Raw genomic sequence first — 70,302 nt, 5'->3', positions numbered from 1 at the left:
CTCGGGAGCAGGTTTAACCCGAAGCCCATCATCTCAACTGGCCCTTTGTTCTCTGGTATCATCTTCAGGGGCTTCCATCACGGGCGACTCCCCCTCCCCCTTTCTCTCAAGTTACTGCCATCTTCTTAGTCTTCTTTCCCTCCCTATCAGACTTCTGAAACACAATCTCCGGGGCAGCTGGTCTCTTGTTTCCCTCTATGTCCGTCCTCTGCTTCCTTCCTTGTGGTTGGGCCAGGTAACCAGTTCTGGCCGCGACTGTAAAGCAAGATTGAAGTGTACTGTTTCTGAGCCAAGCTTACGGCAAACGGTCAGTGCGCCTTCCACTTTCTGTCTCCTCTCACCTTACAAAGCCACCTGTTCTGTGTGGCGCAGCTGTAAGGGGGACAAAACGCCCAGCCGGCGTCAGACTTCCCTTGAACAACAAATAAACCTTTAGCGGTTGAAAACCCCAGAGTTCAAGGTTACCGCTTAAGTTACCTAATACTCATGACTCTGTTTTTCTTTGCTTTGTGGGCAGGGTCTCATGTAGTTCAGGCTGGCCTCAAACTTACTATGTAGCCCAGGACAGCCATGAACTCAAGATCCTCCTGCATTTGCCTCCTAAATGCCAGCCTCACCATTCCTGGCATTAAAACAAAACAAAACAAAGCAAAGCAAAGCAAAACAAAACAAAACAAAACAAAACAAAACAAAACAAAACAAAACTCTTTGAGACAGATTCCTCGAACTCACTGTATAGACCAAGCTGATCTCATACTTGCAGACTCAGCCTCCTGAGTGGTACGAATATAGGCATGTAGCACCTTGCCTGGCTACCCACTCTTCTATCCTAAGAAATGTGTAAGTGCCAGGCAGTGGTGGCACACGCCTTCAATCCCAGAACTTGGGAGGCAGAGGCAGGAGGATTTCTGAGTTTGAGGCCAGTCTGGTCCACAGAGTGAGTTCTAGGACAGCCAGGGCTACACAGAGAAACCAAAAAAAAAAAAAAAAAAAAAAAAAAAAAGAAAGAAAGAAAGAAATGCGTGAGTGTGCACTTATGCCCAAATGTATGAGTGTATATGTGTGTGAATGTGTGTATGTGTGTGAGAGTGCATGTGAGTGTGTGTGTATTGTGACTGTGTGAATATGTGAGTGTATGTGTGTGTGTGTGTGTGTGTGACTAGAGATGGAATCTAGATCCTCATACATTCTATAGAGATGAGCTCTACTCTAAGCAATATCTAAGCTCATTAAAATTATCAGAGCATCTTAGGGGACGAGCCAGCAGAATTCTATGTTTCCAAGCTATTAGATTTACAGAAAGTAGATGTCTTAGGGTTTCTACTGCTGTGATTAAACAAAACAAAACAAAAAAATCACCAGTGATCAAAAGCAATGTGGGTCAGGGAAGGAAGGTTTTTTATTTCAGTTTACATGCCCTGGTCATTCTTTGTCACAAAGAGAGTCAGGGTGGGAACTGACGCGGAGGCCATGGAAGGGTGCTGCTTACTGGCTTGCTCCTCATGGCTTGCTCGGCCTGCGTTCTTATAGCACCCAGGACCCCCTGCCCAAGAGTGGAATCATCCACAGTGAGCCAGCTCTCACTCATTCCTAAATTAAGACAAGGCCCTATAGAGTTACCTACAGGCCAATCCGATGGAGACATTGTCTCAGTTGAGAATTCCATAGCTTGTGTGAGCCTGAGACAAAACTAGCTAACCTGGCAGAGACAGGCAGGAAAGAAACAGCACCTTTAGATTTCGGGCTGAGAGAAAGTATGGAAGCAGCCATTCCTTTTTTTATTTCTTAATATTTATTTTTATGTGTGTATACGCTGCATGTGTCAGGGGAGGGCATTGGATCCCAAGGAGCTTGAGCTATAGGTGTCTGTGAGCCACTCGATGCGGATCTGAACTGTGACCCTCTCAACCCCGGAGTGACTTTCCATCCGCTACAGGCCGTTTTTTATTTGGGTGTTTGTGTTCTTGGTATTTAGCTTTTAGAGTTCATTGTACATTCTAGACACCAATACTCTGTCCGATGTACAGCGGCAGAGATATTCTTCCATTCTGCGGGCTGCCTCGTTAGTAGACTGACAGTCTTCTTTGCCACACAGAAGCTTCTTTACTTAGTGAGATCCCATCTATGGATCGTTGGTCTTCCTGCAATATGAGAATCCTATTCAGACTCCTGCACAGTCCATGTCTGTGCTTATAGGCTGAGGGTCACTCTCTACTAAGTGCTCTAGCAGTTGCAGAGTTTCAGGTCTTGTGTCGAGGTCCTCCTTGGACCATTAGGAGTTGAGTTCTATGAAAAGTAAGGGATAAGAGCCCAGGTTTATTTTATTAAGTGTTGAAATCCAGATTTCCCAGCACTATTTGTTGAAGATCCTGTCTTCTCTTCGATGTAGATGTGGGTAGCGAGTAGGACTCAGGTAGCTGTGTGTGTGCAGACTAGTATCAGAGCCGTCTCGTGCTCCCACGGAGTCCACGTTTGCTTTTGTACCAGCCCCATGGTGTTTTTAGTACAGTGATTCTGAAACCTGTTGGGGTGACTCCTCCGAAGCGTTCTTTTAGTCTAAGATTGCTTTGGCTGGCTGTGAGTTTTTGTGATCCATGGAAAAATTGAGATTGGTTTTTCCTATGTCTTCTTTTGTTTGTTTTTGGTTTTTTGAGACAGGGTTTCTCTGGGTAGCCCTGGCTGTCCTGGAACTCACTCTGTAGACCAGGCTGGCCTTGAACTCAGAGATCCACCTGCCTCTTTCCTATGTCTTCGAAGAATGGCCCCGAAATTGCTTCTGGGATTGCACTGAATCTGTAGATTGTTCTCGGTAGGATGGTAGGGTGCTTTCACAAGCTCAGTTCTTCCAGTCCACACACATGGAAGGTTGGGCTGTCTTCTGGGGGGGGGGGGTTCTGTAACTTATGTATTACCCTTCCTTCCTTTCCTTCCTTCCATCCATCCTTCCTTCCTTCTTTCCATCCTTCATTTCCTTCCATCCTTCCTTTCCTTCCATCCTTCCATCCTTCCTTTCCTTCTTTCTTTCTTTTTTCTTTTTCTTTTTTTGTATTTTCAAGACAGCATTTCACTGTGTAGCTCTGACTGTCCTGGAGCTCATTATGAAGACCAGCCTGGCCTTGAACTCTCAGAGACCTGACTGCTTCTGCCTCCTAAATGCTAGGACTAAAGGCCTACGGCATTTATGATTTACTTCTTTATTTTTTGAAGTCTTTGGCTACTATTAATAATCATGAATTACCAATTTTGTAATCTATATTTTTAGTGATTTGAAAAATTCTAATGAAAGGTTGCTGATCATTTATGATTTACAAAATATTTATTGCCCAGGATTTCTAGGTAAAAGCACAAAAAGAAAGCAATCTAGAGACGTAAATGTTCCCAGTGGGGGAAGGCGTGGAGCCCGCCCCCTTTAGCCCCTCCTTTTAACACTGGTGGGTTGAATTCACACACTCATGGAGCACTAAACCAAATCACCTTTTTCTTCAAGCATTTCCTCCCTTCCTTAAATCTGGGAGGAGAGGTCAAGGCAAAGTGGGCCAAAGGGAAGCGAATTAACAAACCAAACGGTCAGACGGTCAGATGCCAGAATGACCGCAGACATTCTGTAAACAAACAAACAAACAAAAAAACAAATATCCATCCCCCCCCCAAACCAAACCAAAGCTGAATGGCTGGAAACCAAAATGCTTTCAAGACAAACAAAGCATGCCTTATGCGTACTTTGGAAGATTACTCTCAAAAATGGTAACCAATAAATAGGATTTAAAACAAGAAGCTCAGACTAGACCACAGACTGTCAACGGAACAAGGGAAGTCTGAGAGAACGCTGGAAGAATCTACCCAAGGAGACAATGCTGTCAGGTTTGGACACAAAGGGCCTACGCTTGTACCTGCTCCAGTCCAGGCGATGGCTCCAGGGAGCAGTGGGTTCATTCCATAACAGCAGACACACAAACACAACTCTCACCTCACAGGGAATGAGAGACAGTTTATTCTGGAACCAAATAAGAGTGACCATGGTCCAGGAACATTGATGCGGGTTACCCACAATGCTACTCTCCAATGAGATATCAGTTTCCTGGGTCTTCCCAGTAACAGAAAAAACAAAGCCACACATGAAGGTATGTTTCAAAGATAGTAATGGGAACATCAGGTAGGTGGGTCACAGCTAAGAAGGGTGTCTTAGGGTTTTATTACTGTGATCAGACACCATGACCAAGGCAACTCTTTTTTTTTTTTTAAAGATTTATTTTCTTATTATATGTAAGTACACTGTAGCTGTCTTCAGACACACCAGAAGGCGGCATCGGATCCCATTACAGATGATTGTGAGCCACCATGTGGCTGCTGGGAATTGAACTCAGGATTTGTTTTTTGAGACAGGGTTTCTCTGTGTAGCCCTGGCTGTCCTGGAACTCACTCTGTAGACCAGGCTGGCCTCGAACTCAGAAATCCGCCTGCCTCTGCCTCCCAGAGTGCTGGGATTACAGGTGTGCGCCACCACCGCCCGGCTGACATGGTTCTTTCTAGAAGCTTTTACACACACACACACACACACACACACACACACACACACACACACGCAGGCATGCACGCACATACACATGTGTTATATGTATAATTTGTTTGTTTGTTTTGTGTTTTTGAGACAGGATATTCTCTGTGTATCCCTGACTGTCCTGGAACTCGCTCTGTAGACCAGGCTGGCCTTGAACTAACAAAAATCTATCTAAATGCTGGGATGAAAGGTGTGTGTCACCTCCTACTGGCTCGTATTTATATTTTAAGGATTTGTTTGTTTTTATTTCATGTGTACGAATAACCTGTAAGCATGTCTGTCCATCAGGTGAATGCCTAGTGCCCATTGCGGTCAGAAGAGGGCATTGGATTCCATGGGGGTTGCCATGTGAGTGCTGAACTTGGGGGGTGCTCTGGAAGAACAACCAGTGCTCTTAACCCGTGATCCACCTCCTCAGTCCCTGTACTGTAATTTGAGACAGCATCTCATGTAGCCTACTCTGGCCTCAAACTCACTGATGACCTTGAAGTCCTGATCCCTCTGACTCTACCTTTCCCAAGTTTTCTGGGATTATAGGCATGTGGCAAGGATATACACTCCCATCACTGGAAAGAGGGTGGGTAGACAACAAGTACATAATATTTAACATATATATCATATATGTATCTGTAAGGAGGAATAGTCAAGGTGACTTATTGTGATGGTTAGGTTTAATTGTCTGCTCGGTACAATCTTGTATTACTGGGAAAGAGGTCTCAAAGAGGACTTATCTAGATTAGGGTGGTCTGTGGCCATGCGTTCTAGTTTTGTTTCCGTCACTGTAAGCAAATACCCTGACAAAAAAGCAATCTAGGGGAGTGTGGCTAGTTTTATGGCAACCTGACACAAGCTAGAGACCTTGGCGAGGAGGAAGCTTAAATGAGAAAATGTCTCCAGAAGATCTGGCTATAGGCAACACTGGAGGACATTTTCTTAATTAGTGTTTGATGGGGGAGGGCTCAGTCATTGTGGGTGGGGCCATCCCTGGGCTAGGTGTCCTGGGTTCTAGAAGAAATCAGGCTGAGCAAACCATGGGGAGCAAGCCAGTCAACAGCACCCCTCCATGGCCCCTGCATCAGCTCCTGCCTCCAGGTTCCTGCCTCCTTTGAGTTCCTGCCTTGGCTTCCTTCCATGGACAGTGTTCAGAACATGTAAGCCAAATAAACCCTTTCTTTCTCAGGTTGCCTTTGGTCAAGGTGCTTTACCTTGGAAATAGAAGTCCTAGTTTTTTTCCCTAACTAAGACAGGAAGAAAGAATTTATTTTAGCTCATAATCCCGGTCTGTAGTCATTGCAGATGGAGCAGGTCCGCAATGTCCGACTCGCTCACCGAGGGACACAGTTTGCCCCAGGTTTCATTCAACTGCTGGAGTACTTGCAGCTCCCCTCAGCATGAAGCACAGAACTCCTAGAGAGCCTACAGCATGGACGTGGCTTCCCTTTCATGTTTCTCTTGCTGTTAACCTATACTCTCAATATCCATGTCTGCTGCTGATGCTTCGATTTCTGTTTGTATAAGTTAGACAACGAGCAGCCCCCTCCCTTTAGTTTTGATAACGGAGTCAGAGGAGTCACACCGTGTTGTGTGTTGTCTGTACTGGTTCCAACTCCTGGAGTCAAGCTGCTCCGCCTCCTGGGTTTCTGGGATTTCAGGACTTTTGGAGTATGTGACATCTCCTCTTTGGTTATATCTTGGGCTTTGCCTTTTAGGACCGCTGGGACTAGAGTTATATAGATTTAGACACAGAGAGAAGCGGTGCAGCAAGTCGGAGGCGTCAGTTATTGCTTCGTCCAGCAATGACTTCTGCGAGGTTGGTGACATTTCCTTAAGCAACATGGGGGTCCTGAGTGGGGCTATGTCAGAAACAGACAGATGTGTCTGTGTCTTTGGGTGATGTCACAGTATATTGGTTAACACTAAAGTCACAAGCTACTTGGGTTTGGTTGACTGCCATTTGCCAAGTAGTCCCAGTTTCCCTCGATAGATAGCGACTAAAAAACACACGTGCGCCTTTATTCCTATCTTAAGACTGAGCATGGCGTCCCACACCTTAAATTCCAGCACTCAGGAGGCAGAGGCAGGTGGAGCTCTGTGAGTTCGGGGCCAGTCTGGTCTACACAGTGAGCTTCGGGCCAGCCAGGGCTGTATAGTGAAATCCTGTCTCGAACAACAACAAACCTGAATCAATCTTAATTACTAACATTAACTTTATGATCACACAGTACATACCTGGTGGTCATTGCAGGTGTATATGTATATATGTAAGTTATGGAATGGCTCCAAAACGTGGGTACAGGAGTATAGTTCAGATGGTACGGTGTCTGATGGGCATCTGGGAAGCCTTGGGCCTGATTTCCCTGTGTATGCCTGTAATCCCAGCATTTGGAAGGTAGAGGCTAGGATTAGAAGTTCGATATCATCTGCTGCTGATTAGTGAGCTCTCAGGATATACAGGACCCCATAAAGGAAGGAAGGAAGGAGGGAGGGAGGAAAGGAGGGAAGGAAGAAGGGAAAGAGGGATGGAAGGAGGGAGGGAAGGAATATGAGATTCATTGGGGCAGATAATGCCATCACAATGTAGGGGGACCTTTTCTTTATGGGATGCAGATGAAGGTGTGACACTAATTAGGTATAGTATGCTTGATCAAGTCTTTGGCCAGGTTTTCCTGATATTATTTTAATATGCCATATGGTTCCAATTTACTTTGATAAAGATACAAATATGCTAAAGAGGGCTGGGGAGACGGTTCAGTCAGCAGAATGCACTCTGCACAGACAAGCAGACCCGAGTTTGGATCTCCAGCACCCATGGGAAAAATAGGGGGGGTGCACATTTTTTTTTAAATTATGACTTACTTATTTATGATATGTAAGTACACTATTGCTGTCTTCAGACACACCAGAAGAGGGCATCAGATCTCATTAGAGATGGTTATGAGCCACCATGTTGTTGCTGGGATTTGAACTCTGGACCTTTGGAAGAGCAGTCAGTGCTCTTATCTGCTGAGCCATCTCTCCAGCCCCTTTTGTTTGTTTGTTTGTTTTTTTTTGTTTGTTTGTTTTTTGAGACAGAGTTTCTCTGTATAACCCTGGCTGTCCTGTAAATAGCTCTGTGGATCAGGCTGGCCTTGAACCCACAAAGATCCTCTGGCTTCTGCCTCCAGAGTGCTGGGATTAAAGGCTGTGCCACTATGTCCAGCTGTGGGGTACCTCTTTAATCTTAGTACTGGTGAGATGAAGACGGGAAGGTCCTGGGAGTTTGCTGGACAGCCAATCTGGCCAAGTTACTAAACTCTAGGCTCAGTGGGAGACCCTGCCTCAAAAGCAAACTGTGGCCACCACCACTACCACTATCACCACCACCACCACCACCACCACCACCACCACCACCACCACCACCACCTCTGTCATTATCACCACCACCAAAATCACCACTACCACAAAAAACTGAAACTCAACCAACCAACCAACCAACCAACAAATAATAAATAAATAAATAAATAAATAAAAAGGTAGAAATAAATAGAGAAAAACATCTGACATTGACTTCTGGCTTTCATATGCATGTGCAAATGCATACCTTAGCACTTGCATGCTCTCCCCCCCCCCCCCCCATCTCACACACACACTCACACACATACTTATCCCTACCCTAGTAATATGACAAGAATTTCAGTGGTTGGCGATTAGATGACAAACCGTTGGGTGGCTAGAGAGTCAAGCTTGCGTCCTGCAGGTTTACTGCCAAGATGAGCATCAGGGTTGAGTCAGGCTGCAGAGACAAAGCACAGAACCGGTCCAGAAGGACAAACAACCAGGTAGACGGACAAGTGGATGGAAACTTGATTGGGTCGTGTCAGCGGTGGGCACAACTGAGCTGAAGCCAGCGGGATAGTCAGCTCTCTGCCTGTCGGTCCCCAGCTGGTCAGATGACAGGTCCTTTAGGGCCATTGCCCTGGAAAGGCCGGGCGTCCTTTTCTTTATGGGTGCCAGATGAGGGTGTGGCACTCCTTTTGGGTCTGGAGTGTTTGAACCATTCTCTAGCCTGTTTTTCTTGATAAAATATGTTCATACAGCCCCATTGACTTTGATAAGCTCAGAGAGCGGTGCCCTTTTAACTCCGAGGAATGAATTTATCAGCCCTTGCCTCATGGTGGTGCTGGGCAGGCTTTGACGGCTATATCCACAGCAGGTGCAGTTATCCTGCTTCTGCATTCGAACGCAGAATGGAGTTTGACACTGCTTGTACGATGTGTCCCCTGTCCCGAGAGACAACCTGGAAAGCCACTGTTTCATACAACTGGAATCACAGCCTAATCTCAACAGCAGGGTCATCCTTTAGGTGGGAGCAGGAAGGCTGGGGGTGGGGGTAGCCCTGGGCTTGGGCCAGGGCTCAGTAGATAAAGGTTCATGCTGCAAAGCCTCACCATTTGAATTCAGTCTTTGAGACCTTGTGGATGGTAGAAGGCGAGAGCTCACTCCTGAGAGTTGTCTTCTGACTTCCATAGTGTGCACACACACACACACACACACACACACACACACACACACACACACACACACACACAGGTCTGCACTGAAGATGAGGGCCTGTGGTGGTAGTACAAACAAGCGTTTAATCCCAGCACTCATCAGGCGGATCTCTGAGTTCGAGGCCAGCCTGGTCTACAGAGTGACTTCTTTCAGGACAGCCAGGGCTACATAGAGAGACCCATCTGGGAAAATGGACAAATAAAACGAAGGAGAGTTTCTAGCTCCCCCTGAAGATGGGCGTGCCCCGTTCACAGGTGAGACATTTCATCAGAATTTAAGGGCTTGGTGTCGCTGCTTCATCAAGGTCTCCTCACGTGGCCTCGTTATAAATAATAGAATCCTGTCACCTGGGAGTCAAGCTGTTCGGTTTAAGAACAGACATTAGGACAGTAAAGTTCAAGTGTGTTGTAACTCAGTCAAGCACAGGATGGAACCGGACGTAAGCAAGAGTGAGCCTGCAGCTACAGGACAGTGCCCTTCAGAACACTTGGAAACTTTTTGTTTGTTTGTTTGTTTTGTTTGTTTGTTTGTTTTTTGTGGCGATCAGGGCTGTGGTGCAGGATGGCCCTTTCCCACTTGGCTTTGGAATTCACAAAGAGTCTGCTGTATCTATACTGGTTGTGGGGATCAGAGCCCCAGCCGTATTCAAGGGAAGAGAGGACATAAACTCCGCGTCACCAAAGGTTAGGGCACATTTGAAAGCCACTCCAGGGCCAGCGAGGGAGGTGACTTAGCAGATAAAAGCTCTTGCTCTACAAGCCTGATGGCCTGACTTTGATACCTGGAACTCACTGTAGAAAGAGAGAACCGATTTCTGAAAGACCTCCACAGGAGTACCGTGTCAGAACACTCTCCTCCCCTCCCCCCCTTTTCCCTTTTCCCCACTTCCCCATCTCTCTTCTGTAGCCAGGCCTGGAAGCACAGACCTCTAATCCCAGCGACTTAGGAAGTTGAGGCAGGAGGATTATGAAATTGAGACCTACCCAGGAACCTTAGCATGACACTGTCTGGAAATAAAAACAGGTACAAAGAGGGCTGGAGGGAACCGAGATGGCTCTGAGGGGAAATCACTCCTTGTACAAGACTGAACCGGAGCCTAGCCTCCAGCTCCGGTGTAGACATGGAGGAGAACTCTGGTTGCACCAAGTTGTATTCAGACCTCTGCATACTCACCGCACAGGCTCGGCCTGACAATTAACACACCGTCATAATAAAATATGGACCAATACACTGGGAATGCAGGCTCAGTGAGACAGCACATGTCCAGAGTGTTCAAAACCAAAGGTTCAGCCCACAGCACAACAACAACAACAACAATAACAGTAAACTGAGTGTGATTTCGAGGCCATCTTGGGCTATGTAGTGTGACCTGGTCTCAAGAAAAAGAAATAAAGCAGGGCGGTGGTGGCGCACGCCTGTAATCCCAGCACTCTGGGAGGCAGAGGCGGATTTCTGAGTTCGAGGCCAGCCTGATCTACAGAGTGAGTTCCAGGACAGCCAGGACCACACAGAGAAACCCTGTCTCAAAAAAACCAAATTCGGGAAAAAAAAAAAAAAAAAACCAAAAACAAAAAAACAAAAAAACAAAAAAACAAAAAACAAAAAAAACAAACAAAAGAAAAAGAAATAAAGGCATGGTGGCACATGCCTTTAATCCCAGTACTCAGGAGGCAGGCAGACATAGACAGATCTCTGTGAGTTTGAGGCTAACCGGGTCTGTAGAGCAAGTTCCAGATCAGCTAGGGCTACACAGAGAAACCCCGTTTCAAACAAACAGACAACCCACAAAAGAAACAAAAGAAAAACAAACAAACAAAAAAGAACCCCACACAACCAAACCAAACCAAACAAACAAACAAAATAAAACAAAACAAAATGAGACAAACAAACAAAAACCCTGCTGTGTGTGGTGACATCTGTATGCCATTGTTCAAGAGGCTAATGGGAGAACTGCTGTGGAATTGGAGGTTAGCCTGGGCTACAGAATGGGATCTTGTCTCAAAACAATATCATCCAACAACAACAACAACAACAACAACAACAACAAACCCATTTAGCCAAAAATTAAAAAAAAAACATTTTTTTATTTATATGAGTGCACTGAAGCTATCTTCAGACACACTGGAAGGAGGTATCAGATCCTATTACAGATGGTTTGGCCCACTGTGGAAATGCTGGCAGTTCTAAGACCCCTTCTCAAGCTTCAGTTCTTTAGGGTATCGGGGAAAATCAAATTCCCGAGATAAGCAACTTATCATAAGGCAGGTTGATTTTGGCTCCTGGGCTCGTAGGTCTCAGTCCACAGTCACCTTTTCTTGTTGTTTTGGACCTGTGCCAACACAGCACATAATGGCTACAGTGTGTGGTGGCAGAGGCTGCTTGCCCCAGTTGGAGCAAAGAGCAGAAGACCGTGCACCCACGATCCAACTCTCTCTTACAAGATTCGGTGTCTAAAGGCTCTAAGGCAGCGGTCCTCAACCTGTGGGTCCCAACCCTCCTTAGCAAGCCTCTAGCTCCACAATGTTTACATTCAGTAACAAAATTACAGTTATGAAGTAACAATGGAAATAATTTTATAGCTTGGTGGGGAGGGGGTCACCATAACTTGGGGACCTGTATTAAAGGGTCGTGGTATTGGGAAAGTTGAGAACTTAATTCTTCAGTATTTCTCAGTCGTGCCATGGGCTGGTGACCAAGCCTGGAACGGATCTGGGTGTTTTTCTTACTGATAGTGTTTCATTATAGAACGTACCTCCTACAGGCATCACCTGAGCAACAGAGCAGCTTTTATTTGTGAGGGCAAGGCATAGGTATGGTGTGCTGGGTTGGCAAATTCCATCCTACACGCAGGATCACAGAAGAAACAGGAGAAGGTCTGACCTTGGATTCAAGTGACTCGTTGGTCTGCTTGAGGGTGGGAAATTCTCCAGCTTCCTGGATGCATTTCAAGGTTGAAGAGTCATTAGAGGTGAGTTTGCTGGTGTTGCAGGAAGCTTGAAGTCATGACAGTTGGCGACTGAAATTAAAAAGTAGAAGAGTCCAGTGTGGTGATACCTATAATCCCAGCACCCAGAGGAAGAGGAGGGGGCAGCTGCAGGAGACTCAGAATTTCGAGGATTTTCGAGCCTTTGCTGCATAGCGAGTTTGAATTTAGCCTGGAATACATGTGAACCTGTCTCAGAACAAAAAACAAAACGTACCTGTTTGGTGACTTTTTGTACCCAGCAAGCATGAGGTCAAAGAGAAAGCCTGTCCTAGGAGGAAAATGCTTTAAAGCGGTGATTTCATCAAAGTCAATGGTAGGAGTCATAAAAGAGATGCATATCTGGAAATACCTGGAAAGATTCGAAGAATGCCTGTCCAGGAGGCCGGAGAGATGGCTCCGATGTTAAGAGCAATGCTTCGCTTCCAGGGAACAGATTCAATTCCTGCATCCACAAGGAGGCTTACAACCAACCGGCTGTAACGCCAGTCCCAGGGCATCTACCGCCCCCTTCTGGCATTTTTGGGCACTGCATGTGCATGGTACATAGTAAAGCAAGACACTCAGACCTAAATAAAGGCTAAAATAAGTGAGCATTCTTTTGTAGAAGATGTTCCACGAGGTGGAGTTCACCAACCGGCTCAGTAAGAGGGTTCTCAAGCTTGGGCTCCAGGGAAAAATAGAAAATAAAAAGTTCAGCCCAAGAATGTCAGTGGAGGTGAGAATGACGTCACAGCCCCGCGAGGAACAGAATTTCAAGACAGCAGGAAGTTGAGATGGAGTTCTTTCAAAAAGTTTTTTGTTTTTTTCTTTTTAAAGCCGATTTTGGTGGTTAATCCCAGATTTGGGAGGCATAGTCAGGGAGGGTCTGTGAGTTTGGTCTAGTCTGGTGTGTGTGTGTGTGGATAAAGGGAAGGAGGGAGAGATAGAGAACACTTAGGGCTACACAGAGAACCCCTGTCTTGAAAAAACAAAAACAAAACAAAACCAACAAACAAATCCTGGTGGTGGCAGAAAAAGCCTTTAATTCCAGCACGTGGGAGGCAGATTCAGGCAGATCTCCTCCATGTTTGAGGTCAGCCTGGTCTACAGAGTGAGTTCCAAGGGTAGCCAGGGCTACACAGAGAAATCTTGTCTTGAAAAAAAAAAAACCCCAAACAACCGAACAAGAAACAAACGAACAAATAAAAACAGCAAAAAAAAAGTTTTTAAACGTATATTTTTAAGTACAAGAGTCAGTGAGGAAGAAAATAAGATGTACCGAGAGTGAGGGTGTGGGCTTCTCAAAGAGGAGACACTCTTGAGTGCCTGTGGAAGCTGTATGTACTGGTTTTGGTGGATGAGGACCCCAGATGAGGTCACAGAGCAGTTCCCAGCACTGGATAGGGTTAGGGCCAGTATGGGGAAATCCTAGGTTACAAGAGATGCAAGGGTAATTAAGGTGCTTTTAAAACTGTTTTTAAAGATTTGTTTATTTGCCGGGCGGTGGTGGCGCACGCCTGTAATCCCAGCACTCTGGGAGGCAGAGGCAGGCGGATTTCTGAGTTTGAGGCCAGCCTGGTCTACAAGTGAGTTCCAGGACAGCCAGGGCTACACAGAGGAACCCTGTCTCGGAAAAAAAAAAAAAGATTTGTTTATTTATATGTGTACACTGTAGCTGTCTTCAGACACACCAGAAGAAGGCATCAGATCTCATTACAGATGGTTGTGAGCCACCATGTGGTTGCTGGGATTTGAACTCAGGACCTTCGGAAGAGCAGTTAGTGTTCTTAACCGATGAGCCATCTTCTCTCCACCCCTAAACATTTTTTAAAAAGCCATATTTTTAATTTTCAACACTAGATGGCTGCCTCGTTCCAGCTTGGGGGTGGGGTGGAGACGGGGGCGGGGGCAGCGAGGATTCCACTCCATTGCATTTGTGATGGGAAAATGAAAGTGCAAGCCGTGGCTCTCCCCCAGAGACTGGACAGGGAAACCGGCCTCCCTGTTCTCCCAGCTCTCAGAGAGAGGGCACAGTGGGTGGTGGCAGCAGTGGTGGGTGACAGAAGGGCCCACCTGTGGAGCTCAGAGGCTTAGGAAGGCCTCACAGTTGAAACAGTCATTGCTGTCCCTGTGATCTGCCAGAGAGTCTCCACTTCTAACATGCCATCTCCCCCAGGGTGGTCCTCACCACGGGAGCTCTCATCTGCAGCTTGGTCCCCGTTCTTGGCCATCGATGGCCTGGCACGCAGGCAGGACATCCCTGCTCTTCACTCTTGGGCTTTCCCAGGCCCATGAGCCCTGACCTGTCCCACACTGGGAGCTGGCTGGAGTGGGCCCTACTGCAGGCCTGCGGCAGGTTTAGAGATACAGACACATCCTTGTTTCTGCACAGGGATACCTTTCTTTTAAGGAATATGTCCGGTAGCCAAAGGACAGTGTGCTAATGGGGGGAAGATAACCCCATTTCTGGATGGAACTAAAGTATTCTCTCTCCTCTCCTCTCCTCTCCTCTCCTCTCCTCTCCTCTCCTCTCCTCTCCTCTCCTCCCCTCCCCTCCCCTCCCCTCCCCTCCCCTCCCCTCCCCCCCTCTCTGTGTGTGTGTGTGTTGAGACAGGGTTTCTCTGTTTAGCCTTGGCTGTCTTAGAACTCACTCTGTAGATCAGGCTGGCCTCAAATTCAGAGAGATCCACCTGTCTCTGCTTCCTAAGCACTGGGATCAAAGGCATGAGCCACCGCTGCCCAAACCTTCTGCTTTTAATCCAGACTGGCCCCAGACTCCTAGAGAGAGGTCTGCCTGCCTCTCAAGTGGTGGGAGTCAACATGTGCTTAAACTATTCTTTATAAAGCTGCTTAATTTACTTATTAGTGTTATGTGTGTCCATGTGTGAGTTTATGTGTACCATGTGTATGAGGGAGCCCTTGGAGACCAGAGGAAGGCGTTAGATCCCCTGAACTGGGAGTTAACAGGAGGTTGTAAAACTGTTTGTGCTGGGATCTGAACTCGGGTCCTCAGGAAGAACAGTCATTGGTCGTAACCACTGAGCAATCTCTCCAGCCCTAGGGGTATTATTCCTGTAAACAAAAGTTTGGTGTTGCTTTTGAGGTTCCCAGAGATACACCTGGGGGAGGAATGAGGCCGTGTTTAAGGTCATATAGGCTTAGACCTTAAAAGCATGTTCTGTAGCCTGGTGTGGTGGCACACAGCACTTGGGAGGCAGAGACAGGCATTCTCTGTGAGTTCAAGGTTACTCTGGACTACACAGAAAGTTCCAGGTCAGCCAGGGGTACACAGTGAGAGCCACTTGCAAGGAAGAAGAATAAGAGAGGGAGGAGGAAGAAGAGGAGGAGCACGGTTCATTGCTATTCAAAAACTTCCTTTTAGATCTACTTACTTCATTTTATGTGTATGAACGTGTTGCCTGCATATATGTATTCACACCACATGCGTGCCTGGTGGCCATAGAGGTCAGGTCCTCTAGAGTAAGAATTACACTGAAGGTTGTGAGCTACCGTGTGGGTGCTGGGAATTGAACCTGGGTCCTCTGGAAGAACAGCCCGTTCTCTTAACCTTGGAGCCATCTTTTCATATCCGTGTGTGTGTGTGTGTGTGTGTGTGTGTGTGTTTTAAGATTTATTTATTTGTTTCATGTAAGTACACTGTAGCTATCTTCAGACACACCAGAAGAGGACATCAGATTCCATTACAGATGGCTGTGAACCACCATGTGGTTGCTGAGAACTGAACTCAGGACTGCTGGAAGAGCAGTCAGTGCTCTTACCACTGAGCCATCTCTCCAGCCTTCTCATATCCTTGTTAATAAATAAGTTAGAAATGGACTTAGAATGATGCTTGAGGGCAAATTTATTAGAAATGGAGAAACAAAGTTAGGCAAGCCTTTTTGAATCTCGGGTAGCCCAGGCTGACCTCCAACTGACTGTATAAGGAAAGACAGGCCTTGAACTTCTGTAGTTCCTGGCTTTACTTCCTAAGTACTGAGATCACATCTGTGATCAAATTAAACAAGAAACAAATATATTATACAGAACTAGCTGACCTGATGCTCTCTAGGTAGCCCAGGCTAAACTCTTCTTCTGGAATTACGGGTATTGGCCATCTTGCCCAGCCTTGAGATGGGACTTTTGGGACGAAGAGAACACGAGAGCACGTGACCTCTGCAGTCTAGGTGTAAGTTGTCGCCCAACCACTAAATTTGTGGTTTAATGCACAGGCATTCAAAGGCAGAATGAGTTGCATTTATTCTTTAATTAAGGAAAAGAATTGCATTTACATTGTCGCAGAAGACAGCTTGCAAGAGCTGATGTTTCTCCTATGATGCGGATCCAGTCTCTCTGCCTGGAGGTAGGAACCGTTCTGAGTTGAGCCATCTTGCCTCCTATAGCCTTCAGACAACGACTCTCTCCCACTTATTTGTGACTCACACAGATAGAGGGTTGGACTTTCTGAGTTTAGTTTTCCCCCATTAACCCCTCCCTCCTTTAAAAATAAGCCACCTGACTTCCCCGAAAGCTCTGAAACACACCCTTTGGCTCAAAGAGAGAATTAGGCAATCTCAAAATTCCCCCATTCCCCTCTTTTCTCGGGATCTCTCCGCCCAGCGAAGCTGATGCAGTTCTCGTTTTAAGAGCAGAGGGCGCTCTAAGATCAAGACCGATTGCCCTTAACTAGGTTGTGGTCTCCCAGCCCCCCTCTGTTTGCAACAGGGAATTTCGGACATGCACAACACACTCCGGCAGGGAATCTTTAGAGCAGACAGAACAGGGAGGTCGGGCGGAGGTTCCTGCAGAGGCTGACTCCCTCTGGAGCCGCAGGGGCTTCACAGCATGACCAGAGGCAGGAGAGGAGGCTGACCCACTTGTTCCCATCAGCTCCTGAAGGTAACAACTTTAAAGAGCATGCCTTAAAGAGCGAAACTTTGATGGAGGAACAGGGAAAGACAGGGAACCCTGTAGAGTAGGGTTTGGAGCAAAGATGGAGGGTTGGAAGGAGCTCAGAGCAAAGACAGAATATAGACACGGGTTCTAATATGCTGCACGCCCCCCCCCCCCCCAGCCCACCCCAGCCTCATCCTTTCACATAGCAACGTTTCAGGGGTAAAGGCAATTTGTGAAAGACTTTTCTGGGAACTATGGGAAGATACCTTGCTTTTTAAAGCAAAGGGCAAAACAAACCAACTCCAGAAAAGAAAAGGAAGGAATATCCGCGTGTCCTGACCTTTCTCAGTTAACTTTCCCTTTTTCCATCAGTCTGTGCATCCTGTCGCGGCAGGGGCAGGCTTTCTTTCTGATTAGCTTCTCCCAAGGTCCCTTCCTGTCCCTACTGAAGGAAACTCCTTCCTCCGTCAGCGGCCACTGTACCACCAGCAGAAGCACCTGCAATAGCGCGTCAAAGGGCTCGAATGGGAGGGGATGGGTCCGAAGGAGGCTGGCGTCAGTCTCAAGCGGGCGGCCAGGATGCTCGATGCTCGATGCTTGGGCCTGCGTGGGAACAAGTAGAGACCGATGCAAGGGACCAGGAGTGGGTGGGGGAGGGCACAAAAGACAGGGAGAAACTCCTCACTCGTTTGCAGAAAAACTGGAAGTTGGCTCGGGCCAGGGTAACTCAGGGCTGGGCTGGTAAGTTAGTTGAAATCTCACCGGGGGAGGAAGTGAGAGGCCAGGTATCATGTGATGACCATTCCTGAGAGGAATCTATCTCTGTGGTATTCTTGCAAAGGTGACACTGAGCCCCTCACTACCAAAGCAGGAGCCTGCATTTGTCACATAAAGACAGCCAGGCCGGTGGACCTTTGCCTCCAAAGTTAGAGAGCCAGAGAGCCATGGGCAAATCGCCAGAGATGTGGTAAGTGATCAGATATCTACAGAAACGTGCATGAACTCCAAAACTCCAACGCTACCTTCTCTCTCTCTTTCAGTTTTTTTTTTTAAATAGGGTTTATTTATTTATTTATTATATGTAAGTACACTGTAGCTGTCTTCAGAAACTCCAGAAGAGGGCGTCAGATTTTTGTGAGCCACCATGTGGATGCTGGGATTTGAACTCAGGACCTTTAGAAGAGCAGTCAGTGCTCTGAACCGCTGAGCCATCTCTCTAGCCTTCTCTTTCACAGTTTTGACACAGGGTCTCGCTAGGCAGCCCAAACTGTCGTGACGCTCACTCTCCTTCCTCTGTCTCCAGAGTGCTGGGCATAGACACAGGCCTGTTGTATGTGGGTTCTCATTTTCTCCAGGAAGAGCTCAGATCTGAACATTGATTTCTCATTTTTTTATATATTTATTCCAAGCTTTGTCTATTCCACGGCGTGTTAGCTGCCTAACAGAGCCCTGCATGAAGCCGTCGGTTCCTGGCTTCCCTGACTCTCTGTGATTTTCTTTTTCCTTCCAGGTGCTTTGTCTTGTTTTCTCTTTTGGCCTCACTTTCGGCCGAGCCCACCAAGTATGGGGAGATCCTGTCCCCTAATTATCCCCAGGCGTACCCCAATGAGGTCATGAAAACTTGGGACATAGAAGTCCCAGAGGGGTTTGGGATTCACCTTTACTTCACCCACCTGGACATAGAGCTGTCGGAGAACTGTGCGTACGACTCAGTGCAGGTATGTCCGCGCACAGGACGGAGAGATGGGAGGTGGGGAGGGATGGACGAATGAGTGCATTTGGGCCGGGGGCTGTGTGTTGTCAAGCTGTCCTAAGGGATGGAGGCGTGGCTCAGTGGCAGGATGCTTGCCAGGGAAGGACAAGTCCCTGAGTTTGATCCCCAGCACTGGGGGCCACATGAAGTGGGGATGGGGGAGACGGACAGGACAGACAGACAGACAGACGTGGAGATCGGGAGTAAAGGTTCTGTTCTCTTTGCCCATTCTTAGTTTTACATTTGCTTCTTCTCTTAGATAATCTCAGGAGGCATGGAGGAAGAGCGACTCTGTGGCCAGAGGACCAGCAAGAGCCCCAACTCCCCCATCATAGAAGAGTTTCAATTCCCATACAATAAACTCCAGGTGGTCTTTAAGTCGGACTTCTCCAACGAAGAACGGTTTACTGGCTTTGCAGCGTATTACACAGCCAGAGGTAAGGCTTCCCTCTGCACGTGACATCTGGGTCCAACTAAAAGACCAGAGGCAGGTAAAGTACCACACAATGAATCAGGTGAGGATTCGGTTCTCTCTCACTTTCAGTCGTGGTCTCGCTATGCAGCCCTGGATGGTCACTCCAAGTCTCCAGGTGTGTGCCACCACCCCCGGGGCTGCTTATGTCTTTAACAAATGTTGACTTGTCTTGGGTCTGCTTATGAATTGCCTTTGGGTGACTTTGTCACATGTTAGTGATAAAGCAGATAATGGGCATGAGAACCATGGAGAAATGATGCTCTACCAGAAGGCTTGCTTACGTGAATGCAACCTCTAGCTCAACCCTACACTGTGGGTACCATGGTCTTCCTATAAAGATAAGGATCTGGTCTTGGTGGTGCAGGCCTGTAATCTCACACACTCTGAAGACTGAGGCAGAAGAATTGTGAACTCAAGGTCAACACGGGCAACTTAGTAAGAACTTGTGTCCATATCAGAAGCAAAAGAGGGAGGTTGAGATGGTTCTGTCAGTGAAATGGTTGCTAGGCAACCACCCATTAGAGTTCAGGGTCCATGAGAAGGTAGAAGGAATAAGCTAGCTTGTCCTCTGACCTTCATGTGTGTGCCCTGGCATGCCTCCATCATGCCCACATACATACATGGACAGTAATAATAAATACACATTTAATCCCAGCACTTAGGAGGCAGAGGCAGGCATATCTCTGTGAGTTTGAGGATAGCCTGGTCTATAGAGTAAGTTCTGGGACAGTCAGGGGTATATAGGTAGAGATCCTGTCTCAAAAAGAAATTAAGGAGGGGAAAAAGAGGGCTAGAAGTGCTGGCATGGTGCACACACCTGTAATTCCAGTACTAAGGAAGCAGAGGCAGGAGAATCAAGACTTCAAGGGCAGCCTGGGTTACACAAGATTCTGTATTAAAAGATAATCGCTCCAGCTTAGTGATAGAATGCTTCCTTTGTGTCTGTAAGGCTCTTGAAACCCTCAGGACTAGAGGAAAAGTGGAAACTGAGAACGTTAATAATTTGCCTAGAATTGTATAAGAAGGACTACGTGGTACTAGGTCCTTCTATGTCCATCTCCAGGTTAAAATGAAGTTAGGACTGCTCATAAAGTCCAAATGCCATCCGGTTTTACAGAAAGACCAACATCCTATAAAGTACATCCTAACATTTCCCCCCAGGTGACATCATCACCATCTTTACTTTCAGTGGTGTCTCTGGCACAGATTATTTTCTTTTCTAGACAGAGTGTCTCTATGTAGCCCAGGCTGGCCTTGAACTCCTGATTCTCTTGCTTCAGTCTTCTGAATGCTGGAGTTACAGCATGTACCAGCTAGGCAGGGTGTTGTTGTGTATTTTGTATGCAAGAAAAGTCACAGGGCTTCTCATGGTGGCGCTCCCTTCCAGCACAGTGGCAGGACACAGCTCCGAATCGGAAAAGTAATTGAGAGAGAGACTGTCCTCGTTGTATTTGTAGATTTTAAAACATGGGTCTGGAGAGAGATGACCCAGCAGTTCAGGGAACCTGCTGTTCTCATGGAGGGCCAGGTTTGTTAGCATCCACATGGCATCTCACAACATTGTCACTCCAATTCAAGAGCATTTAATAACCTTTTCTGATCTCAAAGGGCACCAGGCATGCTCGTAGTATAAAATATCAATACAGTGAATAAATATTTAAAAATTAAAGTGTTTTAAGATTCATTTTTAAAAAATATTTTATTGGTTTCATGTGTATAGGTGTTTTGCTGGCTTGCATGTGTGTGCGTTACAAACGTGGAGTATCGGAAGGGTCCACAGACGGCATTGGATTCCCTGGAACTGGGCTGGAGTTATAGAGTTGTGAGCTGCCTTGTGGGTGCTGGGAATCGAACCTAGACCTCTGGAAGAGTAGCAAGCGCTCTTAGCCCCTGGGTTGTGTCTCTGCCCCTTCCAACTTCTTTTATTAAAATGCCTTAGCTATACATAATAATGGTTTCATTATGATATTTTCATACTCATACATGATGAATTTGTCCAAGCTTGTCCTCAGTTCCCTCCCCTGTCTCCTCCTAATTCTTCCTCTCTTCTGTCTTGTTTTTCTGTCTTTTTTTTTTTATGTTGACGAATTTCATTAGGATTGTGTAAGAGCTTGTCTAGGGGTTATTTATAGGCATGTGGGCACCTTACCTGTGAATGCACCACTGAAGGAGATGAATTTATTTCCCTACTCCAGAAATAAATTAGTTGCCTATAGATCCTCAGGGAGGGGTGGAGGCCTCCTGAGTCCTTCCCCACACCATGACAGGACACCGACAGGCACAGTCTTGTGCAGGCAATAACAGCTGTGGTGAGCTTAGGAGTACCATGGCCTGTCGTGCCTGGAAGATGGCGTCCTGGAACACCTCCGGCTCTTCCTCCAGCTCCAACATCCTTTCGTACCTGGCCCCCTCTTTCATGATGTTCTTGGGGCCTTAGAGTCTTCCTTCCTTCTTCCCTGACTCTTCCTCTTCCTCCCTCCCTTCCTCCTTCCCTTCTTCCTTCCCCCACCTCTGTCTCTCTGTCTTTGTCTGTCTTTCTTGTCTGTCTCTCTCTGTCTCTGAATCTGTCTCTCTCTCTTCCTTCCTATTTTTTTGAGAAAGGGTTTTGCATTGAAGCCCAGGCTGGTCTTGAACTCATGTCAGTTCTGCTCCATCCACCTGAATACTGGGATTACTGGCATGAGCCATTTATGCCTGGCTTTGAGAGTATTTAAGCACTCTCAAAAGCCTTTTCCGTCTTTTTTTTGTTGTTTGTTTTTTGTTTCTTTATGTTTTATCCTTATAGATTTGGCTTACACCATTCTTCCTTCTAGGTCTTTGTTCCTGACCTTGAATTTTCTCTGCTTTTTGCAGACATAAATGAGTGCACAGATTTTACAGATGTTCCTTGCAGCCACTTCTGCAATAACTTCATTGGTGGATACTTTTGCTCCTGTCCCCCAGAATACTTCCTCCACGACGACATGAGGAATTGTGGAGGTGAGTTTAGCATCAAGAGATCTCCATGTTCCCTAGGATTTAGGATGGACTGAGGACTTAGTCTATCTTTCCAATTTTGATTAGGCTTTCCCTTCAAAATGGCGCCTGCTTTTAGCTATTCACAAATGGAATGGGCGCCTCAGGAGGGGACAAAGATATAAGGTGCATTAGCTTTAGATTGCTGTGAAAGTTGACTTAAACAATTAAAAGGATAAAATGTTTATATTGGTTCATGGTTCTGCCAATTTCAGTGTCTGGTAGGTGGATCCATGGTTTTGGGGTCTGTGGTGAGGTGGAGCATAGGGAGTCAGGTGGTAGGGCAAAGCTAATCACCACAGGGCAATGGGGAGACAGAGAGGGAGGCCAGGGGTACCAATGTCCTTTTCAAGGTCATACTGCAATGACCTAGCCTCCACCTATTAGACTAGATGAAGATTTCATCATCCACCTAACAGTGTCACAGGCCAGTGACCAAGCACTTAGTATAAGTCACTTTGGGAGATGTTTAAGATCCAAACCACAACACGGGGCTTCAGGGTAAAGTTGGTTAGTTGGAAAAAAGGAATAGATGCCTCAGAAGAGACTGCCCGAGGCTGTTCACAACTATGGAAAGTTCCACATGGAAACTTTCATATATAACCATAGCAAACAGAGAGACTCCGCATAGACATTGGCTAGCTTACTCCATAGCATTGTGGGTAATTGTTTCACAGAGGCTTCATTTGGGAACAAATCATGGGCTAGTCTGAACGGAGGACTCTGAGGTTTTGACTCGAGGAACAGAGAGGGTGGGGCCTTCTTGTCTCTGTATCCGATTGGTACTTTCCCCTTTTCTCTCCTATCAGTCAACTGTAGTGGGAATGTATTCACTGCCCTGATTGGGGAGATCTCAAGTCCCAATTATCCCAATTCATACCCGGAGAACTCAAGGTGTGAATACCAGATTCGGCTGCAGGAGGGCTTCCGAGTGGTGCTGACTATCCGGAGAGAAGATTTTGATGTGGAACCCGCTGACTCGGAGGGGAACTGCCATGACAGTTTAATCGTGCGTCGTAGAGGATGAATTTGGTTTCGACCCCCAACTCATTTAGATTGCTGAGGTTTCTTGCAGCTGCCTTCTCTGTGGTTCTGGGCAAACACTCCACTGCATAGCTACATCTCAGAGACTAGTTTTCCCATTGGTTCCCTGCCTCCTGCATCCTTATCCTGCTCCTTCCTTAAGCCTGGGTTTTGCTATGTAGCCCAGGCTGGCCTCAAAACTCTCAAAACAAAACAAAACAAAACAAAACAAACAAACAAACAAAAAAAACCACAAAAAACCACCTTCCCATCCCAACCTCTTGAGTGCTAGAATTACAGATGTTAGCTTCCAGAGTCCTCCTTCCCCTTTTGATCTCTCTCTATCTCTATCTCCTCTCCCTCCCTCCAGGCCTTTATTTCTTCCTTCCTGCACTGGGAATTGAACCTTTGGCCCCATGCATGCTAGGCAAGTGCTCTACCACTGAGTTATGTTTCCAGCCCTTTCTATTTTCTTATTTCAGTGCAGAGTCTCATTACATTGCTCAAGCTGGCTTTAATTTGTAATCCTCCTGACTCAGTCTTCCAAGTAGCTGTGATCTTTCTTCCCACTCCCACTCATGCTTCTCTCTCTCTCTCTCTCTCTCTCTCTCTCTCTCTCTCTCTCTCTCTCTCTCTCTCCTGTTCCACTAAGCAGGCTCCCATTTCATACCCCATCCTTTAATTCCTTCCTATAATTTTTCTCTCCTGTGATTTTGTAATATTGTTTCCTTCCAGTTTGCTGCAAAAAACCAACAGTTTGGTCCTTACTGTGGCAATGGGTTCCCTGGACCACTAACTATTAAAACCCAGAGCAACACTCTTGATATTGTCTTTCAAACTGACCTAACGATGGGGCAACAAAAAGGCTGGAAGCTTCGTTACCATGGAGATCGTGAGTACCCTAAAAGCTCCTCTTTGACTGGGGATATAAAATTCTTTGGACATGTAGACTCAAAACAGACAGACTGTTCTTTGGTTAATAATTTTTTAACTAGTCTTGAAAATGCAGACAGGGGGAGGGGCAGCGAATGGGTGGCACTGTATTCTTTTACAGGTTGGAATGTTAGACTTTAGAACTGAGGACAACGGGAGATTTTGGAAAGTGTGTGGAGACAGGTCCAGTGTGTCAGAGCGTGTGCTGGGCAAGCATTAGGATCTGAGATTGGATCTTTGTTTCTATAACAAAACTCTAGCCATAGCTAAGTATGTTTGTAACTCCTGTGTCTCGGAGTGGTGGGCAGAGAAAGGGAAATCACAGGGTCTTGTGGTCAGCTAGCCTAGGCTAACATGGCAAGCTCCAGGTGCAGTGAGATACCCTGTAAGACAGGGTAAGGCAGAGACTGCCAGCGTAGGCACCCAGTGTCCTTCTCCAGCCTGTGCACTGGTACACTAGCCCCTCTCCCCATGCACATAAAATGTGAGAATGTCTGAAGACGCTATTACACAGCTATAATTCCAGTACTGAAGAAGTAGAGGCAGGAGAATTACTGCAAGTCAGACCAGCCTAGGCTACACAGCAAGTTCCAATCTACCCTAGGGTACACAGAGAGACCCTGTCTCAAAAAAAGAGGTGTTGTTGTTGTTGGTGGTGGTAATTATGTAAAATAGCACACAGTTTCCAGCTATTTAGCAAAATCTCATTTCTGTTCTCTCCAAGCCATCCCCTGTCCCAAAGAAATCACTGCCAACTCTATTTGGGAGCCCGAAAAGGCGAAATACGTGTTTAAAGATGTGGTGAAGATAACATGTGTGGATGGATTTGAAGTTGTGGAGGTAAAGTACCGTTCAGGCATCTTTTTAATCTCAGGCTCTAGATCAGTATTGTGTTCTCACCTCCCATGGTGGGATGGGTTAAGGTTGTCAGTTGTTCCTGTGAGGTCTGGAGCTCCTGGTCCAGTTTGTCCTCTCTGCACTCAGCCTTCCTGTGGAAGTTGAAATGCTGGAATAGAGCTGTCTTCTTACTGCAGCCCTTGGGTACTTTGGGTTATTCTTCTAAAAAACGTTCCAAGTCTCTTTTGATAAGGACTTCTCATTGATCTGAGGCCAGAGATTCAATTTCATTATTGGATTTGGTTTTCTGTATGATTTTTTAAATTAATGTTGATGTCTGTTTTCCTCCAGGGAAGCGTTGGCTTGACATCATTCTATTCCACGTGTCAAAGCAACGGACAGTGGAGCAATTCCAGGCTAGAGTGTCAACGTAGGCGTCTCTTCAAAGCGGAACTCCTTTTTCCCCTCCCAAAGGGGACAGAATAATCAGCACATCACAATTCAAATGCATGGTTTCCTTAGGCTTGTGAGAGAATGGCTTGTGTTTTTTTGAAGGCATTTGTCACAGAGGATTGTCTAGCCCTCTCCTAGTCCTAGGCCAATTAGACTGCCATGTTTCTTCTAAAGAAAGGGGCAAGGGGATATGTTGTCAATAGCTCCAAAGGAGCATATTCTGAGCTCACACAGGAGCCTCTGCCAACTAGAGAACTAGGCTCCTCCTGGCCTCTCAAGAGCCACCAGCATTGGCAGGTCTCTGTGGCTGGAGAGTTGACTTAGAGAAGGTGCTGGCCACCAAAAGGCTGTCTTTGAGGGATTCATCATGGCAGCGATTATGGATGTGGCTAAGGGAGGTGACAATGGAATGGGTCCCTAACTCTTCCTGGGAGGGAGTGACTGTCCATTCCCTGCTTCTTCTCGTAGCTGTGGACTGTGGTGTTCCAGAACCCATTGAGAACGGTAAAGTTGAAGACCCAGAGGACACTGTGTTTGGCTCCGTCATTCGCTACACGTGTGAGGAGCCATATTACTACATGGAACAGGAAGAAGGCGGTAGGTTCTACAGCTAGAGGAGAGAGAGGAAAGTAGCGTGGGGGATTCGAGGGTGATTACTACTCTCCTCTCTCTCTTTCTCTCTCTCTCTCTCTTTTGTTGGAGAGAGTTTGTAGAGAAGTGTGTGTGTGTGTGTGTGTGTGAGAGAGAGAGAGAGAGAGAGAGAGAGAGAGACAGACAGACAGACAGACAGAGACAGAGAGAAGACATTGATATTCTTTCGGCTTAGCCTAAGGACACAGTTGTCTTGTGGGATGGGGTCCGTGCTCAGGATCACTCACGGGGAATCACAGAAGCCTCTAGCTTAATGTCAGAGTGCAAAAGGGATTTCTTTATGACACTGATTTCATGTGGTTGTCTGACTCCACAGCAGTTATTTCAGATACAATCCACAGGAGGGCAGACATGGTGATGGGGATTCATAATCCTAGTCCTTAAAAGGTAGGGCAGGAATTGTTCAAGGTTAGCCTGGGCTATCTCCCTCTCCCTCTTCTTCCCTTCTCCCTCCTCCATCTCTCTCTAGTCTTTTTTGAGATGGATTCACATGGTTTAGGGCGGCCTTTTCTATGTAGCAAAGGCTGACCTGGATCTTTCTCCTAGGTGTTGGGATTACAGGCCAGTGCCATCCTCATTCCTAGCTGAAGGTTCTTTTCTAGCTCATTTGATCTGCTTCCCTGTCCAGTGTCCAGGGGAGCTGGAGCTTTGAATAACGGGGGAGGGAGGAGAGATGTGCGGAATGTGATGTTCCTTGTGTCATTCCAGGGGAGTATCACTGCGCTGCTAACGGGAGCTGGGTGAATGACCATCTGGGCATCGAGCTTCCAAAATGTATTCCAGGTAATCTGGGCTATGGTGTGTGTAGAAACCCTAGCTATACATGCAGCGAGTAGGTACTGCATGGAATTAGCTATAACCCTTCCCGGAAAGGGCTTAGCCCTGTCTCCCAGAGCTCAGCACAGTGAAGTGATGGTAACGCTGGACTTCGGAATTCCTTCACTGGCATCAGCTCAGGCTGACTGGAAGGGAAATAGAAAAGTCAGCCAGCATCAACAGTTGGTGTCATATGAGTCATTAGGGAAGTGCCGATCAAACGACACTGACAGAGCTGGGTGTACACTTGTCGTCCCAGCACTCTGGATGCTGAGAAAGGATTGTGAGTTGTGAGACCAATCTGGACTACATAGTGAGTCTCCCCATCCCTGTACCACACACACTAGATAAGTAGTAGTTGAAGGCCGAAAGCCTGCTGCTGTTGTCTGTGTGAGGTGAAGAGTTTCCCAGCATTGGCTTCTCACTGGGTTTTTGGCCTTGTGGGCTAAGCATGAAGTCTGCCTCAGAGGGACTGTGAATCAAGCTGTGAACTGTAAAATACTAGCTCATTTGGATTCATTCTTTCATTTAACCTGTTTAGCCATTCTCCTCCGTAAGTCTGCTTGGCATTGGCAAAGGAGGTGTTTAGGTGAGACTAGGAAATGTCAGATACGGAGGTGGTTGACTGAAATTGATAAAGACATGCTGGAGAACGCTGCCACCCGTTGGGTAGAATGTTTGAGGCCAGCATCATTCCCTGCATCCCTCTATCTTGTTCTTATTCCTTCCTAGTCTGTGGAGTCCCCACTGAACCCTTTAAAGAAAAGCAGAGGATATTTGGAGGATACCGTGCAAACATCCAAAGTTTTCCCTGGCAAGTCTTCTTTGAGTACCCCAGAGCTGGCGGGGCTCTAATTGACGAGTACTGGGTACTGACGGCCGCTCACGTTGTGGAGGAAAACTCTGACCCATCGATGTATGTTGGGTCCACGTCTTTGAGAATGGATAACTTGCAAAATGCCCAGAGGCTCACCACCGAACGTGTGATCATTCACCCCGGCTGGAAGCTAGGAGATGATCTAAACACACGGACTGATTTTGACAATGACATTGCCCTGGTGAGGCTGAAAGACCCTGTGAAAATGGGACCCACTGTGTCCCCCATCTGCCTGCCAGGCACCTCTGCAGAGTACAACCCCTCAAAGGGTGACCTGGGGCTGATCTCAGGGTGGGGCCGGACAGAAACGAGATTCAATGTTATCCACCTCAGAGGGGCGAAGTTACCTGTCACCTCTTTAGAAAAGTGCAAACAGGTAAAAGAGGAGAATCCCAAAGCAAGGCCAGCTGACTATGTTTTCACTGACAACATGATCTGTGCTGGCGACAAGGGTGTTGACAGTTGTGAGGGGGACAGCGGGGGTGCTTTTGCTCTGCCGGTCCCCAATGTCAAGGACCCCAAATTCTACGTGGCTGGCCTGGTGTCTTGGGGGAAAAAGTGTGGGACCTATGGGATCTATACGAAAGTGAGGAACTACGTGGACTGGATCCTGAGAACTATGCAGGAGAACAGTGAACCCAGGAAGGACTAGTCCGGAGGCGACAACACCCTTCCAGGGCACAGCAAGCTCATTTTTTCTCAGACCGTATAGCTGTCCCCTTATTTCACAATGATGGAGAGAAGATGCCGGAGTATGGTTAACTCTCGACTTGATTGTCAAGAAGCCTGCGTGGAGGCAGGGTTGACCACTGAGCCGAGTTGGTTATTCAGTTGCTATTGCTAACAACATGGTGGAAGCCCCTCTGTCTTGCGCGTTTCCACAGGGATATCTTATCCGATTTCCCCCTCATTTAACCTGCTTGAAATTTCTTATTTACTTATAATAAAGCATGTTTCCAATCTGGTTCTGGCTGGCTTGGTTGCCCCAGACGGAGGGGGAAATTTGAGGGCATCACGTCATGGAATTCAGGCACCAACAGCTCACCAGTAACACTGTACACACGGGGGACACAGCCATTTTTCTTTCTGAGTGAGATTTACTGAATACTGGAAGGTTAGAATCCACTACCTTAGTTTTCCTCTGTGAGTTGTTTCAATATGTTTCCCAGAAATTAATTTTCTTGCAGTCCTCCTTTGTATCATATAATGTAACGACTTAGTAAAAGAGAAATTGAACGTTGTTGGTCTGCTTTTTCTTGGTGGTTTTGGTTAGTCTGTCAGCTAGGTGGTAAAATGGACTGAACTCTGTAACAAAATGTGTCAGCCAAAGGTTCAGAGATGCTTCCTTGACTTTAGGGAAGAAATCAGGAAACAAAATATCAAAAGGAAACAGAAATCTCCTCCCCACGAATACCAAAGGACCTTAGGATAAAGACATTTTGTGTGTGACAAGATCTCTCACTCTGTAGTCTGCACTGGCTTGTAACTCATGCTGTGGCTGGAATTTACTGTTTCCTTGTCTCAGTCTCCCTAAGTGCTGGGATCACAGGTCTATGCCCACATATCTAGTATGTACATGTGTGTTTACTGACTATGCTGAGTATGGGATCCAAAGGCCTCACACATGCTAAGCAAGTATTCTACCACTGAGATAGATACTGAGATATATATGTTATAGCCCTGAAACACAGCCTTTTAAATTTTTTTTTTAAATAATAGAGCAGTGGTTCTCAACCTATGGGTCATATATTTCCAGTGGTCTTAGGAACCTCTAGTCATAAACTTCTTTTTTTTTGCTACTTCATAACTGTAATTTTGCTACTGAGTGGTGTCTCATTTGCTAAGACCGTCAGAAGTACTGTCTTCTGATGGTTGAGACCCATAGGCTGAGAACCCTCTCCGTAGCCCAGGCTGGCCTCAAACGAGCTATGTAGCAAAGGAGGACCTTGAACTTCTGATCTTCCTGCCTCCACTTTCTGAGTGCTGGGATTATTGGTGTGCACCTGGTTTATTTGCGTTGAGGACTGAGCGCAAAGGCTTCATGAATACCAAGCAGACATTGCGTACTGAGCTACGAACCCCAGCAGAAATATAGCCTTTTAGAAGCTGAAAACAGGAGATCCATCTCCTGTTTGCATGAGAGTTGAGGATGGAGGACAAGAGTCCAGGGCCGGAGAGTGTAAGCTTGACAAATCACAAGTCCCACCCCCAAATCTGTGGAAGGAAAGAACCGACTTCTCAAAGGCACACTCTGACTACCACACACAGTGCGCCTTGTGTGTGTGTGTGTGAACAATTTGAGACACGCAACTTCATACACACACATACACACGAACATATAAACATACACACACACACACATATATACACAAATAATAATAATAAATGGGGCAGGGGGAGGAGCTGGGTGTGGTAGTGCCCACCTTATATCCCAGCACTTAGGGAGGCAGAGGCATTTGGATCTCTGGGAGTTTGAGGCCAGCCTGATTCACATAGCAAATTCCAGGCCAGTCAGAGCTGCAGTTAGACCCCGTCTCAAAACAAAATAGAAGTAAAAATACATTTTTTTTTCAAAAAGGGAGAATCTGTGAGATGGCTAGGTGGGCGAAGATGCTTGCTGCCAAGCCTGGCTACCTGGGTTTGATCCCCATCCCCACAGTGGGGAAGAGGACCAGTTCCCAGAAGTTGTCGTCTGACTTCCACATGTGAGCTATGGTGTGCACATTCATGGAAGCAGACACACATACACGCACACACACACACAATTTAAAATAATAATAGAGATGGAGGCTTAGCTCAGCGGTACAGTGCTCATCTAGCATGCACAAGGCTCTGAGTTCAATCCCTAGCACCACAAAAGCATAAACCAAAAACCAGAATAAGAATCTGGGGTTGGGAGCGGGGCTCTGGGCTGGGGGCGGGGCTCTGGGCTGGGGGCGGGGCTCTGGACTGGGGGCGGGGCTCTGGGCTGGGGGAGGGGCTCTGGCCTGTCTGCTGTGAGAGGTGGCTTTCAGGGCAGCTGTGACTGGTGGCTTTCAGGGCAGCTTTGCCAGAGGGAACAAGAGTGTGTTTGGAGCTTATCAAGAAAGGACTCTGCTCTTGCACAAAGATAAATAGTTCAGTACGAAAGTTCACTTAGGCTGCAGGGCACACACATCCCTGGTAACCAGAATGGGAAACAGGCCTGCTGGGCCCCCAGGACCTGTTAACACCACTGCTTAGGGAGCTGAAGCAGGAGGATTTTGCACGCAAATCCAGGCAGGCTTACAGAGGGAGTTCAAAGCCAGTTTGGGCTACAGAATTGGACTCTAAACCCTGTCTCACAAAGCAAAACAAAACACAACACAGCAAACAAACAATGTCAGCATCGCATCATCATCATCAACAACAACAACCCTGGAGCAACAGGCTGGGGAGATGGCTCAGCAGGTAAGAGTGCTGCCTGCGCTTTCACGGGGTTCAATTCCGAGCACCCGCACGGCAACTCACAATTGTCTGTAACTCCTGACCCAGGGGATCTGACTACCTCTTCTGTCCTCCTCAGGCGCACATGATGCATAGACATATACAGGCAGACAAAATATTCATAGGCATAACATAAATAAAAATAAAATATAAAAAACACTGAATTCTACTCCATATTAAAAAAAAAGAAACCCCCTGAGAAGCGTGACCTGTGATAGAGCATTTCCTTCTTTTGATATTTGAGATAATAGCAAAAAATGAAAAATGAGCTAAAACTGTAATACCTTTTTGTTTGAGACAGGGTCTCCTGTAGTCCAGGATGGCCTCCATCTTCCTGTTTAGATAAGGATGTGAGCTTCTGGTCCTCTTACGTCTGTCTCCCAGGTGCTGGGCTTAGCTGTGTGTCATCACATCCGGCTTTAAGACTGACAGGTTTATAGAAAATGTTGACACATGTCCAGTGAGAATCTCTAGTGAGCTTGGCTTTTAGCTCTTGCCCATGAGCTCAGGTGCCTGTAAGGAAATTCCCTCCTTACTGGCAAGGGTGGTGCTACAGGCCTATCACCCCAGACGCTCAGGAGGCTGGGGTAGAAGGATCCTAAATTCAAGGCCAGCCTTGGCTACAGCATAAGTTCAAATTCAGCCCAGCAACTTAGTGGGACCATATCTCAAAATAAACACTAAACAAAGGACTGAGAGAGAGAGAGAGAGAGAGAGAGAGAGAGTGAGTTAGATGTGGCCAGATGATCTGAAGACATGAGTTCAATCCTCAGGATGTAGAAGATCATTTACTCCTGTAAATTGTTCTCTGTCTACCACACCTGTGCCATGGCACAGACACACTCCCCGGGACACACATTCTCTCTCTCACACACACAACACCCCCACACCCCCACACAGACTATATCTATAAAAAGTGCCCTTCTGCCCCTCAGCAAGTCCTTAGCCAACTGAAAGGGGGCTCCTGGGGTGCATGGTGCAGAGATGGGGCTGCTCTGGGCCCTGCCAGCACTGAGCATTTTCCCTCTGTCAGCTCCAGGTTCTTTTAATCTCAGCATTTGGGAAGCAGAGGCAGGCAGATCTCTATAATGAGTTCTAGGCCAACCAAGGCTACAGATGGAGACAGTGTCTCAAAAAACCAAACCAACCAAACAAGCAAGCATGAACAATGGCTTAGGGGCTGGAGAAACGGCTCAGTGGTGGAGAGCACTGGCTGCTTTTACAGACGACCCGGGTTTGTTTCCCAGCACACACGGCGGCTCACAATCACTTTCGAGTCCAGACTCAGGGATCCAATGCTCTTTTCTGGCTTCCTTGGGCATCAGGCACACAGAGACAGTCAGACAGACAGACAGACAGACAGAGCCAAAACACCCATGCCCATAAAACAATAATTAGAAAAGTTTTAAAAATGGCTTAAAAATGTCTTCCTTCTTATGAAATAATTTAAGTAGTTTAGTCTGTATGCAAACCAAGAAGATAAAAGGAAAAATATTTTGGGCCAGCGAGATAGCTCAGTAGGTAAAAAGCACGACGTGCCGTCATGCCCGCAGACCTGGATTTGAATCCTGACCGCTACACAACGGAAGCATAGAGCTGACTCCTGAAAGCTGTCCTTTGACTTCTACACACGTGCCACGGTGAATGAACACACACACACACACATACACACACACACACAGAAAATAAATAAATAAATAAAATGTAAAAAAGAAAATGTAACTTTGTCCAAAGCCACCTGTATACTGTCCTTTTTACAATTATTTTTTTGAAAAAGATTTATTTATTTATTTTTTAAGATTTATTTTTATTTGTTATATGTAAGTACACTGCAGCTGTCGTCAGTCACCAGAAGATAGAATCACATCTCTTTGTGGATGGTTGTGAGCCACCATGTGGGTGCTGGGATTTGAACTCATGACCTTGAGAAGAGCAGTCGGTGCTCTTACCCACTGAGCCACCTCTCCAGCCCCGAAAAAGATTTATTTATTTTTGTTTTATGTGCATGGCTGTCTGAGTGTGCGTGTCTGTGCACCACATGCATGCCTGGTGCCTACAGAGGCAAGAATAAAGCCTCGGATCCTCTGGAGTTGGACTTAGAGAGGTTGTGAGTTTTCTATGGGTGCTGAGAACTGAACCCAAGTCCTAGGCAAGAGTATCAAGAGCTTTTATATACTGAGCCCTCTCTCCAGCTCTTCTCTAGAGCCTCTCTTCAGAACTTTCCCCTCTTGTTTCCTCCTAGAAACAGGCTTTATGTGGCTTGGGCTGGCCTTGAACTAGCTATAGAGCCAGGAACGACCTTGAATTTGTGCCTCTCCTGCCTCTGCTTCCTGAAGGCTAGCATTACAGACAGGCCCAGCGTCCGGTGAGTCATGGGTTTCCATCATCATAACAAAATACATGAAACCATCACCTTAACACCAAGCCAAGCCTGGGCTGGAGAGGTGGTTCAGTGGTTAGGAGCACTGGCTCCTTCTGCAGAGAACCAGGGCTGCTTCCCAGCACCTACGTAGCTCACAATCATGTGTAACTCCAGTCTCACAGGATCCAGTGTCCTTTTCTGGTTTCTTGTGGGAACTGCATGAACATAGTACACAGACATACATGCAGGCAAAACACCCATATGTGTTAAATAAAACTAAAAATTTAAAAGAAAGCATACTCCCCCCTCAAAAAAATATTGTTGGTATCCTGGTCATGGTGACACATAGCTGCAGTCTCAGCTCTCAAATGCTGAGGAGGAAGAACTTCTTGGAGCATGAATTTGAGATCAGCCTGGACATAGCAAGTGTTGGAGTCCAGGAGTTGCCTCACAAAATACATGAGCTCTGATCTCAGTCACACAGGGGTAGTTACTGAGCACCCGCCCCAGGACTGGTCGACCAGGGCCATGATCCAGATTCAGGAACTGAATTAAGTTAAGATCCTATAGGGTTTGACTCTGAGTTAAGATCCTACAGGGTTTTTAAGCCCCAAACCCACAAACATCTGTGTGCAGGTAGTTCACCAATCAGGATCTAGGGACAGGGGATTTCCTTAGAAACATGTCTCTGTTGTACACTTATCCTGCTCCCATTGGTTGGGATATTCAACTGTGGCAGGGGACTTGCCTTGTCTAATATTCATGTCTTTTTTTTTTAAGATTTATTTATTTATTATAAGTACACTGTAGCTGTCTTCAGACACTCCAGAAGAGTGTGTCGGATCTCATTATAGATGGTTGTAAGCCATCATGTGGTTGCTGGGATTTGAACTCAGGACCTTTGTAAGAACAGTCAATGCTCTTAACCACTAAGCCATCTCTCCAGCCCCTAATATTCATGTCTTAACTTGCCAACCAGGATGTCAGTTACCCACATACATGTCTCTCTCTGCCAAGTAGGATGCCAGTTTCCAGGGAGGTCTTGGGAACTTAAACTTTACTCAACCACAACTCAAAATGAAAGTCTTATTCCAAATAGTTTCTTATATCAGCACAAGTGTCTTTATTATACCCATCCCGGGGGCAGCTTATACCATAAAAGCTTATACATAGGTGCAGGAAGTGCTGTTGGGTGGTTGGTTCGTGTCCGACTTATTGTGGGTAACTATCCAAAACAAGTTTTACTGACTTCTATTGTGATTGGTTTCCAAGGGCACAGAACATAACAGAATATGTAATCAATCTTGGCATTAGAAAGTTTCTTAGTAACAGCAGACGCATATGAGAAAGTTTCCTTATAATGGCAGGCTGGCCAGGTAACAGTTACCTAAGCCTTAACATTTTACCTAGGCCTTAATATTTTACCTAGGTCCTAACAGTAAGAACTTGTCTCAAATGATTAGTGACTGAACGTAGAGACACAAATTCCTCCCTTAAAGAAGATTTGATGATAAGAAGGTGAGGTGTTTTAAAAGCGTTAAGTGAGCACACACCTGAGACTTAGATGACGCCCTGACAGACTCCTGGTCTGGAACATGTGCCACAGTCCCAAGGAAACATGACCAGTTGTCAGGGACACCCAGAACAGAGTTCTCCACGCTAATGAGGTTCCCAGAGGCCCTGAAGGCTTAGCCAATAAACTGCCCTTCCCAGACATTCCTCCCTGAAAAAGGTATTTATTTAACTTTGGATTAGACCCCGAGAAGTAGGTATGAATCCATTTTCTACCACGAGCAGTCAATAAACAGTTTAGAACCTTAAAATAAAAGGTTGTTAAAGAGAAACACTATGGCTTTCTTCATATTGTGCAATCAAGACAAAATATAGAATGGTATTTTAATTGTGTATATGTGCATTGATTACATATTCTGTTATGTTGGAAACCAATCATGATAGAAGTCAGTAAAACTGTTACTGTATATATGTAATAAATTAATTAATCAGTTTGCTTTTTCAAGAGAAAGGTTTTCTGTGTAGTTGTAGCTGTCCTGGAACTCACTCTGTAGACCAGTGAGGCTGGCCTCAAACTCAGAGACCCACCTGCCTCTCTGTCTCTTGAGTGCTGGGATCAAAGGCATGTGCCACCACTGCCCACCCAACAGTCCACACTCCTAACTGGGGAACAGTCTCCCAACCCATTGCTAGCTTAACCCTGAGCCTCAAGCAGGCTCCCTGGGCCATGTAGTCAAACTATGTTGAAAACACAACAAAACACCAGAATGTTGATGGGATTATAGAAAAGAGAATTTATTCTATACACTGTTTGCATCTGTGATTTTAATACGAGAATCATAGTGGTTATCAACAATTTTTTTTATACACACTACACCATGGTATTCTGACCTAGGGAACGCTGGGTTTAGTTTTCGTCTCCCATCTCTTTCTTGATCCAGTCAATATAATTCAGTAACTTGGTGTAGAAGCCGTATCCCTCACCACACCCAATGCCCCAGGAGACAATGCCTGCAGCCACCCAGATATCACGATTGCGGTCCCTGACTGAAAAAACACTTCCACTGTCTCCCTGGCAAGCATCCTGCTTTAGAGTTGGGTCCCCAGAACAGAACATATTTTGAGAAAATACATCATTACTTTTTTTCCTCCGGAGCCATCTCTGACATGCCTCTCGATCTGCTACAGGGAGTCGGACAAACCTGAGATCGTAAGCTATCTTATCTTCTGTTATCCCGAAGCCGCTGACATAACCCATGAGGCCTTTGTCATAGAAAGTCTCATTGTCTGGGAGACAGATGGGGAGGAGGTCGGGGCCCAATGTGACACTATTTTCCAGCTCCAGTAGAGCAATATCTCCTTCAAAATTGTTAGGTTCATCTTGACGGTAGTCTGGGTGTATGATGACCCTACGGACTGGGTGATGCCCCAGTTCTTCGATCTGTTCCACGTTTGTGTGACCCAGGAAAACATGTATTCTGTCGTTGGTGAGGTCGTCGGTTCCTTTGTTGTGTTCCTTGGGGTAGATGGTGTGCGCTGCTGTGAGGATCCAGCGGTCCCCAAGCAGGGCCCCGCCCCCTCGCCCGTGGATGTAGGTGAAAGCCTGCCAGGGGAAGTTGCCGGGATTGGCTTTCTGCCCTCCGATGATGCGCTGCTTCTCTGTCACAGGGTGGTCAGGCTTCCCACATACTGCAGACAGGCAAGCCAAGAACCGGTCAGCCGCAGGCCCCGCCCCTTCTTCTCTCTTTTGCTCAGCCCCGCCCCCTTCTGCTCTTGACTCTCCTCTCCTCCCTCTCCCTCCATCTCCCTGTACTTCTCTGTCTCTTTATCTGTTCCCACTGTCCATTCTCCGGCCCCATTCTTGGCTAACCCTCCTTGTTCTTACTAATTCCTCCCGGGAATTTCTCTCGACTTTACTCTCCGATTCCTTGTCTGCGTGAGCTCTAGACCATCGGGACTTGTTTAGATGTTCTGTTCCTCTCTCTTTTCTCCTGGGACACTCGCTCACTCTCGCTCCTTTTTCCTTACTCCTCCCCGCTGTTTCTCTTGGAGCTAAGGCATCTCCTCACTTGATCTGTCTCTGTCCCATGCTCTTTCCCACGATACTGCAACCGACTTCTGAGTCATCCACCCTTTACCTGGCAGACACCGGGGCATTTTCTCTCCTTCCTCTTCGTTCTTCCAAATGCCTTGGGCTGTGCAGGTATATATCCCTGCGGATAAAAAGGGTGTCAAGGCTGGAGATGGTGGGCCAGAAAAGCAGGTGGCAGAGGCCATTGGACACGGAGGGTGTTACATACGCAATTGGAGAAAGGAGCCATCACAGTCAGGGATCAACATGAACTGGTTCAAATCCAAACGGATATATAAAAATGTTAAGAGACTCCATACACATATTTTGTCTTATCGTTGAATGAAAAAAATCAGAACACTTAGCTATATATATTTGAGATGATGCACACGTGTAAAAGTAGAGACCCTGGAAGGAAGCCATCTGAGTTTACCAGTGACTGTATCTTGGTAGCAGGATTACAGACAATAATGCCATGTCTTCCTTCCTGTATATCTCTTTCCAGGATTTATTGTTAAGAACAGGCTGACCTTAAATTTGCTATGTAGCTCAAGCTGGCTCTGAATTCTCCATCCTCAGCTGTAGCCACCCAAATGCTGGTATGCCAGGGGTGCAGAGCCACACCCAGCAATAGCTACATCTTCCGATTGCTGACACTCTGCTCTGTTGGTTACGGAGTATTTCATCTCTATTATCTCATTTAAATATGGTGACGCTTTCAAGCATGTATTATCTTCATTTTTAAAATGAGGAAATTAAAATTAAGCTCTTCCTTCCTTCCTTCCTTCTTTCCTTCCTTCCTTCTTTCCTTCCTTCCTTCCGTCCTTCCTTCCTTCCTTTCTTCTGTCCGTCCTTCCTTCCTTCTTTCCAGTGATGAATGTATAACCTCAGGGTCGCTCACGTGATAGGCAAGTGCATTACCACTCAGCAATGTCCTCAGTCTTGATTTTTTTTTAATTTAAAGAGAAATTTTAGTTAGATGTGGTGGCATGTACCTGTTAATCCTTACGATACAGAGGTAAGAAGATTAGGTGTTTAAACTCATCCTTGGCCACAAAGAGAGTTTGGAGAAAGAGAGAGAGAGAGAGAGAGAGAGAGAGACAGACACAGACACAGACACAGAGAGACAGTGAGAGAGACAGAGAAAGAGAGAGAGGAGGGCGAAGGAGGAAGAGGAGAACATTAAAGATACCAGTGGGGCATGCTGGGACTGTAGCTCAATGGTAAGAGTGCATGATTTGAATTCTTGAGAAAGCCATGTCCCCCGGTTCAGTCTCCATGACTACAATAAACCAACCAACCAACCAACCAACCAACCAACCAACCAAGCCATGGATGAGTTTGAGAATCATTAAGTGAACCTGAATGCGAAGGATCACAACATGGCAGCCTGAGAGAGGGAGCATGGAGGGGGAATGTCACCGTACGTGTGGTGGTGGTGATGGTGGTGCAGTGTTCTTAGTGATGGTAGAATGGGGGGGGGGGGGTAACAGTTTTATTGGTATCGCTAATGAGTGGATAAGGTGGATACAGTGTTGCTGTGGCAATGGTAACTGAGATGGTGGTGATGGTGATACTGATTTTGGTAATGGTGATGGTGATACTGATTTTGGTAATGAAGATGGTGGTGTTGGCGACAATAATGTACACTGGAGATTGTGATGTTGGTAATGGTGGTTGCAGTGTCAGTATGGTGGTGATGTTGGTGTTGCCTAAGGCTTTGCTGGTGCTGGTGTTGGTATGGTGGTGGCAATTGTTGGTGTTGGAAGTGATGATGGTGGTATTGGTAGTGTGTCAGTGGTGGCTATGGTGGTATTGTGCTGGTATGGGTGCTGTCGGTGGTTAGTGCATTGTTACTGGTAGTGGAAGAGTTGGTAATGGCTGTAGTGGTGAGAGGTGGCTTATGAGATTCAAGTCTTTGCCTTCCATTAACTTGGGGCTCTTTTCTTCAAACTACTAGATTAAAAAAAATTTGGCATTGTAATGTAGAATCCTTCAGCAGGTACCCAGGACTCTATTGAAGAAATATCAGGTGTCCCTCAGAGCTGAAAGAGGAATAAGGACCGTGATGGGCGTCCAGTGCCTACCTCGTGCAGACTCGCTGCTGCCAGCTCTGGTCATCATCTTGTAATAGGGTTCATGGCAGTAATACTGGACACGGGCTTCATAGGTGTTCATGTCTTTTGTGGTGAGGTAGCGGAAGTTCCCATTAGACAGGCTTCGTGGCTGCCCACAGTCCTTGACTTAGAGAGAACACAGGGCTGTGAGGAAGTGGAGGGCACCTGTGCAGACTTCAGTCAGGGCAATGAGGGGTCTCGGAGAGTCACAGAGAAGTAGGGTGCACACTTGCGAGAGATGGGGTGGAATTCAGTTCTGGCCCCGCCCATCAGGCCCGAGATGAAGCCTAAACAGCTTCCGAGATGGGCTGTGGACTCCAAGCCAAGAAGCGGAACCCTCAGAGATGAGGGGTTGTTCCCCTCCCAGCTCAAGTCTCACGTCTAAGGGATGACCGAGGTCCAGTGTGTGACTTACTCTTGCACCTGGGCATGGCCCGATGCCATGTGCCGTCATGCCGGCAAACAGCTGTGAAGGAGAGCAGCGCCTGATTTCCCTGTGTAAGCAGAAGTTAGACATGCCGTCAGCCACGGGTCCCCCACTTCCGTGCCGCACACCGAGTGTGGGAATGTGACCGCAGCCGTGTCTGTCTCTTAGACCTCGGCTCCCTGGCAGATAGGTATGCCTCCTCTTCCTCCCTCCTCCCCGTTCTCCCTCGTTGCTGTTCTCAGCTCAGGGATGCAGATGGGATGCTGAGCTCCAAAGCAGAAAGTCACAGCAAGGTTAATTGGCCCCCGCCCTCCCAAGGTGTAATAAACACAAGTCAGGATTGTACTTTTGTATCAAAACAAAGACCATTTTCTAGAACAGACTCAAGCTTCTTCCTGAAACCGTCTACCAGCCCAGGTCTCCATCACACTCCCTCCCGCACTGAAGTTTTCTTAAAGTCCAGGGCTTTCCCTAAACTACTAGTGTTTCCTGGTCCCTCTCATAGGTGTTCAACATGGGAGCACGGCAGGGGAGTGGACAGCTGACAGAAGGTCAAAAGTGCCGCTCACTTCATAATATTGGAAAATATGATTTTTTTTTGAGATAGGACCTTGTTATATAGCCTAGGCTGTCCTAGAACTAGCTATGTCGCCCAGGCTGGCTCAAATTCATGGTTTTCTTGCATGAGTTTTCTCATGAGTTTATGTTACAGGTATAGGTGTCACTGCATCTGGTTATGAATAACTTATTAAGAGCAAGAATCAGATGGGTCTTACGGGGACTTGTAATCCCAGCACTCGGGAGGTAGAGGCAGGAGGATAGAGTTTAAATCTAGCCTGGGCTACACAGTGAGACTGACTGTCATCAACCTACCAGCCAACCATTCCTTCTCTCCTATCTACTCAACTATACATCGTTGTCAGCCTGCGACAAAGCTAGATACAGGGCAGCGGGGCTGTGGTGAGACAACCAACACGTGTCAAGGAGCGGGGAGGGTTGGGTATTTGTACCTGCTTGTACCTGCTATAAGAAGCCACCGTGTGATGCTCAACATGCTAAGACAGCTCTGTCCTCACTTCCGTTTTCACTACAACAGTGTGTAATTAAAGTGGTCCAGTAGTGTTTGGACAACAACTTCACATCATCATCATCTTCTTCTTCTTCTTCTTCTTCTTCTTCTTCTTCTTCTTCTTCTTCTTCTTCTTCTTCTTCTTCTTCTTCTTCTTCTTCTTCTTCTCCTTCTCCTTCTCCTTCTCCTTCTCCTTCTCCTTCTTCTTCTCCTTCTTCTTCTTCTTCTTCTTCTCCTCCTTCTCCTTCTCCTCCTCCTCCTCCTCCTCCTCCTCCTCCTCCTCCTCCTCCTTCTTCTTCCTCTTCCTCTTTTTTTTTTTTTTTTTCTGAGACAGGGTTTCTCTGTGTAGCCCTGGCTGTCCTGGAACTCACTCTGCAGTCCAGGCTAGCCTTGAACTCAGAAATCCTCCTGCCTCTGCCTCCCAAGTGCTGGGATTAAAGGCCACCCAGCTTCTTCATCTTGTTCCTCTTCCTCTTCTTCCTCTTCCTCTTCTTTCTCCTCCCTCCCTCCCCCTTCTCTCTTCTCTTTCCTCTCTTTTTCCCCCTTTTTTCCGAGATAGGGTTTTTCTGTATAACCCTGGGTGTTATAGAACTCTCTCTGTAGACCAGGCTAGCCTTGAACTCACAGAGACCCACCTGCCTCCACTTCCCTCTGTGTCCTTAAGAGCTAGGATTAAAGTTACAAGCCACCACTGCCTGGCTAAGACATCAGGTTCTTAGAAAAATCCTCTGAGTGTTTCCTGTATGCAGATAAAGCAGACCCTTTTTCTTTTTCTTCTTTACAGTACCTGGCCTTGAACCTAGGGCCTTCTGCACCCTGGGCAAGCCCTCTACTGCTGAGCTATATCTTCAGCCCTCTTTTTCACCGTTCACTTTGAAACGAGATCTCCCCAGATGAACTTGCTCTGTGGCCTGAGTGGGCCTTGGACTTCAGTCCCTTTGATGTTCACTCAGATCTGAGAGTAGACAGATTGATCCTTCCAGCCCCACCCTCCATGGCTCCATTTGAGACCCGCCCATCTCTTCTTCCTGGGACACCCAGAGGATCTGTCCCGCCAGCCCTGGCCTCTTACCTCCATAAGCTGGTAGCCTTGTTTGCAGGTGACAATGAAGTAATCCCGGAACTGGTACTGAGGCTGCAGATCCTGGATGATGGTGAACTCATCCAGGGCCTTGGGTTGGGGGCACTTGATGACTGTTGGTGAGGTCAGAGGGCACACTCTTGTCAGAGTCATGGTCCCCCCTCCCATTCCCTCTCAATCCTGGCAGGCAAGGGGGGCTCTTAGATATCTTATTTTAGTTTAGGGGGGCTAGAGACAGAACCCAGGTCTCATGCATGCATGTTCCACACAAGTTTCCCAGGAAGCCACGCTCCACCCCCAGCCTCTCACTCTCAGTGGTGTAGTGCAGCTTCCAGCCTCTGCTGTCCCCTGACTCATCGGTGAAGAACAGCAGGTCCACTTCGTTGCTGCTGGTGTCAAGGTCTGGAGGCCTTTGCTTTCCACAGAATTCACCCAAATTCTTCCCGTTGGCATAGATCTGATGGGAAGAGGGGTGGAGATTGTGGTCATTTCTCCAACGGGGCCATTTTTTACACAAGTCCATTTGGGCGGCCAAGGGTGACAGCAGAGATGGAATCCTACCTGGTGTTTGTTTTTAGCTGCAGGTGAGAAGGGAACCCCAGGACCCACTGGCTGTTGTAGGGGAGCTATTCTAGACCTCTATGACGTTGGTCAGCAGTGTGTCCCTGTCCCACTCAAGTGTCAGAGGTCTCAGGAAGGAGCAGGGACCCGGGGAGCCATGCGGGGGGTGGGGGGTGGGGGGTGGGGGGGTGGTAAGTGGGAAAGTGTAAAGTATAGCTGTACCTGGAGCTGGTCATAGGGGCAGTGTACTTGCTGATGGTCATCAATTTCAAAAGGATCCAGGAACTTGAGGTGCACAGTGAGGCCCCTCTCTACCCGGATGCTGTAGTTGCAGCGTAGATCGGGCGGATAGGGCTGAGGGTATTCAAGGCTGGAGACATAGCCCGAGGGCTCCGTGTAGAGCTCACTGCTGCACTCAGCTATAAACACAGAAGCAGAGGGACCATTAGGGCTTCTCGGCTGGCCCAGCAAGCCTCTGCTCTGCCTTTGCCAACCCCGAGTCCCCACTCTGCCTCACCCTGGCAGGATTGCCCATCTTTCTGAAGCTCGTAGCCAGGACGGCAGGAACAGAAGTAGCCTCCAACATAGTTGTGACACAGGTGTTGGCATTGGGGCTGCAAACCCTCTTCCAGTGAGTTGGGCTCGGATGCACATTCATCAAGGTCTGGAAGGGATTCCAGAAGGAAGGGTTACGTTCCTGTCCACAGAATTCCGGGGTCAGATGTGCTCCTGTTGTGCTATCCGGGCCTCTGTCCGGAGACTTTTGTGTGGTTCTTTCTCAAAGAGTCCTGTACCAGAAGCCTGGAGACAAAGTCCACTTCAGGCCCCTTTGCCTCTCTAAAGTTCTCTGGGAACTGTCTGGTGGCAGCAGAGCTCAGATTGTCAGACTCCATCGTGAGGAGAGAAATAAGGAAATCTAGGCTTCTGGCTTCTTTGGGTTCTGTTGACATTTGGTCTGTTACTTTGTGTTGTAATGCTAAATACTGATCTCCAACATCTGGTTGCCCTCAGGGACAAGAGAATACACACACACACACACACACACACACACACACACACACACACACCAAGTGATACTGAGTAACCTTGCTCCTTAATTTAAAACTATTGGTTGAATAAAGATACCGACAACCTATAGCTGGGCAGAAGAGAGGTAGGTAAAGTTTTGACTCCCGGGCTTGAGGTCCAAGGAGGACCATGAAGGAAGGGAGAAAGTAGAGAGGAGAGAGGAGAGAGGAGAGGAGTAAGCGATCGTGAGAATTGACCACGAGGGCTGGCCACTCTGAGTAAGAGCAGCCCAGGTGGAACACGGCAAGTCATAACTCGGGGTTACTGACAGGGAAGTAGACATAATAGCATACAGGGTTGATATCTGCCCAGCTTTAGCGCTGATTAAGGCTTATAATAAATAAAAAATCTTTTATCCGGGAACTGAATGATCAAAGAATAGAAACCCCCTATTAGATTAAGAAATTACTACCACAGGTCTCGACTTGCCCCCCCCCCACTCCTGTAGCTGAGGCCAGAGGGAGGGCTGGCCGTGGGGAGCACTCACCCACAGCCTGGTAGTAGGCCAGGAAGCCCTTGTAGAACATGATGGTCCCGTTCTCCTCGTTGGAGAAGTCTGTGTGAAAGGTCAGCAGCATCTTGTTCCCCTGGGACATGAATTCCTTATTTCCTGGGGGGTTGCCCTGGGGAGAATCCAGCTGCCCGCAGAACCTCCCCAGAGTTTTCTTATCAGCAGAGATCTGTGGGAGGGAGGACACGTGAGAGAAGTCCTGCTAAGGAGCCTGGTTCCGTGTGGCAGGCCGTGAAGTCCTCCTGGTCCCGTGTGGCAGGCCGCGAAGTCCTCCCGGTCCCGTGTGGCAGGCCGTGAAGTCCTGCCCGGACTGAACCATGATCTGTCAGATGTGGCTGCTATGCACACCCCCAAGTGATGCTGATCGGTCCATCTCAGCCTTTTATTAATTTTGTTTTCTTATGGCAGGATCTTACTATGTAGCCTAGGTTAGCCTTGATGGTATTTATTAATGTCTCTGTCTGTCTGTCTGTCTCTATCATCTGTGTGTGTGTGTGTGTGTGTTTATTGAGGAGCATACGTGTCAAGTACAGAGGATGAGATCTTTACCCCCGTTGGACATCCTTGGGCTTGAACTCAGGTTTCCTAGGCTTGGAGGCAAGGCCCTCACCCCCTGAGCCACCTTGCCAGCTCTGGACTGTGATGGAACGTGCAGTTCTTCTGCCTCCATCCCAACCACTGGCTAAGCCCTCACCTGTCATCGTGTGCCCGGTATATCATCTCTTCCCTGTTTTGTGACCCCCTGCCCCCATCGCAAGGTTCCAATCTCATTTCTTTACTACTACTTCCTATACCCCACTTCCCCAGGAATCCTGGTCCCCAGTCACCTTTACCGTTCCTTTGTTCCTAGAGCTTGGCTTGGTCACCATCAGTCTCTGTCATTGTCCTCCTCCTCTTCTCCTTCCCCCTCTTCTCATCTTCCTCCTTGGTGTTTTTGACAAAGTGTTTAGCTAGATAGCCTGTGCATGCCTTGAACGTGGTATATAGCCGAGGCTGGTCCGGAATGTTCTAAGTCTCCCTAGTACCCGGGATCACAGGACTGTGCTACCATGCCCAGGTTTTTATTTATTTTGTTTTGCTTTCTATTTCATTGTATTTAAATCCATACTTAGCTCAGCCTCCTGATAGACCCAAAGGAATATGATAGAACAAATGGTACCCAGCAGCCTCCTCGCTGGCCAGCATCACCTGGTATCTTGACGGCTTTTTTAATTTCTCCAAAGCAGAAGGCATTCTCCTCGCTAGCTTTGCTGCGGAATGTACCCCTCCCTCAATGCTGCAGACTTGTTAAGTCCTATTTGTTGGGAAGGTGTGGTTTTCATGTTGTTTTAGCCTCCAGGCTGTTGCCTGACCGGGATAGCTTGTGGAAGGGCACAAGCTCTGCTCAGATCCTGCTTTTTTATTTTTACTGGACGTAGAAAGATGAGGTCAAGGAAGAAACCCTTTGAAGGGCACAGACCAGGGGTGACTAAGGTCCTTGTCCTTCCTGAAGGACATGTGATACCTTTACATGTCTCATTTCCTCATGTAGTTCTGATGAGGTAGGTTGCCATACAGGGAAACTGAGGCACAGCTGTTTCTTAAGGTTTTATGGTTAGCCATCTCCTAACTCCAATACACAGTGAAATCTCCTGGAACAACCCCCCCCCCTCCTCATGAGTCTCACTGAGGGCCTCAAAAGTCCACAAATACCTCCTCTATGGCACCAGAAACCCAAGGCTAGCATTCCTACAGAGCTGCACAATGGTGGGGTGCAGGGTATTCAGAGCACGGACTTCCAGCTTTGTCCCCCTCCCCCCATCCGCCGCCTACCTTGACATAGTCGTAGAAACAGCCTTCAGAAGGCTCGACATCAAACTGTCGGAAGACCAGCTTCACCCTGTACCCCGTGGGGACAGTGATCACAGTGGTTGTCTCAAAGTCACTGGGGTAAGGCTTGGGATACAGAGGGGAGGTCACCTCTCCATAGAGCTTCCGACGGAGGTAGATGGAGCCCTCCACCCCACAGAACAGGGTTGCCAGGAGGGCGAAGAGCCTCCTGTCAAAGAGAGGGGGGAACGTTTGTGGGGCTGGAGGGGGGATGCAGCACCCTTGCCGAAGATAGGAATGGGATGACGAAACTGCCCGGTTCTCCCCCCACGCCTATCCTAGACATCCCGAGGTACTGTGAGTGGGGGCAGCGGCAGCCTCTGCAGTTGCTGCATCCGTGTCCCTCCTAGGTCAGTGCCCAGTCCAGCGGTCATGGTCACTGGGCTCCATCGCACGCCCCACCCCCAGCCCCCGAGCTGCCTCCTCTGCCCCTCTCTTTCCTCTCCTTTTCTTCCTGGAGCAGGACTGGCTTGGCCCCAGTTATCTGAGGGTGAAGTTCTCCAGCAATGGCCCTGCAAAGGCTCCCAAGGCTTCAGCAAAGGCTCCTGGGAGAAAGCCTTCATGGCATCTGAGAAACACACGTTGGGGGGATTCTCTCCTCACTCAGAGTCCCCTCCGCTCACTGTCACCCTGTTAGGAACTTAGAGTCAAGGAAGGAGAGGCTAGCACAGCTCATGTCTAAGGGTCTGGACCCTAGGAGGAGGGCTGACAAGTGTCCCTGAGAAGTGTGTGCCCTGGAGGTGGAACTGCAGGAAGAACGGTATTGTGTTCCTTTCCTTTCCTTTCCTTTCCTTTCCTTTCCTTTCCTTTCCTTTCCTTTCTTTTCCTTTCCTTTCCTTTCCTTCTTCTTTTTTAATAATAAGGGAGCACGTTTGCCTCCTGTGCCCAGCTCCTCCCTCCTCCCTTTGTACCCATCATCAGCCTTACTCACATGTCTCAAGGCCAGTTTGTTTGGGGTCCTCAGCTCTCCTGACAGAGTCTTCAGGCACTGGAAGTTGAGGGAGGGAGTGGGCATGCAGGGGCGGGAAGGACTGTGGCAGCAGAGGGGGTGACCATTCCCGGAGGAATGTTGCAGAGAATGATCCATTTGCATAAACAACAAAAAAATCTGAGTTTCCAGTTTAGTTTTAGTTTTGAAATCCCCGTTGCTTGCTGGCGCCATCTGGTGGTCTCAGTGGGAATGGCTGAGGAGATGGGATCTGAACTTTTAGGGACCGGGAAAACATTTGGTTTGGAGGGCCAGACCCTGGGGGGCGGGTGTGTGTGTGTGTGTGTGTGTGTGTGGTGTCTAAATCGGATTAACATGTTCTGGGAGACTTTCCCGGGGACTGCTAGTTGCACTTGATTCGATTCGAGGGTCCTCGCCACAGGCATCGCAGGCTGCAGAGGCTCTCAAAGGCTGTGCTTTTCTATTGGCCCCATTCTTGCAATCATTATTCCTTGGAAGCGTAGGAGTTAACGGCTAGGGTTTAAACACACAGGGTGAGGTGACAGAATAGGGTTGCAGAGGGCACCGGAGTGGGAAGACAGGGTTTACGGGTGTGGGTGTGGGAGTTTTGCTATGTCTTGGGACCCTAAAGCAAGACTTTGAGCCCCCGCCTCCATCCCTGAACTGTGCCCTGCCAGAGAACTTAGATCATATTGAAGACAGGGCAGCTACAGAGTGGAAGAAACATCTTTAACTGGACATCTGGTCAGCTCTTGTCCTCAGGGATACAGTTACTTAGCGCTTCAGGCAGAGGGTGTGGCCCAGAGGGAGAGTGACTCGATCCTCTTGGAAGGGAAACCAGGCTCAGAGACAGCCGTACTGCTCACAAGGACACAGCGCCCTGTTAAAAAACTTTGCTTCTGTGTCCACAGCACCAAAAAGTTTATGGCATTTTGTTGTGTGGAGGCTTGGCTGCAGAGCGGGCCTCCCAGTTCCTGTAACGTGTTCCTTATTAGAGGAACCTCTTATCCCTCTACACGCCCCTCTCCCCTGACCTGTCCACATTCAGGATTATTCGTATTAGGGGGTCAGACCGTGAACTTTAAGGACCCACAAAGATGGAGGCAGCCTCTTGCTTGACAGTGCCTGGTTATCTTGGGATGAGGCAGGAGAGCAGGCACACACAAGACGTGAACCCATTAAGGTTCAGAAGGGTTTCCCAGCAGACCTGTGCACTGGAACAGAAGCCTGAAGGTAGTGGGGGTGGGGGTGAGGTATGTTTCCAAGATTTTATCAATGTAAGATCTGTGGCCTTGTCACAGGTCAGGAAACACAAAGGAAATAGATCAGAAGACAGAAGGAAGAGGAAATCTTGCCTAGTGAATTGTGTGTTGGTATGCTAAGAAGTGTGTGTGTGGTATGTTCATAATGGAGGCAGAAGGATCAGGTGGAGAAGAGGTAGTCTAAGAAAGCAAGTCAATTGAAGCAACCTCATCTGCATTGCTTCTAGGGATTCTGAGTTCTGTTCCGATGTCATGTGACTTGACCAAAAAAAAAAAAAGCCCACCCTGGACCCTACCACCTCAGGTCCAACCCACTTCCACTCTGTTTAAACATCCAAATAAAATTTAAATCTGCATCTAGGGATAAAAATAATTACATAGATATGGACAAATACATGTATTTTGCCTTGTCAATAAGAAAATATATATTATGTATAAAAATAAAAATTTCAATAAGAATGATATACACTTACTTAAAATTTAGCCAGTAGAAAATAAGAGAAAAATCAGCCCAAATCGTTCCACCTAAAATAACTTCTATTTAGTATTTTAGAAATACTTTTACTTTAAACTTATTTTTTTAAAGAATTTATTTATTTTTATTTTATGTGTGTAAGTGTTTTTGCCTGGATCTATGTGTGTGCACCTGGGCATGCCGTGTCTGTGGAGGCCAGAGAAGGTGTTGGGAACGTCAGAACTGGAGTTATAGGCATTTGTGAGCTATTTTTTTGTGTGTGTGTGTGATTCCATTCCAGGGACTTCTTAACCTCTGAGCATCTCTCCCAAGTCCTAGACTAATTTTAATAGTCTTGAATTGTTCATAGGATTTTAAATGTAGAATCAGCCATATCTATATCGTGCCAACTATTTATTAATTTATTGTTTATTTATTGGTTTTCAAGACAGGTTTTCTCTGTGTAGCCTTGGCTACCCTGGAACTGACTCTGTAGACCAGGCTGGCCTTGAACGCCCCCCCCCCCACCCTGCCCCAGTGCTAGGATTAAAGGCATGAGCCACCACTACCCTGCTATTTATTTTTTAATTTTTTTGTTAACTTTGAGGTGAGATCAAAGCTGGTCTTGAACTCATGATGGTTCTGCTTCAGCCTCCCACGTGGCCGGGATTTTAGTGTGTCTTCCGTGCTTAGCTCGGATGCTGGCTGCTGTTTTTTCGAAGATAAATTTAATCCTGGACAACAGAGCACGTTCATCTCAACACTCCCGTACCCCCCCCCCTCTTTTATGGCATTCATTTTTCTATTGTCACTGAACTCTTGTGTTTTCTTTTTGCCTTTTAGTGTAAATCACTCCAACTCGTTCCTACAAATTAAAAGTGTTCATCTTCTCAGGCTTGCGATGCCCTGGGTGATGAGGGCCAGCAGGAAAGTGTGAGCTGATGGCACAGCACGATCTTCACAGGCCTTCCCAGGGATGGAGTCGGTAAAGCCGCGGAGCCCGGAAGGGGAAGTGGATGGAGGTCTGCGGGGCAACTGAGAGGAGATAACACACTCTCTGCCAGCACGGAGGGCAGATTGGGTTAAACAACAGGCGATGCTCCTGGCTTCCCGTAGGTGTAAACTGATTGGATTGCCTATCGAAGCTGGGGTAGGGGTGAAGCCTGTTGCATTGCATATTAGAAGCGCATTGTAAGGGTTTCTGGAATTTCAGAAACACAAGTCCACGAGGAAATACAGAAGACACTGTCGGTAGCTGAGGTCGGGGAATTAAAAAAAGGCACACACGGTGATGATGCCAGGTGTTCATGCTTGTGATCCTGATGTTTGGGAGGCTGAAGCAGGAGCATTGCCGTGAGTTCGAGGCCAGCCTGGCTACAGAGTGAAATCCTGTCTTGAACAAACAAAAGGACATTCTAACGTTGCTTGGAATTATAGGGCTCTCCTGGTATAAAACCCAGGAGAACAGAAGGCGAGAAGGGGGTTCCGCTGATTTGGGATGGAGTAGGCTCGGGGAGGCGGGGCTTTCTCTTGGCAAATGGTTGCTGAACCGGTGACTTAAATAGGGTCTCCCGGCTTCCTGCCCGTTCTCACTGGGACCTCCACAGAGCTGGCTGGCCACTGCTCAGCGCCCCTGGCATCAGTCTTTACCTTCAATCACCCTCTGAATCCAATCCATGTAGCTGAGTACTTTGGTGTAGAAGCCGTACCCCTTGCCACACCCGATGCCCCAGGATACAATGCCCGTGGCCACCCAGTGACGAGCACGATCGTCCCACACCACATAGACGCTGCCACTGTCTCCCTGGCAGACACTGTTCATCTGCATCTCTTCCCCGACACAGAACATAGTGTCAGAAAACACCTCAGTTCGCTGCCTCTGGCGGAGCCAGGCTTCACAGGCCCCCCGGGGAGCTACGGGCAGCTTTGAGTATTTCAACTTTGTCGTTAACCAGCCCATCTCCACACCAAACCCGCTGACATAACCCCACAGGCCGCTGTGGTAGAGGGTCTCGTTGTCCGGCAGACAGACTGGGAGGAGATTGGGCCCCAGAGGGACTCTGTGCTCAAGTTCCAGGAGGGCGATGTCCCCATTGAAGTTGTGGGACTCATGTTGGCGGTAGTCTGGGTGAACCACCACCCTACGGACAGGATGGTTCCCCAGTTTCAGCAGCTCGTCTATGTCCGTGTGACCCAGAAACACTTCCACACTCTGGTTCTTTCTGAGATAGATGCTATCCTTGGGGTAGATGGTATGGGCAGCCGTCAGGATCCATCTGTCACCCAGCAGGGCTCCACCCCCACGACCGTAGATACTGGTGAAGGCTTGCCAGGGAAAGTTACCCAGCTTAGCTCTGGAAGAACCAAAAATGTTTGGGTTCTCAGCAATGGGGACGACTGGTCTTCCACAGACTGCAAGAGAGCAGGGGTGAGAAAAGCAGTCAGTCAACAACCGTGGGGGATTAGAGACCTGTGACGTGCTGTGGTCCCCCGTGAAGAGGCTCTCAGGCATGACTGCAGAGGGCCAGGACCTTCCGAGCACATATATCACAAGTGCTGATGTGAGCAGACAATCAGTCCTGACAATGTGGGGGCACAAATCCTGCAAGGGACAGGGCACTGGGCCTTCCCTCCTCCTGCTGCAGAGTCTGTGAGCCATTTCTTAACGCTGACGGGGCTATCTCTGGTCTGAGGTGTGTCTTGAGTGCCATTTGTCTCTGTTTTCTATGTCACTCTGTCATTTGTAACATCTCCCATGCCACCCATGCTCCAGACCCAGGCTACCTTTCAGTGGTCCATGGGTCAGATTTTGTTGGGGAGGGCCAGTGCTTTCATTTGAAACCACGGATTTTGACAGGCTTGTTGGTGTATGGATGTAATCCCAGAATCTGGGAAACAGGTAAATGAAAAAGCAGTTCAAGATCATCCTTGGCTACACAGGGAGCACGAGGCCACCCTGGGGTATGTGAGAGCGTCTCACAACAAAACAGAACACACAAAAGGAAGGAAGTGCTGTTATAACATGGGGAACCCTGAAAGCATTATGCTAAGGAGAGGCGTCAGGCATAAGAAGTCCTACAATGTGCGATTCCATTTGTACGAAATGTCCATAGTGGACAAATCCATAGAGGTCGAATGTAGATTAATGGTGGAAATGTCCTGGGGGAGTGGGGAGGGAGGGGTGTGTGTGTATGGGGAGAGGTGGTGTGGTGTGTGTGTGTGTGTGTGTGGTTATGTGTGGTGTGTATGTGGTGTATGTGTATGTGTGGTATGTATCTGTGTGTGGTGTGTGTGTGTGTGTGTGTGTTTGTGTGTGGTGTGTATGTGGTGTATGTGTATGTATGGTGTGTATATGTGTGTGGTGTGTATCTATGTGTGGTGTGTGTGTGTGTGGTATATGTGTGTATGTGTGTGTGTGGTATGTGTGTGTGATGTGTGTGTGTGTGTGGTTGTGTGTGGTGTGTATGTGGTGTATGTGTGGTGTATATATGTGTGTGGTGTGTATCTGTGTGTGGTGTGTGTGTGTGTGGTATATATGTGTATGTATGTGTGTGGTATGTGTGTATGGTGTGTGTGTGGTGTGTGTGTGGTACATGTATATGTGTGTATGTATGTGTGTGTGTGGTATATGTGTGTATGTATGTGTGTGGTATGTGGGTATGGTGTGTGTGTGGTACATGTATATGTGTGTATGTATGTGTGTGTGTGGTATATGTGTGTGGTGTGTATGTGTGGTATATGTGTGTATGTATGTGTGTGGTATGTGTGTGTGGTGTGTGTGTGGTATATGTGTGTATGTGTGTGTGGTATGTGTGTGTGGTGTGTGTGTGGTACGTGAATATGTGTGTGTGTGTGGTGTGTGTGTGTATGTATGTGTGTGGTGTGTGGTATGTGTGTGGGGTGTATGTGTATGTGGTGTGTGTGTGGTATGTATGTGGGGTGTGTGTGTGTGTGTGTTTCTGGGGATTGAACTCAAGACCTTCTGTATCTCAGGCAGGTGGTCTACCACAGAGCCAGCCATCTGCCTGAGACCTTGGGAGAATGAGGGGTGAGCTCCTTGCCTCTTACATTCCGGCTCTCTGACATCAATTTCTTACAGGCCTTCTGCCTTCACCCCCCCCTTCCTGTTCTAGTGCTTTCCTTTCATGCTGTGTCCCAGCCTTCCCAGTGACAGCCGAGGCCTGCTGGCATCTGGGCACTGCAACAGCACCAGGCAGGTAGCTACTCACCTGGGAAGCATTCAGGAACCTCTTCTCCATCCTGTCTGTCCTCCCACTTCCCCAGGGATGGGAAGCTAAGTATCCCTGCAGAGCAGAATGAGGGGCAGCAAAGAATTGGGGTGTCCAGACCCCCAGTAGGATGGGTGATCAGAAGGACTCAGGAGGCGAGGGCTCACCTGTCTGCTCTGCCTTATAATAGGGATCTTGGCAGTGGCTCTGAACCTTGGGAGGGTCAGCTCCAGGTGTGGTGACAGCCTCAGTGTCCCCATTGGGTTGGTTCACAGCTGTAGGGAAAGGGCAGTTCTGAGGATCTCACAGAGGATTGCAAACTGGGGGGTAACTCGGGAGGATGACTCTGGCCGTGTCTATGTGGTCAGTGCACAAGACTTAGCAAAATCCAAACTGTCTTTCACTGATTGTTTCTTAAGACTCCAAGAGCTTGAAAGCAACTGTGAGACGGGAGCTGTGGAGAAGCCGGCCTTTCCAGACAGAGTTGCAGGGAGTAGTAATTAGCAAAACGCCTTCGGAGAGAAGTCAAACAACTTCAGGATTTAAAAATGCAAATGTGCTATATCCTAGCAATTAAATTTCGAAGAATTTACTCTAAAGATATTCTCACACCTGTGCTCAGAGATGTGCATATAAGGATATATACACACACAGCTACACTGTTGGTGGCAAGAAAGGGTCCCTGGCCAATGCACTAAATGTACATTATAGCTCTCTCTCTCTCTCTCTCTCTCTCTCACACACACACACACACACAGTGCACAGACATACATACAAGCAAAACACTCATATACACACAATAAAAGAACAAATCTAAAAAATAAGTCTAAAGAAAGACATCCTGGGGGCTGGAGAGATGGCATAGCAGTTAAGAGCACTGACTGCTCTTCCGAAGGTCCTGAGTTCAAATCCCAGTTAACCACATGGTGGCTAACAACCATCTGTGATAAGATCTGGTGCTCTCTTCTGGGGTGTCTGAGGACAGCTACAGAATATAATTGCATAATATAAATAAATAAATCTAAATAAAAACATCCTAAACTTGAAAATGGCAACATCAGAACATTCTGTCCACGGTGCAATACAAAGAGGCCGTGGAGCTTCAAGAGTGTGGGGTGTCTTTGGGAGACTGTCTGGTAGACGGACAGCAGGGCTGTTTCTGGGAAGGCTGGTCAGTGATGAAGGCCAGACATCAGAGGAAGTCTTACTTTCCACACCTTTATTTCAAAGATATTATGTGCAAATACTGTTTTCTCAAACAGTGAGTCATTGTTTGAAAATCTAGAATTGCACTTACTTACCTGGCTTTCAGATCTCTCCTCGTCTGTCTGTCAGCTTTTCAGGGCCTGCCACCTTACCTGGAATTAAGGGCTAGAGCCAAGCAATGGCTGCCTCCTAACTGGGCTGTTTACTATCAAGGTCACCGCTGGCACAAGGATAGTCAGTTCAGGTGTCCCCAATCCCCTCCCGTCACTCATGCTTCCGCTAGGTCCTTCAAGGGCTCAGGGTCACAGGTTCCCCACTTCAAGAGGGTTCTCTCTTACCTATGGCTTGGTAGAGAGCCAGGAAACCTTTGTGGAGATGTGTGATTTTGTTCTTGGAGGAGGAGTGTGCCTGGAAGGTCAGCCGCAGGCTCCTCCCGGAGGATACAAACTCCCTGTGACCAGGAGGGCTTCCCTGAGGGGAACCCTGCTGCCCACACAGCCGGGTTGCATCTGTTCCTCCAGTTGAAATCTGGAAGAGGAAAGAGAGGACAGGAAGTGTGGCCACAGGGTGTGAGGTCGAGTCTGCCCTCGCTGCAGCTCTGCCGGGAAGCAATGCGCCTCTGTAGAGCTCAGAAGTTGTTCACCTTGGGGTCCTCTGAATTAGTTTCTGTCTCATTATTGACCCCCAAGCTTCTTCCAGAGTGACCATACCTTTGACTTTCTCTTGTGCCTGCTATAATTACCTTATAAACCTTACTCTGCTTTCCTTCTTCCAGAAGATTCCTTGGGAACCATGGGCTCTCTGTACTCCTCACTGGGTTGTAAATTCTAAGACTATATTTGCTTTGTCCGAAACTGTGTCCCTGATGCTTATAATAGACCCCCAGACCTTGGTAGGCCCCAGACCTTAGTGCAACTGCAACCATGATAGAAGTACTATCCAAGTCATAAAATTCAGCACGTAGTGAGCACACTCGCCAAATAAAAACAAATGTCTGCTCCATCTAAGTCCACAGTTCCGGCAAAGTCTCTAAATGTACTAATCTTGCTTTTGGGCTTCTATGGTTCTGCTTCTGACTAAACTGTTCTTGGTAACTAAAGTATGTCAACCCAGGATATGTCTTTTTTTTTTTTTTTTCTTAAAAGCTCACTCTGAGAAAGGCTTAGGGCTACACTGGGGTTCTGAATAGCCAGGATAGTCACTGGTTGGCTAAGTAAGACTTTCTATTGGCTTAAACCCATTCTGGAGTAGTCTTTTTTGGTGGGTGTAGTGGTTTGAATAGGCTTGGCTTATGTAGTGGTACTATTAGGAGGTATGGACTTGTTGGAGTAGGTGTGATCTTGTTGAAGGAAGTGTGTCCCTGTCAGGGTGGGCTTTGAGATCCTCCTCCTAGCTGCCTGGAAGACAGTTTTCTCCTGTTTGTCTTTGGAACAGCTCCTCCAGCACTGTGTCTGCCTGGACACTGCTGTGCTTCCCACCATGATGACAATGGACTGAACCTCTGAACCTGTGAGCCAGCTCCAATGAAATGTTTTTCTTTATAAGAGTTGCCTCGGTCACGGTGTCTTTTCATAGCCACGGAAACACTAACTAAAACAGTGTTTAATAGCAAAAAAAAAATGGTTGAGAGACTAGACCTTCTGAATAAATGGAAAGCCACCATCACCTCTGACGGTGAGATGCGGTTAGAGAGTGGTTCAAGAGATCCTAGGTGCAATTAGGTATTGCTACCTCTGTATACCGGAGTTTGTAGATAGTGTAAGGCCTCTATCCGCCAGCATACAGGGCGGGGCACTGAGTCTTTAATCTGGACTGAGACTAAACAATAGACATTTGAGGCTTTAAAAACCACTCTGATTTCCACTCCAGTCCTAGCGCTCCCAGATGCCTCTAAACCTTTTTAGCCATTGTCCATGAACAAAGACATTACAAAACAGTTTTAACCCAAACTCTGGGACCATAGAAATGTTCTGTTTCATACACGTCCAAACAAATGGACCCTGTAGGCATGGGTTGGCTCACTTGTATAAGAGCTGTGGTGGCTACTGCTAGGCTAATGCCAGCCAACCGACCAACCAATCAACCAACCAACCAACCAACCGACCGACCGACCAACCAACCAACCAACCATCCAACCAACCAACCAATCAACCAACCAACCAACCAACCAACCAACCAACCAACCAATCAACCAAACAAACAAACAACCAATCAACCAACCAACCAACCAAACAAACAACCAAACAACCAAACAACCAATCAACCGACCAACCAACCAACCAACCAATCAACCGACCAACCAACTGACCAACCAATCAACCAACCAACCAACCAACCAACCAACCAACCAACCAACCAACCAAGTTAAGTCTGGGTCAGGGTCTTCTACTCACAGTACCAACATGCAATTGAGACACTCCTCCAAAGAACACCAGAACTCTGGCTGTCTAATGCCCGTGTGACCCAGTATCAGGCCCATTCCTGGGCCACTTTGGAGTGCAGTTTGAGAAACTCACTGCTACCCATCCTGCTACATTCTTGCCTGATGTTGACTGTAGATACTTATCTACGACTGCCACAAGATGGAAGATGAAGTCAGGTACCTGGGAGTTGTGGTAATTACTTTAACTGCAATGACTTGGGCCCAAACCCGATACCTCCGGCCAGGGAGAACGGGTCCATGGGGCCCAGGCTCTCAGATGGGGAAAAGGAAAGTTCACCACTGGACATGGACAGTCGCTATGCTTTCACTACTGTGCATGCCCACGGTATCATCTACTGAGAAAGAAGGTTTCTCACCACTGGGAGAAGGTCATTAAAAACAATGAGAAAACCCTGACCCTCCTGGAGGCTGTTTGGCTTCCCCTATGACTTGGTGTCCTCCACTGCCAAGGACATCAGGAAGATAACTTCCCTGAGGCGAGAGAAACTGGGTTGCTGATCTGGCGGCCTGAGGAGGCAAGTGGCTCGAATACCTGGGGCCTCTTGATATTCTGATGACACACCCCAACCCAGTGCTGCCTGTGACTCCATGGTGCAACCAAGAGGACACAGAGGATGCCAAAAATGGACAGCTGGAGCCCAGAGATTGGAACCACACCAGAAGGAAGATCGAATTATGTAGTCATTACAATTAAGTTTTTGAAGGTCAGAGGTTTTTTTTTTGTTGTTGTTTTTTGGAAGTTTTTTTTTTTAAGATTTATTTATTATTATATATAAGTACACTGTAGCTGTCTTCAGATGCAACAGAAGAGGGCATCAGATCTCTTCATGGATGGTTGTGAGCCACCATGTGGGTGCTGGGATTTGAACTCATGACCTTTGGAAGAACAGTCGGTGCTCTTACCCACTACGCCATCTCTCCAGCCCCAAAGGTCAGTGCTTTAATCCTAGCACTTGGGAGGCAGAGGCAGGTGGATTTCTAAGTTCAAGGCCAGCCTGGTCTACAGAATGAGTTCCAGGACAGCCAGGGCTACACAGAGAAACCCTGTCTCAAAAAACCAAAAAATAAAATTAAATAAAGTAAATAAATTAAGTTTTCATCAGTTCCAGGGCCTTTCCACTCCCTGCCCATGTTACCTCCTCCTGAGTCATGTTTGGCATGAGTATGGGCTCATGGTACAGTTCCCAGTGCCCTCAGTGCTGGACTTGGAAACTGAGGAAGACAGATACTGGGGAGGCGTTAGAATGCAACACAGACCAGCGGCTCACCTTCATCCTGACATGTGCTCATTGATGCCCACTTTAAAGGTTTGGCAGGTGGGGCTGGAGAGGAGGCTCAGCGGTTAAGAGCACAGACTGCTCCTCTGAAGGTCCTGATTTCAAATCCCAGCAACCACATGGTGGCTTACAACCATCCATAATGAGATCTGATACCCTCTCCTGGAGTGTCTGAAGACAGTGTACTTACATATAATAAATAAATAAATCTTTTAAAAAAAGATGTGGGGGTTTACTTTTTGAGATAGAAATCCAGAGTTTACAATTTTATGCACACCCTCCTAGTTGCCAAGAGCAAGGGAGTTTCCATTGTAAACACTGGGGTTGTGAAACAGAGGCTTCCTGGAAAATTCCTTAAGATTCTGGTTCTTTGGGAAACAGGGAAAACCTGGGGAATCAGACTTTAATGCCTCAGGAACGGATGCTAGGCAACAATTTAAACTTCCCCTCAAGGTTCCCAGGCCTTTGGGTCCTACACATGCCAAGGTCCCAACCAACTTTCCTTTCCAAAGCATTAAAACACCCAGGACCAGAGGTCCCTCCCCCCAAGTCACCCCTACCCCGCCCTATCCTGGAAGCCGAGAGACCTCCATCTCTTGGCACTCTTGATAGGGCCCACCACTTAATCCTTCCCAGACAGAAATCGGCCAGGATCGCTGGTTATGCTGTCCCCAGCCCCTGTACACTAATAAGGAGAGGAACTAACCAGACTGACTAACAAAACTCACCGTGACTCGGGCAACCCACATTGATGTCAGAGCACCTACCAGGCTCTGGAACTTACCTAACATCCAAAACCTTTACCTAGGTGCTTGCCCTCATTCTGATGCCTGCTGTTCTGCCTTGCTAATGGGTTAGCTCATCTGGACAACAGCAGTTTAACTATGACACCGAGACTACTTTGTTGGTGTGACTGAATGTGCCACTTCTAATGCTTTCCAAACCTTTTTATGTATCTTAGCACACATTCTGCCTCCAGTTTATCCATATAATGGGAAAGGGGGCAAAAAGTACATTTTGATATGGACCCTGTACTATGAGAGACAGACAGACAGACAGAGAGAGAGAGAGAGAGAGAGAGAGAGAGCGAGCAGTGTCTGTCTTCCTTGCACTCCTGGTTAGATGGTTAGAGCTGGCATACACAGATCAGCCTTTATCATGGGAGACAACAAACAAAACAGAGGGCTGGAGAGATGGCTCAGCGGTTAAGAGCACTGAGAGCTCTTTTGAAGGTTCTGAGTTCAAATCCCAGCAACCACATGGTGGTTCACAACCACCCGTAATAAAATGTAATGAAATTTGGTATACTTAGATATAACAAGAAATAAATCTTTAAGTTGGAGCGAGTGGGGCATCAGTACAGATACAGTGTACTCATACACATAAAATAAATAAATAAATCTTTTAAAAAAATAAAACACTGCACATTTTGAAGGGGAAACTTTGAAAAGAAAAAGAGTCAAAGATAAAATAAAATAATTGGTACCAGTCTCTGTTCTCTTCTTCCTTCTGGCTACATTGCTACCAGCACTGGCTGGGCCTTTAATTCTTATTCTGACTGGATTAACAGGAGGGCTGCTGCATCTTAAACAGTACAGGCAATTATGTATCAATGTGGTAAAATTAGTGTAGTGGTCCTTAGGAACAACTTTACCTCTTTACAGCAGGGTGAGTCCATGATTTGACTCATTCACAAAAACCAGGGCCCCAGACCTTAGCACAACTGACTCACCATGGAAGCATCACTCAGGCTGTAAAACTCAGCATGTAGGAGCACCCCCCCACCCCAAACAAAAACAAAGACCCAATCCATCAAAGTCCATAGCTCTGGGAAAGTGTCTAATGTTTTGCTTTTTGGCTTCTGCAGTTCTGCTTCTGGTTAACCACTCTTGTTAATTGAATTATGTCAACCTAAGAAATATTGCGCTCATCCCGAGAAAGGCTCAGGGCTACACTGGGATTGGGAACACCTAGGGTGACAGCGGCTGTGAAAGAAAGTCTCAGTTTGCTTAAACCTGTGTCAGTGAGACCCCACAACAGCGCTCAGAACAGTGACTTTAGTGCCTCAGGCTTGAATCAGAGTACACACACACACACACAATAAATCCCATGCTGTCATCTTCCACTTTCCTGAGTAACTTTCTACAGAGGTCCTGTTAGAGCCCCAGTATTGCCCCGCCCCAGTATTGCCCTGCCCCAGTATTGCCCTGCCCCAGTATTGCCCCGCCCCAGTTTTAGCATCAGAACCCACGCTTGCATCAGCTTCTCTTATCTCTTTTCCTACTTCAAACCCCGCTAGGATGAGCAGCCAGGGGCAGAAGGAGGGAGGGGAGATGATGACTTAGAACAAAGGGAAGCCAGGGTGCAGGTGGCAAGGAGGAGAACTGAATCCGAAAAGACGGAAGCCAGCGCACAGCCAGCGGGCTCTCACTGCTGACCTGGGCGAAGTTGCAGGGTTTGGTAGAACCAAGAACCTCTCAGGAGAAAAGGCTGACCAGAGGTCAACAGACAGGAAGTCTGGTGGGAACGCCTCGAGATGCTTCATCCCGAGTCCCCACTCTATGCGAGCAGACAGCTCTCACTCACACACTTTGGTAGAAGATGTGAACTTAAACCAGAAACCCTGCATTGAGGTCCCTAGCTACATCTGACAGAGGTGGTAAAGTCCAGCACCCAAACCAGAGGAATAAAGTGAACCTCTACCAACCGAACACGGAGAGGCGTCCTACTCTATGATCTCTGGTCCTAGCTTGTTTCCAGAATGCTGGGAGCCCTGAGGGGGAAACTGGTGGGGACCTTGCTGGGGAAACTTACTGTCCCAAACAAAAGATGTAAACATGCTCACTTTTGGGAGGCACCTCTAGGTCACCCTGTTAATGCTGACTGCTATGATCTGGCTGTTTAAAAGCTCGACGAAGTTCAGTTGCATTGTGGGATAGCGGTGGCTCACACCTTTAATCCCAGAATTCAGGAGGCAGAGGCAATGGCATCTCTGAGTTCGAGGCCAACCTGATCTACAGAGCTAGTTCCAGGACAGCCAGGGTTCTATACATAGAAAAGCCCTGTCTTGAAAACAAAACAAAACAAAACAAAACAAAACAAAGGCGGAAAGAAAAGAGAGAAAGTTACTTGATAGTGCTTGGAGGTGGGTCTCTTGAGAGGTAATTGATTTATTTGTGCCTTTATTGTGGGTGTGGGTTAGTTACTGGATTCCTAAAGAAAAGGATGGCTTAGGCCTAATTTTCCTATTTTTCCTTGCTCTGTGTGCTTGCTTGCTATCCCACCAAGTTATGACAGCAAAGCTGGCTCTCTCCTCACCAGCACTGTCCTCTGGGATACCCCAGTCTCCGGACAGTGAACAAAATAAAGTCCTGTTGTTTGTAAATTACCCGACCTATGGCATTTTGTTACAGCAGCAGAAAAGGAACTGAGATACCATTTTCAAACCCATCATTTGACATATTTTAGCTATTCATGTAGAACTTTAAACCAGCAGCATCGTGTTCTAACCTTAAATACAAATGTTCAGGCAAGTATTATTATTAGACCTTACAAGAAGTGTCTCAGATAAAAATCAGAGGTGGAGACAGGCAAACATGAAAGAGACTTGGGTAAAACAGCGACAATGCAGAAAGCAGAAGAAACATTCAAGACTAATCCCACAGAGGGGAACAAGTAGCTATTGCACATGTATGGTAAGAACCACAGATTTAGAAAGAATGAGTCCTTATGAAGAAACCATCAAGCAAAAAGTTTGAATATAAATGTAAAGAAACTGGGGCTAGAAGTGTAGTTCAGTGAAGAATGTGTGTCAGCATGTGTGAGGCTCTGGGTCAATTCCTGGCATTACAAAAAAGAAAGGCAAAGAAATATTCTAGAAAGTGGAGCAAAGGGGCAAGGAGTTGGATAACAGAATAGAACAGAGACCTAGAGAACCAGTCCACTACGTACAATTGCCAAAGCACAGGAGAGACTGGTGGCTCACAACCACCTGTAATTACAGCTCCAGGGAATCTAATATCCTCTTCTGGCGTCCACTGGCACTTGCCAGCACATGTAAACACACACACACACACACACACACACACACACACAATGAGTAAAGAGCCATTTGCATCAGGGCACATCAAATGAAAGTTCAGAACACTGGAATAAGGAAAATACTTACAAAATCCTAGATAGGAAAACAGAAGAATGAGGATGTTAGCAGCACTGGACTTTTAAATGACACTAGAGATAGAAGACAATGTCATCAACATTCTGGAAGAAAATGACTTCAAAACTGGATTATTATACCCAGATAAACTGTCCACTGGCAATGAGGGTCGGACTGAGCTACCTAGGCTGTCTAGAATCTAACACATCCTTTCTAAGGAGTCATTACTGGAGAATGACTCCTGGCCAGATAACAAGCTGAGGAAAGTAAAGTAATTAACATATACCACGTGCTCAGATCTGAATGTTTTCAAGTCCTGTCAATAATAAATATTGGTTTGTGAGAAAAAAAAAAAAGATGCGGGGCAGTGGTGGTGCACACCTTTAATCCCAGCACTTGGGAGGCAGAGGCAGGCAGATTTCTGAGTTCGAGTCCAACCTGATCTACAGAGTGATTTCACACACACACACACACACACACACACACACACACACACACACACACAAAATTGACAATGGGAGAATGAGTGAGGGGGACAGTGGTGGTGAAGGTCTTACAGCTGGAGCCAGCACCACCCTCTACGGCTGGAAGTTTAGAGGAAAATGAGACAAGTATTGAAAACTGCAGAATAGGCACATCATTTGCACATACGAAGGTAAATACGAGTGGAGATAGCTAAGCTGTAAACGATTGCCCTTGGAGTAGAGTGAGTTACTGTTTTTCATTACAATCTTGGAGGACTCTGTTATTGTTTTTTTTTTTTAATTCCTGTTCCTTCCCCACCTCCCTCCATAAAAGGAATTGTATCAGTGAACTGTATCCCTAGCCCTTTAGAATATTTTTTTTTCTTTTTAAAAAGTCTTTAAATAAGATTTATAACCTAAGCACTCAGAAGGTTGAGGCAGGAGGATGTGAGTTCAAAGGTAGCCTGGTTAACTTATTTTTTGTTTTTGAGACAAAATAGCCCAAGTTGGCTGTGAACTTGTTCTATATAGTTCAGTATGGCTTTGAACTTCTGATCTTCCTGACCTAGCCTTTTAAGTTTTGGGATAACATGTTTCAAGGACCACATCTGGCTAAGATTCTGATTTTAAAAAATCATATGCCCATCTTACTTTGATATAAATAAAATTTAACTCAAAACATAAACTGTGATTTAAAGGTACTCTTATTTTGAATAATGCTCTTGCTCTAATTTTGTGGCCTTTCATCCCAGGTGAAATGGGTCTTCACTTGATACTTCTGAGGGTGATCATTTGTTGTTAATTATATCCACTTTCCTAATTCAGTAGAGCAGGCACTCAACAAGATCAAGAGAGGGTGAGATCCTGGGCCTTTGACAAGACTGTAGAGGAGCAGTCTCGAGTCTCTTGGTAAGCTCTCAAATCTCAGACTCTGCCCGGCAGCCTTCTCCCGGAGCCTAGTGGGTCCTGTGGGTTGCCAGGGACAGGTAGGATGCTGTGTGCTGAGCGAACAGGCTGTAGCTAGGCCCCAGAACCTCTGACTTGGACACTATTTCTTCTCCAGATGGGTGGTTCAGAGCAGAGCTATGGCCCACTGCCCATGGGAGGCTCTCTCCCCAGAGCCCCCTCAGCTCTCCACCCCCTGCCCCAGCTCACTGTGACAGAGTCGCCTTCACAGTCTGGGGATGGCTCCAGGTCAAAGTCTTGGAAGATCAGCCTCACAGCAAACCCCTCCGGAGCCTCGATGTCAGTATGGCTCTCCTGGCCTTTGAGATACGGCTCTGGGTATCCGGGGGATGTCAGATGCTGTGGTAACTGCTGGGCCAACAGCACAGAGACCTGTGTGGGGCAAGTCTGGAGGATTCCCCAAAGGAGCAACCAGCACCTGTGAGTGAGCAGGGGGAGACAAGGTTAGGTCAGAGAGCGCTACCAGAGGCTGTGCGCATGCTCTGTGTGGCCCACAATGGTAAAGGCTCTGGAGGCTTAGGGGCCAGCAGTTGTGTGCATGGCCCCCAAGTGTTGGACAGACACTTCCAGATATCACTTTCCTCATCTGAGTCTGTGTAGGTTCCTATCTAGATTCTTCTGTAGCCTGATCACCAAGGCTGTGGGGTTTCTATCCTATGAAGACATTGCTATGGTGGCTTCCTGCCTCAGCCTTTCCTAACCCCACCCTGGGGTTCAAGTTAGAGGCATTTGAATATGATTTCTGGCTCAGAGCACTGAACAGACCATGTGCTGGCAAATTCAGTTGGTTTCCTCTGGGTCATCTGTCTACCCTCCCCCCACCCCTGCGTGTGTGCGTGCGTGTGCGTGCGTGCGTGTGTACTTGTGTAATCCTGTGTCCTGCCACTCTCCCAGCCCCTTTCTTTCTCCAGGGCCCTCAATGGTGCAAACTCACATCTTGCTCATGTAGCTTGTGGTGGGAGAACTTCATAGGCCGTTCTCCAGCTCTGGGACCAGGCCTCTGGACCCTGGCAGCTGGAACTGGCTAGCGTCCCTGGCCTAGGCCAGGCGTAGGAGGTGGGGCTAGAGGAGGAGGCCCTTTGGGGCCAGGGCAGAAGTTACTGGAAGTGAGTTAAGAGACTCTGGGCTCAGGTCTGCCACCTGCTGGCAGACCCAGGAATAGCTCTCGCCATAATTGAAAGAGCTTTAAAACATGCCGGGGACTTGATAGAGTAGAGTTATGTGCACATGTACACATATGCACACATGACCTTTGACTCTGTGCTTTTTTTTAGAGGGTTGGGGTTGAGATAACAGTCTTAGAAAACCTGGACTGGCCTCCAGCTTGCTTGCTATTAGTGGAGGTTCTGCCTCCTCCCTAGCATTAGGATTACAGGCATGTGCCACCACACCTAGATTTTGCTTGTGTTTTTGAAACAGGGTCTCACTTTGTAGCCCAGGATGTCATGGAACTCACTCTGCAGTCCAGACTGGGCCCCCAATCATGACAGTTCTGTCACCTTAGTCTCCAGAGGGCTGGGATTACAGGGACTTGCATACCCAGCTCTTCTGGAATATTATTTACTGTATGTTTGTATCGTGGCTTGTTTGACGCTTCTTATGACTGTACTGCTGCCTTCGATGAGATATTCTCTTCTTCCCCATCATGTACGCCAGCAGTCTGCCTCTTGGAGAACTTGAAGTTTGTGACCCAAGAACCCACGTCTTCCTTCCCTCTCCTCCTTGGTCAAGAATGGGTGAGTTAGTGCACTTGGTCATTTGAGTCCCTACCACAACATCTGAATGCTCTTCCTATAGCAGGGTTGGGGGTGTGGTTCATCCCAGGAATCTCGGAATCCCTCGGGACTCACCTCAGCTGTTACCCCAAGCTGTAAAGCTGATATCAGGAGCCACAGCGTGCGTGAGTGAGAACATCTCTCCCTGCACCCACCACGGGAAGACACACACGCATGGCTTGGTGAGTGTGGAGGGTTAGGGAGCAGGTGCAGAGGTGGGTGTGGAGGGTTAGGGAGCACATGCAGAGGTGAATGTGGAGGGTTAGGGAGCACATGCAGAGGTGGGTGTGGAGGGTTAGGGAGCACATGCAGAGGTGAATGTGGAGGGTTAGGGAGCACATGCAGAGGTGGGTGTGGAGGGTTAGGGAGCACATGCAGAGGTGAATGTGGAGGGTTAGGGAGCACATGCAGAGGTGGGTGTGGAGGGTTAGGGAGCACATGCAGAGGTGGGTGTGGAGGGTTAGGGAGCACATGCAGAGGTGGGTGTGGAGGGTTAGGGAGCACATGCAGAGGTGAATGTGGAGGGTTAGGGAGCACATGCAGAGGTGGGTGTGGAGGGTTAGGGAGCACATGCAGAGGTGAATGTGGAGGGTTAGGGAGCACATGCAGAGGTGGGTGTGGAGGGTTAGGGAGCACATGCAGAGGTGGGTGTGGAGGGTTAGGGAGCACATGCAGAGGCGGGTGTGGAGGGTTAGGGAGCACATGCGGAGGTGGGTGTGGGGGGTTAAGGAGCACATGCAGAGGTGGGTGTGGAGGGTTAGGGAGCACATGCAGAGGTGGGTGTAGATGATTAGGGAGCACATGCAGGAGTGTGGAGGGTTAGGGAGCACATGCAGAAGTGGGTGTGGAGGGTTAGGGAGCACATGCAGAGGTGAATGTGGAGGGTTAGGGAGCAGATGCAGAGGTGGGTGTGGAGGGTTAGGGAGCAGATGCAGAGGTGGGTGTGGAGGGTTAGGGAGCACATGCAGAGGTGGGTGTGGAGGGTTAGGGAGCACATGCAGAGGTGGGTGTGGGGGGTTAAGGAGCACATGCAGAGGTGGATGTGGGGGGTTAAGGAGCACATGCAGAGGTGGGTGTGGAGGGTTAGGGAGCACATGCAGAGGTGGGTGTGGAGGGTTAGGGAGCAGATGCAGAGGTGAGTGTGGAGGGTTAGGGAGCAGATGCAGAGGTGAGTGTGGAGGGTTAGGGAGCAGATGCAGAGGTGGTTGTGGAGGGTTAGGGATCACGTGCAGAGGTGAGTGTGGAGGGTTAGGGAGCACGTGCAGAGGTGCATGTGGAGGGTTAGGGAGCATGTGCAGAGGTGGGTGTGGAGGGTTAGGGAGCAGATGCAGAGGTGGGTGTGGAGGGTTAGGGAGCAGATGCAGAGATGGGTGTGGAGGGTTAGGGAGCACATGTAGAGGTGGGTGTGGAGGGTTAGGGAGCACATGCAGAGGTGAATGTGGAGGGTTAGGGAGCACATGCAGAGGTGAGTGTGGGGGTTAGGGAGCACATGCAGAGGTGGGTGTGGAGGGTTAGGGAGCACGTGAAGAGGTGAGTGTGGAGGGTTAGGGAGCACGTGAAGAGGTGAGTGTGGGGGGTTAGGGAACACATGCAGACATGGATTGTCCAGTTCTTAGGAGGCAGGTGTGCAGAAGGATTTGCATTCTAGACTCACACACCAACCTGAGAAGAGTTGTTGCTTCTTCCATGTTGCATGTGGTTGTGAGGCTTTTCACAAGAGCAACACGATCTGAACACACAGAGTATTATGGTTTGAATGACGATGGCTCCCTGATAGTGGAAGAGATTGTGGCCTTGTTGGAAGAAGTGTGTCACTGGAAGTGGGCTGTGAGGTCTCAAAAGCCCACGTCAGGCCCAGACTGGGTTTCTCTCTGCGGCTAGCTGGCACTTGTGCACACGGGAGCTCAGGTATTTCTCCAGCCCTGGGCCTGCCACCGTGCTCCCCTCCATGATGATAATAGACTGACCATCTGGAACTGTAAGCCAGCTACCAATTCAACACTTTCTTCTGTAAGTTGCCTTGGCCATGGTGTCTCCTCACAACGATAGAACAGCAACTAAGACAGATCCATTCGGGGGTCTTCAGTTTCTGCAGACTTAAAAAGATTAGGAGAGCCAGGCAGTGGTGACGCATGCCTTTAATTCCAGCACTGGGGAGGCAGAGACAGGTGGATCTCTTTGAGTTCAAGGCCAGCCTGGTTTACAGAGTGAGTTCAAGAAAGCCAGGGCTACACGGTGAAACTCTGTCTGGTCCACGCCTTTGAGAAAATAGTGGAGAGTGAGGATCAGGGCACACACAATTTCCCGGTCACAATATTAAGACACAATCTACCGCTTGTGGCATGTCCTAACCCCACACGCCCCTGGGGATGATTCCCCCTCCTTTTCCCTCCCCTCCCCAACTGAAATAGAATCCAAAGCTTTGTACTTTGTAAGCAAATGGCCGACCATTGAGCTGTATCACCGGCCCTTTTCTGTTTGTTTTTAGATAGAGTCTCAATTGTAGCCTAGGCTAGCTTTGGCCTCTTAGCCTCCGGAGTGCAAGGATTATGGGCATGCACCTGGTCTATAGCAATCTTGGGAGGACTGGGCCTCTCTGAGCTCCCAGGGGCCACTGAAACCTGTTTCCTCCTCTGACTACTAGGGTCACACAGAGTTTCTGGGAAGCCAGAGGTTGTTCATATCTATGGGGTGAGCGGTCATTTTGGCCCATGACCAACTTGTCAGGAAGGAAGCAGCTAAGACTCAGCTAAGGTGAGGAATCCTGCAGTATCTAGCCTTATCTTTTTATCCTTGACAGTCTGCAGGGGCCGGTCTGCACTCTATTTCTGAGCTCTGGTCTTTCATTAAGAGAGGCAGGAATCTGTATCTGAGTGCCCAGGCTAGACCCTCTGACAAACTGTCCCTGGAGATCTGCTGGAGAAGAGAAAGAAAGAGGCTTTAAAAGAAGACTCCTGGGCAGGAGCCAGGACCACACCTCTGTCTTGCATGGGACTAGGGAGTAGTTGGGACACACTGTTCTGGTTTAAACAGGACTGAGGGGTGTCCTGGGACTGGGGTGGGGAGAGGCTTTTGATTTTGTTTTGTTGAGACAGGGTTTTTCTATGTAACCCTCGATGTCCTGGAGCCCACTCTGTAGACCAGGCTGGCCTCAAACTCACAGTGATCTGCCTGTTTCTGCCTCCTAAGTGCTGGGATTAAAGGTGTGTGTCACCATGTCTGGTTTAGGGCTTTCACTTTAAAAACAGAAGAAGTTCTGGATAAATCAGAATGGATGCTCATCCTGCGTGGCCACGAACTGAACACTGGATGGAAGCTGGTTGAAAAGATGGAGCCAGAGGAGAGAGAGACGGAAGGTCCAGGGCTGGCGTATGCTGGTCCCTGTGGTGGGAATCTAACTCGAGTTTGAGGGTCCACTTTACTCCCACTCCGGTGTGAAGGCTGAAGGGGGGCGGAGGGAAGCCTCCAGGGACTCAGGGCTGGAGAGGGAACATGATGGCTGTGGGTGTAGCTGGTGGCTACAGGCCCTATGATCTGAGGATGTGTAGCCAAGTTCCTGGCCTGTTTTCATCACTGCTTCAGAGCTGACACTGTGGGGTGGTCACACCTGTCCATGGATGGGAGTGGGGGAGGTCAGCGTGAGCTCTGGAGACGTCGGGAGGGAGTAGATCTGAGGCGAGGTAGCCCTTTCCGTCCTGAATTGACTATCCTCCACCACTAGAGCCTTTAACTTTCTTTCATACACAAGGTTTCTCAGAGCCCAGGTTATCCCCAAACCCAATATGTAGCTAAGGCTGGCCTCCACTTTCTAAGTGCTAGCATTAACTGGTGTGCACCCCCCATGCTCAGTTTGTGTGGTGCTGGGGACTGAACTCATGGCCCCGTGTATGCTTGGTAGGTACTTTGCCAACTGAGCTACAGCTCTGGTTCACCTGAGGCTTTCCCCTCACCATGTCACCGTGATGAAATGCAACTGATCTCACTGCGAGATAAAACAAACACTTCTTTAAGTTGCTTTTACCAGATAACCTAGCAGAACAAGGAAGAAATAACTAATACACAACCCCAAGTTCCTCAAATGTAAGGGAGGAAAACCACCAACCATGCTGATGAGAAAACGTAATTTATAGAGCAGGGCTAGTTTTAGGTCAACTTGACACCAGCTACAGTTGGTTTGGAAGAGGGAACTGCGATTGGGAAAATGCTCCCCCCCCCTCCCGCACCAGGTCCACCTGTGGGCAAGCCGGTTGTACATTTTCTTGATTGGTGACTGATGTGGGCAGGCCCAGCTAACTGTGGAGGCGCCACCAATGGGTGGGTGGTCCTGGGTGTTGTAAAAAAAAAAAAAAATCAGACCGAGCTAGCCAGTAAGCAGCACAGCTCCATAGCCTCTGCTTCAGATTCTGCGTCTGGTTCCTTGCCCTGATTTCCTTCGATGATGTCAGAATGGACAAATGGAAACTTAAGCAAAGTCAAACCTTTCTCCTCTAAGTTGCTTGTGGTCACAGCATTTTGTCACAGCAACAGAAACCTGACTAAGACACAGAGACAGTCTTTCAAAATGACACAGATGTTGAAAACAGTAAACATATAAATATGGGAGAAAAAAATACATTTACAATAAGGAGAGAAGGTGGGACTAGCATTAAAACTTTAACAGTAACCAAAATTAGATCAGAAGACATGCCCACCGCTGCTGTGGGTCCTTATCACCAATAACCGTCACCACGGCCAAATGGATGGTTTCTCCAGAGGACACACACCAACCCGTGACACTTGGATGTACCCAGCACAGAAGAATTGACTTATTTGGTAAGTCTAGTCTTCCCTAGAAACTGTCATGGGTGGCACATAGTTCAATTGTGCATCTCTTTGTTTGTTTGTTTGCTTTGTTTTTGAGACAGGATCTCATATGACCAGGCTGGCTTTGAACTGGCTACATAGCTGTCTTAGTTAATTTTGCTGTTTTAAAATAACCCCCCCCCAAAGCATTTTGGGAAGGAAGAGTTTACTTTGCCTTAAAGAAACAGACCCTCATGATAAGAAAGTCAAGACAGCAAGCCAGAGGCAATGGTTCACATCTGGGAAGCAGACAACGTTGAATGCTGGTGTTAAGGTAACTTTCTCCTTTTCATACAGTCTAGGACCAGACTCCATTTTAAAGGTTGGTCTGTCTTTGTTAATTTTCTACTATGATAAGACACAATAACCAAGGCTACTTACAAA

The 70,302-nt window shown here is 47.6% G+C and overlaps 3 protein-coding genes across 4 annotated transcripts; 1 reads left to right on the top strand and 2 right to left on the bottom strand.

The window, feature by feature from the left end:
- Nucleotides 1-16,769: 16,769 nt before the first annotated feature.
- C1s (complement C1s) lies at nt 16,770-28,746 on the top strand. The gene is made up of 12 exons (XM_052174814.1): nt 16,770-16,952; nt 17,791-17,916; nt 18,460-18,667; nt 18,962-19,139; nt 22,031-22,156; nt 23,002-23,201; nt 23,951-24,107; nt 24,873-24,988; nt 25,337-25,415; nt 25,907-26,035; nt 26,798-26,872; nt 27,638-28,746. Exons 2-12 carry the CDS (start codon nt 17,894-17,896, stop codon nt 28,432-28,434), a joined length of 2,088 nt encoding a protein of 695 aa, XP_052030774.1. The 5' UTR covers nt 16,770-16,952; nt 17,791-17,893; the 3' UTR covers nt 28,435-28,746.
- A 7,145-nt stretch (nt 28,747-35,891) lies between these two features.
- C1r (complement C1r) lies at nt 35,892-46,976 on the bottom strand. Its single transcript, XM_052174813.1, has 11 exons — nt 46,827-46,976; nt 45,839-46,064; nt 44,003-44,195; nt 42,965-43,111; nt 42,670-42,866; nt 42,196-42,343; nt 41,878-41,999; nt 39,725-39,803; nt 39,280-39,435; nt 37,260-37,334; nt 35,892-36,810 (listed from the first exon to the last, which is right to left on the bottom strand). Coding segments are annotated over exons 1-11 (2,127 nt in total). The 5' UTR covers nt 46,829-46,976; the 3' UTR covers nt 35,892-36,028.
- A 1,983-nt stretch (nt 46,977-48,959) lies between these two features.
- Nucleotides 48,960-64,338, bottom strand: C1rl (complement C1r subcomponent like). 2 transcript variants are annotated; one of them, XM_052174811.1, is made up of 6 exons: nt 64,236-64,338; nt 63,491-63,719; nt 54,334-54,523; nt 52,957-53,064; nt 52,790-52,864; nt 48,960-50,972 (listed from the first exon to the last, which is right to left on the bottom strand). In XM_052174811.1, the coding sequence occupies exons 1-6, from the start codon at nt 64,244-64,246 to the stop codon at nt 50,200-50,202; spliced, it is 1,386 nt and encodes a 461-aa protein (XP_052030771.1). In that variant the 5' UTR covers nt 64,247-64,338; the 3' UTR covers nt 48,960-50,199. The 2 variants fall into 2 exon arrangements, with proteins under 2 accessions (XP_052030771.1, XP_052030772.1); XM_052174812.1 differs by lacking the exon at nt 52,790-52,864.
- Between the last annotated feature and the right edge of the window lie 5,964 nt (nt 64,339-70,302).

This window comes from Apodemus sylvaticus, chromosome 2 (assembly GCF_947179515.1).
Source record: "Apodemus sylvaticus chromosome 2, mApoSyl1.1, whole genome shotgun sequence".
In the NCBI taxonomy this organism is placed as follows: Eukaryota; Metazoa; Chordata; class Mammalia; order Rodentia; family Muridae; genus Apodemus; species Apodemus sylvaticus.
Note: the sequence above shows the minus strand (reverse complement) of the source record. Positions and strands in the feature narration are given on the sequence as shown.

Bases quoted from the DNA above. Each gene is read 5' to 3' on its own strand.
- C1s (XM_052174814.1), top strand. From the start codon at position 17,894: ATGGGCAAATCGCCAGAGATGTG. The intron at 18,668-18,961 runs GTATGTCCGCGC...TTCTTCTCTTAG, and splicing joins GTGCGTACGACTCAGTGCAG to ATAATCTCAGGAGGCATGGA. The intron at 25,416-25,906 runs GTAGGCGTCTCT...TTCTTCTCGTAG, and splicing joins TTCCAGGCTAGAGTGTCAAC to CTGTGGACTGTGGTGTTCCA.
- C1r (XM_052174813.1), bottom strand. The intron at 44,196-45,838 runs GTAGGCGGCGGA...TCCCTCCCACAG, and splicing joins GTTTCTACGACTATGTCAAG to ATCTCTGCTGATAAGAAAAC. The intron at 39,436-39,724 runs GTAAGTCACACA...GTTCTCTCTAAG, and splicing joins GGCCATGCCCAGGTGCAAGA to TCAAGGACTGTGGGCAGCCA.
- C1rl (XM_052174811.1), bottom strand. The intron at 52,865-52,956 runs GTGAGCCCTCGC...TCTGCTCTGCAG, and splicing joins TTATAAGGCAGAGCAGACAG to GGATACTTAGCTTCCCATCC. The intron at 50,973-52,789 runs GTGAGTAGCTAC...GCTCTCTTGCAG, and splicing joins GGTTCCTGAATGCTTCCCAG to TCTGTGGAAGACCAGTCGTC.